We start from the raw sequence: 72,089 nt of genomic DNA, 5'->3' as shown, positions 1-72,089 counted from the left end.
TTTTGGAGCATTCAGGTGTGTGACCTAACCCTACACAATTTTTAGGTGTATCATTAATTTAAAATTTTAAAAACAGCAAAAAATAAATAAATATGTCAACGTCACACGGTCGTGTGTTTGGATGTGTGCCAGATTATGTGAGCCATATGAACGTGCGTTTGGTCATATGCTAAACTGTGTGAGCCACATGGTCTGAACAGGTAGGGTGTGTGTGCCACAATGGCGTGTGTCAAAACCATTTTTATTTTGAAAAACAGGGGTCGACTTTAAAATGAAAATAGAGTCGCCACCAATCCTTTTTGTTTAGGTGTGATCGGGTCACCTTGTGATCGATCATTTTAATAAAGCATTTTGGTTTATTAAAACAACATTTTTAGTCTACGAAAAACTAGAAAACGGATTCGGGAGTCAGTTACGCGTGAGGAAGGATTAGCACCCTCGCAACGCCCAAAATTGGTACCGTATTGATCAATTAACGTCCTAATGTTGAAAACTTGAAAAAGATTTTAAAATACAATTCCTTTAAAACGTTTGGATAACTTGAATTGGATATTGAGATTCTCTCGCTTAGAAGGAATAAAATATTACGTCTAGCACGATTGGATACAATATTTCGAACCCTCGACACAAGATCATCTCAGGATTTCCAAAACACATGCACCTAACTTTAAAAAGGATATTTGGTTATTCAGCCCAAACGGTAAATCGAAACCCAGCACGATTGGGCACGATTTATCGAATTTCCAAATACGAAACATTGCCTCATTTTAATTTAAGGAAACATAGATGAAATTTCAAAAGGATATTCTATATTCTAGTCAATTGAGAAAAAAAAACGAAACCCAGCACGATTGGGCACGATCTCTCAAACTCCCAAACATGAAATATCGCCTCGTTTTAATTTAAGAAAACATGGATGAGATCTCACAAGGATATTCCATAGTTCAATTGAATGAAAAAGTCGTAACCGAGCACGATTGAGCATGATTTCTCAAATTTCCAAACACGAAATATTTCCTTATGCTGAGGGTTTACTTTTTTCTTTTTTAAAAAACGCAAGCGGTTGTACAATGAATGAAGATAAAAATAAAATGTAGAAAATAATGATTGATGAGAGTGCTTAAAAAATATGCTAAAATAGGATATTTTTAAAGCAATAGATAGTACATAAGTAAATCCTCAAGAAAATCCAAATATGATACAGCATGGGGTTTATAATATACATAAATAAAGCTAATGTCAATTTTGCGAATGCAACAATATATAAAGGTGACCTCATTAAATATCTTACATAATTTCAAAACTATATTATATGAAAGTTTTTTAAACAATAAGAATAACAAAAAATAATAACGTTAATGAACCACTATAGTATCTAGAAATAATGGTAAACTAATAATAGTAAAAATAGTACTAATAATGTATATAAATAATAGTATAAGAATACAATAATAAAAATAGTAACGATAATAATAATGTATAACCGTAAGGATAATAACAATAATAATATTAATGAAAAGAATAAGAAAATATATGGAAAAAATGTATTAGAGATAAATAATAATCATGAAATGATACTAATAATAAAAATAGAAGGTAATAAATAATGAATAAAAATAATATTAAAATTAATTAATCTAAAAAAACAAAAATAATGGAAAAGACTAAATTGAACTTAAAATGGGAGTTTGGGGCGAATTTGGAAATAAGTAAGAGGGAAAAGGACCAAATTGAATGCACGCATAACAAAGGGGGGACAAAAAATGCAAATGATCCAAATCCCAAAAATGCAGTACTCAAGCATGGGCTAAATTAAAGCAGTGTAGGAGTTTCGGGGAAAATTTAAAAAATTTAAGAAATACTAAAACACGGCTCGATTGAACACTAGCATAAAGGGGAAGGACCGATTGTGCAAATACTCCACTTTGAGCCAAAATGCATGGATACAACACCAAACGGTACTGTTTTGTTTTGTGTTTTAAGTCCAAAAAAATCTGCTTGAAATCATTTCAATTTTGTTTTAAGAAAACCTAATTTTCAAAATCCCTCCCCTTATCAGCCATATACGTCGCACGCCCAAACGGAGAACAGAGGCGATTCTGACCTCCTCCTGGGCCCGATCTCAACGACGGAGGAAACTCCGACGTCTACGTGACCACCGAAAGTCTGGTAAACTCCCTCTTTTTAATACTTTACTTTCGTATAATATATTAAAAAAATCTAAAAAAAGGGAAAAAAAAAGGTGGTAGAAAAATAAAACAAAATGAAACAAAAATGTAAAACTACAGTAAAATCACCTTGATTTTTTTTTAAAATCTGTTTTACTTTGATTTCTCTGTTTCTATTCTCCAAAAAAAGGGGACCTTTTACAATATTTTCCAAAGGCTTTTATAGCCGATTTTACAACTTATTTTGCTTGTTTGCAGGTGCGTGGTAGGCGTGGACTCTGACGTGGAGGCGCGAGTAGTGCGGGCGTGGATGTGGAAGCCATGTGTGGCAAGGGCAATTGGGGGTTACGGCGCAAGGCTAGTTGCTAGGGTTCTACCAAAAATATTTTTTTGGTTTGGGCTTAAAAGTTTGGGCTAGGGTTTAAGTGTTTGTATTGGGCTATTTGTATTTTGGGCCATGGTTTAAAATTTGGGTCTGAATTGGTAAACAAAAATGGACTATTTATTTTGGTTTTGTTTATGGGTCTCGGTCTGAATTGGGCCATAACAGCTGCCCCTTTTTGCTCATTGTCGTGTAACGAGAATAGAGCAAAGACTCCAAATAGGTCAATTCTGCCCGGTCTTGCTGAGTCTTGACTTCTTTATTGTTCATCTTCTTCAAGTAGATTTGCCCTTTCTGATTTGCTCATAGCCGGTACATGGAGATAAGATCTGTAATTTTCATCCTGTTACCCTACTGCCTAGGGGGTTAAGGCTCGTATGTTCAACCTACTATCTTGCTACCTCAGAGAGATAAGGTCGGTGGCTTAAATCTGCTCCATAGTCGATACATGGAGATAAGACTCGCCATTTTCGATTTGCTCTATAGCTGATACATGGAGATAAGATCTGCAATTTTCAGCCTGTTACCCTACTGCTTAGGGGGTTAAGGCTCGTATCTTCAACCTGCTCTCTTGCTACTTCAAAGAGATAAGGCTCGCCATTTTCGATCTGCTCCATAGCCAATACATGGAGATAAGATCTGCAATTTTCAGCCTGTTACACTACTGCTTAGGGGGTTAAGACTCGTATCTTCAACCTGCTCTCTTGCTACCTTAGAGAGATAAGGCGGTTGGTTTAAATATGCTCCATAGCCGATATATGAAGATAAGACTTTCCATCTTCGATCTGCTCCATAGCCGATACATGGAGATAAGATCTATAATTTTCAGCCTGTTACCCTACTGCTTAGGGGGTTAAGGCTCGTATCTCCAACCTGCTCTCTTGCTACCTTAGAGAGATAAGGCTTGCCATTTTCGATCTGCTCCATAGCCGATACATGGAGATAAGATCTGTAATTTTCAGTCTGTTACCCTACTGCTTAGGGGGTTAAAACTTGTATCTTCAACCTGCTCTCTTGCTACCTCAGGGAGATAAGGTCGGTGGCTAAAATCTGCTCCATAGCCGATACATGGAGATAAGACTCGCAATCTTTAATCTGCTCCATAGCCAATACATGGAGATAAGATCTGTAATTTTCAACCTGTTACCCTACTGCTTAGAGGGTTAAGACTTGTGGCTAAAATCTGCTCCATAGCCGATACATGGAGATAAGATCTATAATTTTTAGCCTATTACCCTACTGCTTAGGGGGTTAAGGCTCGCAACTTCATCGATACACTGCACTATCCTCTGAGGAACATAATCTGTGAAATTGATTTCATGTGTCTATGCTTATGCTAAATAGTTAGGATACTATGATCGAAATGAATCAACCGCTCCTAGCTAGATGTGATGCTTATGTCAAATAATTAGGATGCTATGATCAAAATGAATCAAATGCTCTTAACTAGATGTATTATGAATGACACTGGTATGAATGTAGAATGTCATGAGAAATGCCCTTTTTTTTATAACGTTTAAGCTGTTATTGCTCGCCGTTTGTCATTAACGTATTTCTTCTCGTTCAACTGATTTCTTTAACAAACATCTGAAGCAATAGTCTAAACTTAAACCTTTACTTCTCAAGTAACCTTAACCTTTTAACCTTGGCGGGTTCTGAATAATTGACCTGTTTCGGGTTCTTGCATTACCTAGAAGCTTCTAGAGTAATATGCAGAACTCCTTTTATAAAAGTATTATTAGTCCATTAATCAATATTTCAATAGGAAATGCTTTGAAAAAGATTATCAAAATGGACAAGATGAAACTTTATTGAGAATGAAGCTCGAGGTAGAAAAATCAATTAAGATAACAGATTGTACTAAGGTACGAAAGATGTATAAGATGGAAAATTGGTGCCCCAGATATCACAGCATGAGCTTCTCTATTCGGGCTATTCGAAAACCTTTGGGAGCTAGATGTGTGTTTAGGAGGTCCAAAGTATTTCGTTGATGCCTTTAAGATGTAATGTTCCTCCTTCTTGTTAATTTTGGTAGAACAAAGTGCAACATGCCCCATTCTTGATCACCATTTGAGCTGCCCTTTTCTGGGTTTTCAACTTAAAACCACCTTGGTCTCAAAGCGCCCTTTGCGGGTTTTCGCCTTGGCCTCTCCATTTTTCCTTTTCAATTCTTTTTTTTTCAAAGCACCCTTTTCGGGTTTTCGCCTTGACCTTTCTTTTTTTAGGTGAAGTACTTCTTAACCAAATCTAAATTTACCGAGTTGGAAAGTCTTTTACCATCCATTTATGCTAATATCAGTGCCCCTCCAGATAAAGTCTTCTTCACTAAATAAGGTCCTTCCCAGTTTGACATCTATTTCCCCCTGAAATCCTTTTGCATAGGGATAATCTTTTTCAATGCCAAATCCCCTTCCTGGAATACTCTTGGGCGAACTTTCTTGTTGTAAGCTTGCATCATTCGTTTCTGGTGCATTTGGCCATGACGAATAGCCCTCAGCCTCTTTTCTTCAATCAAGTTTAGCTGGTCATACCAGGATTGGACCCATTCTGCTTCAACTAGGTTCAATTCAGATAAAACCCGGAGAGAAGGAATCTCGACTTCAATAGGCAAAATTGCCTCCATCCCATAGACCAACGAGAAAGGTGTTGCCTCGGTAAAAGTTCTGACTGACGTTCGATAGGCATAGAGAGTAAGTGGAAGCTTTTCATGCCAATCCTTATAGGTCACAGCCATTTTCTCCACGATCTTCTTTGTATTTTTATTAGCCACCTCAACTGCCCCATTCATCTTCGGGCGATATGGTGATGAGTTGTGGTACTTAATTTTAAAGTGACTGCAGACCTCTACTATCACCTGTTGTTCAAATTTAACGCGTTGTCAGATATGATCCTCTCTGGCATGCCATATCGACATATGATTTCCTTTTTCAAGAACTTACTGACTGCCGACTTCGTGACGTTGACGTATGAAACAGCCTCCACCCACTTGGTGAAATAATCGATGACTACAAAGATGAAACAGTGACCGTTAGAAGCCTTCGGTGAGATCGGCCCACTGATGTCCATGCCCCACATTGAGAAAGGTCATGGGGAAATCATAACATGAAGAGGTGACACATGGATCTTGTCACCATAAAATTGGCACTTATGGCATTTCTTAGCATAGTTGATGCAATGTCCTTCCATTGTAGACCAGTAATACTCGAATCTCATGATTTGTTTGGCCATTGTGAACCTATTAGCATGTGTCCCACGGATACCTTCATGGACTTCTTCCAAGATTTTCTTTGTTTCAACAACGTTAACACATCTTCGCAGTACTTGGTCTTTCCTCCTTTTATACAGGATTTCACCGTCTAAGACATAGTCATCGGCCAGCTTCCTCAACGTTCTTTTATCATTTTCAGTTGTCTGATCAGGATATACATGATTTTTTACATATCGTAGAATATCCTGATACCAAGGATGATCATCCCTCTCCTCCTCTACGTTGAAATTGCAGCAATGAGCTGGAGCATCGCAAATACTTATCTGGATTGGCTTCATGTCTTCTTGTTTATTTGCTCTGATCATGGAAGCTAGCATAGCCAGGGCATCAGCCATCTGATTTTCATCACGCGGGAGATAATGGAAGGAGATATCATCGAACGCCTTGATTAAGTCCAGAACCAGCTCTCGGTAATTGATCAACTTTGAGTCTCTTGTTTCTCATTCACCTTTGAGCTGATAGATCACCAGTGTAGAATCCCTATATACCTCTAACACATTGATTTTACGCTCTACGGCCGCACGGATACCCATGATACATGCTTCATATTCGGCCATATTATTTGTGCAAGCAAAATCCAATTTGCAAGTTAATGGATACTGATCTCTATTTAGGGATATTAAGAGTTCCCCAATTCTATTACCAACGGCGTTTGATGCTCTATCGAAATTCAGTTTCCAGGGATGATCTTCTAGAGTGTCTTATTGAGTGGTTGTCACATACATTAGATCTTCATTGGGAAAATCAAATTTCAAAGGCTCGTAATCTTCTAGAGCTCTGCTAGCTAGAAAATCTGCTATTGCACTCCCTTTTACAGCCTTCTGGCTCACGTAAACTATGTCGAATTCGGAAAACAGAATTTTCCATCGGGCCATCCTTCCATTTAGAGCAGCTAACTCCATCATGTACTTAAGAGGATCTAATTTCGAGATTAACCAAGTCGTATGGTACAACATGTACTTCCTCAATCTCTGAGTTGTCCAGACTAAAGCATAACATAGCTTTTTAATTGGTGAGTATCTCATCTCACACTCAGTGAATTTCTTACTAAGGTAGTATATCGCTTTTTCTTTCTTTCCTGTTTCATCATGTTGACCAAGCACACCTCCCATTGAATGGTCAAATACTGTCAAATACAATATCAATGGTCTACTAGGGTTGGGTAGTGTTAACATTGGGGGATTGGACAGATATTGTTTAACCCTGTCAAAGGTTTCCTGGCACTTTTCATCTCACATATGGGGTCGCATTTCTCGGTTAGTTGCGAAATAAACCAGGCGATGTAGTTTAATCTTTCCAAAAAAACTCGAACTTCCTTCTGAGTGTGTGGCAGGGGTAATTACTGTATAGCCTTGACTTTGTCGGGGTCGACCTCGATTCCCTTTTCACTGACGACCAAACTGAGTAACTTTCCTGATCTAGCGTCGAAAGTACATTTTGTTGGATTGAGTTTTAGCTGGAACTTTCTCAGCCTCAAGAATAATTTCTTCAAAACCTGTATATGCTCTTTTTCTGTTCGGGATTTTGCGATCATATCGTTGACGTAAACCTTAATCTCTTTGTGCATCATGTCGTGAAACAAGGTTACCATAGCTCTTTGATACGTTGTTCCCGCATTTTTTTAACCCAAATGGCATCACCTTATAGCAAAATGTTCCCCACAAGGTTATGAACGTGGTTTTTTCCATGTCTGCAGGATGCATCTTTATTTGATTGTATCTCGAAAAACCATCCATGAAAGAGAACAATGAGCAACCCGCCGTATTATCCACCAAAGTGTCAATATGGGGTAGCGGGAAGTTGTCCTTTGGGCTAGCCTTGTTTAAGTCTCTATAATCCACACACATCCGTACTTTTTCATCTTTTTTAGGGATGAGGACCACATTGGCTATCCATTCCGAGTAATTCACCACTTGTACGAACCTAGCATCTAATTGTTTCCTGGCCTCTTCTCTTATTTTTACTGCAACATTGGGTCTCATCCTTCGAAGTTTCTGCTGAACAGGCTTGCACTCTTCTTTTATGGGGACTCGATGTACCTCAATATCAGCACTTAAACCAGGCATGTCTTGATACGACCATGCGAAGACATCTTTGAACTCTTGCAGCAGTTTAATTAGGTCTCGCCTTATTTCCTCGGTTATACAAGTTTCGATTTTCACTTCTTTCCGTTCTTTCAAAGTCACATTCTCGGTTGTCTCCTTATGGGGTTGAATATGTTTCTCTTCTCGTTCTACCATCCTTAACAAATCCAGAGATATCCCACAATCTTTGTCATATTCAAAATCCTGAGATCCCTCTAAACACATATCTCGCTCAAAAGGAGATCTTAGGTCCGTAACAATGTCGCTCATGACATTGATATCTGAAGACCTATTATAACACAAAAGAAAGATCTAAAGAATGAATCGAATGGTGGATTATTTGTATGGCATGATTATGAATGTAATGAGAATATGAAAGAATATTTACCTAGAATGAGACACAAGAATACATTTCTTATTAAATAAAAATGTTTGAACATAAGCCTATTTCACAAAAGATTCTTATTGTTTCTATGCTTAAAACAATAAGTGTGTTTTGAACATTACTTTATATTAGCTTTAAGAGCTACAGGAATTTCCTCTATAGTCTAATTGTTTAGAACACTACCAGGCTCATAAGGGTGAATGCTTGATAACTCTCTTTCCATCACTCCTTTCCCAAATAGGACGTTGATGCTCAAATTTCCCATCAAATCTTCAGCTGCCTCTTCTCTTGTTATCTTTGATTCTGGATGAATAATTCTTCCTGACACGAATGTATTGGATATGTGGGGAAAGGTCATTGACTCCCACTTGACCTCTGTCCCACTCAATTGTGCCCTTCATCTATCTTGTTTCCTCTCTAACTCTTCATTTCTTTGTCTGGCGTCTGGCCTATATCCCAAACCAAAACGATCCTACTCGCCAACTAAACCCGGCATTTTAACCCGTCCGTGGAGATATTTTTCCAGTCCTTTTCCAGGTAATGCCCATTTTCCCACCATCAGTCGTAAGCTTAACCTCGCAGCTTCGGATATTTCTCGCATTGGAATCTTGCCTACTTCCATGATGAAAGTTGTGTTTACGAACTCCAATGACCAAAAAGAACACTCTATTGCTTTATCATCGTTCTCGATCTACGGTGCATCACTAGTGACTAATGCAATCATGTCCTCCTCTGTATTTACGGTTATCAGCCGACCCTCCATCACTAACTTCAGCTTCTGGTGCAATGATGATGGTACTGCTCCCGCTGAGCGAATCCAAGGCTTACCCAGTAAACAATTATAAGTAGGCTTGATGTCTATCACGAGAAAGTCTACCTCGTATGTGCTGGGTCCGATTAGAAGGGGGATCTCAATCCTACCCATTACTTTCATCTTGGTGCCAACGAACGCTCTCACTATGTTCTGGCATGTCTTCATATGAGAACTATCTATAGGGAACCTATTCAATGTGGACAGGGGCAAGACATTCAGCGCCGAGCCATTATCAATCAATACCCCTGGAAGCGTATACCCTTTGCACCGGGTAGTGATGTGCAGAGCCTTGGTGGACCCTATGCCACCTGGCGGTATCTCATCATCGCTGAAAGAAATGACGTTATTAGTACTTATATTGTTAACGAAACTGTCTAGCTTGTTCACCGAAATATCTTCAGCGACATAGGTTTCATTCAACACCTTCATCAACGCATTACGGTGTACCTTCGAATTTTGGAGCAAAGCTAGTACCAAAGTGCGTGCTGGTTGCTTGTGCAATTACTCCACAACACTATACTCACTGTGTTTCAGGAACTTCAGAAATTCTTTAGCTTCATCCGCTGTTACCGGTTTATTAACCAATGGTTTTGTCCTCTCTTCCCCCTTGTTCAAACATCAGAGATTTCTCTTTTACAAGCTTGGCTTTCGTATCTGGCATGCTGACCAGCTTTCACTCTCCTGGTGATGTCACATTACAATTATAATTCCAAGACACTTTTTTGTTATCCTTGTAAGGGAAAGTCACGGGTTTCTGAATCACAACTCTTAGTGTCGTTCTTGCTCCAGCTTCATTAATTTTCGGTCGTGAAATGATAACCATTAGGTGATTGACCTCACCGACCCTCTTTATTAGCCCTTTTTCCTAGGCAAACACATCATTCTCATCAACAAACTCAAAGAACTCCAACTCCTTATTGTCCATTAGACCCTGTACTAGGACTTTGAATTCATCGCATGTTTCAATCTCATGGTCCTCCTCTCCGTAGAACTCACAATAGTTCCTTGCTTCTCAGGATTTTCTCCCAAAGTCTTGCATGATTAGACCTCTCTCTATCATCTTCTTTAAAACCTCCCTCATCGGAGTTTTCACTTCCGCTACATCCAACTTAATTCTCCTTCTCATATCTTTGACTACCGCGTTTACCCCATTAACAGTATGATTAGGCAACGGGTTTCCTACACCAGGTGCATCATCGAACTTTACAACACCCATATTGATGAACCTTTCGACTATACTTTTAAAAGATGTACAATTTTCTATCGAGTGTCCCACGATGCTCGCATGATATTCACATTTGGCACTTGCACCATACCACTTGGGGTACGGGGGTTGCAACGATTTTAAGTAGAATGGGGATACGACATGTGCGTCGAATAAATTTTTGTATAGCTCCCGATACGTTATAGGAATGAGAGTAAATTGGGGCTTCTCCGTATTCTACCTTGTATTGGGTTCTTGTCTTGACGAAGCTTGCTGGCCTGTGACCGTCATTCTTGGTTGATTAACTGTGATTGGTTTTACATGACCCATGCTCACATTACCGACCTCATTTTCTCTCTTTTTCGGGGCTGACCTCTTGACGCTCTCCCCAACCTCTATCTTTCCACTACTTATCGCATTCTCTATCATTTCACCAGACATCACTACGTCCGTGAATCCCTTTGTCGCACCTCTCAGCATGTGATAAATAAAAGGTGCATTCAAAGTATTAATGAAAAGCATGGTCGTCTCCTTTTCCAAGAGCGGCAGGTTAAACTTGTGTAGCGACTTCCCTCCACCTCTGAGCATACTGTCTGAAACTCTCATTTGACTTTTTCTCCATGTTCTGTAGCGTGATCCGATTAGGCGCTATGTCCGTCACATGGCCATACTGCTTTATGAAAGCCTGTGTTATGTCTCTCCACGATTTAATTTGGGTGCGACTCAGCTGATTATACCATTTGGCCGCAGCCCCACTTAGACTATCCTGGAAACAGTGAATTAGCAACTGATCATTATTGACATGACCAGTCATCCTCTAACAAAATATCGTGATATGGGCCTCAGGACAGCTGGTTCCATTTTATTTCTCAAACTCCGGCATTTTGAACTTCGGAGGGAGTACTAGATTTGAAACCAAACTCAACTCTTTAGCATCCATACCATATTGATAATTTGTGCTTTCCAGCACCTTGAATTTCTCTTTCAGCCATTTGTATCGGACTTCCAGCTACTCTGGGAGTTCTCCTTTTGCCTTCCCTACCTCTGCCATCTCATCAAAGTCAGAGATCGAAAGATTTACCCGATCGTCCTCTGGTTTAGAACACGAGCCCGTCGGGAAATTTATTGGTGCTGAAATACCAGCCTGATACTAAGGTTTGATATTGACAGACACCCTTTGAGGTGGTACTGGGGTATTCACTGAGGTGAAACCTGGATGATAAATAAGGATCTCGCTATCGCTATCTGAGTTGACCATAGGGCTCTTCTCTTTTCCTAACCCTCCGAGCAACAACTGAGTTAGCTTATTCATCATGTCCTTTTACGATTCTTGCATCTGATCTTTCATATCCTGCTGAATCTTGGCCAGTTACTCTTGTATCTGTGCTTGCAGCCGCTCTTACATTTGTTCTAATTTTTTCAGCCTTTTATCCATAGTTTTAGTTTTTTTCCGTGTGTAGTATTGATGTTCCAGGGTAAACTATAATACAATTTTAGATTAATTAAGACTTTTTTGAAATTTAATGCATGTGATGTGATGAAATGCAAATGCATGAAATGAATGCAAAACTAAAAGAATGTCTATTCTGATCTAAACTATCTCGATTTATATTGCCTCAACACGAGCAAAGGGGCATATCTAACGACTTCTCAAATTCCGGGCAGAGGTACCCAATCAAAACTCCCACATCGATAGAGGATCTCGTCAGGAACTAACCAGGAAGCTTTCCACTCAATGTCTTCTTCCTGGAGATTTCAAAGAAGCGCGATCTAATTCTCCTATGATATATCGTCTCTCTTGGGCGTGGCTGTTATCTTTTTTAGCGGGGAATAATTTTCAGAAAAAACTCGATAAGAAACCTTATCCACCTTTCAGAAATGGCTATGGAATCATACTGACAATAACTGTGCGCACCCTATAAATTTGTCTTCTTCTGCCTTCTGACATGCACTCAAGGATCTAAATGTCTCAGTAGAATCGCCGGCACCGATGTGGCTCCTTTGTCAAGCCGATCAAATAAATCGGCCACTGCTTCATCTATATGCCTTAGAGCTTTGGGGAAAATTACCAAACCATAGATACTCAAGGCGAAGATGTCAACCTTCTTCTTCATATCTGGATGTGCTATGATCAGATCCCTCAAACTCATCCAAGGAATACATTTACCATTACCTTTTTACTGAATCCGGACTGTAACCCACTGTTCACTCATTCCGATGATACTCATTAATTTCTTTACAAAAGATTGGGCATTAACAGCCTTAAAATAAACTCTATCGACTTGAACCTTTGGACAATGAAGCAAAGCTGTATACTCCTCCACAGTAGGCACCAAGTCTACCTTTCCAAAAGTGAAACAACTATACGTGGGATTCCAAAACTGAGTTATGGCCCGAAACAAGTTATTGTCTACCTTAATATCGAGCAGGTAGGGTAGGTCGCCAAAATTTTGATAAAACAGTTGCTTAGTCTCATCGCCCCAACCGGCCCATATATCTCTCAATTCCTGGAACTCATTCTGTGTCACGCTGATACGGGTGAAGTCCCACAACTCTGATGTGTACCCCTCAACTAGGCTATCTCCTTTCTCAAGTTGCATCTTCTCTGACGATATACGGACAGTCGCATTATCTTCTACTTTATCAAGGAATTCACTCTCCATAGCAAGCTCTCTAACTTAGTAACTGAATAAGAATCGACACCTCCCTAAATATGGAATGATATGTAATTATGGCCACATCAAAACACAACGAGTCAGTACCAAATAATAAAATCCAAAGAAAAATAAAAAATAATCAAACATTTGTCTGGGTAACCGTTAAGGTTCAACATAGCTATATCTAGGGTGGACTCTTAGGGTTCACTATATGTGGCCCAGTTCTAAAAGAAAGGGTACCCAAACCAGCAGATTCCTCAACCCTCACCCATTATAGGCTCATACGGATTGAGTTCGATTTAGGGGAACACATTTCCCTATGGCCATACGGAGGTGAAAACCTCACGAAGACATAGACACGGATGTATCTTGGAAGCAATCCACTAGCCCATGCGAAGGTAAAAACTTCACGAAGGCATAGTTTCTCACTCCCACTTAAAAGGTGTGACCACAACGGTCATGCAATATGCAATGCAAAGGGATATAAAACTTAGAACTTAAAAATATGAATAACATGATGAAAACCATAAAACCCACGAGATGCAATAAAAGGATCATATGTTAAAAACCAAATTTTAATTTTTTGACAAAAGGATAGAAAACGAGCAGTTTTACGGCTCGACTCTCTTGATGTCCCCAGTAGAGTCGCCAAGCTGTCGAAACCATTTTTATTTTGAAAAACAGGGGTCGACTTTAAAACAAAAATGGAGTCGCCACCAATCCTTTTTGTTTAGGTGTGATCGGGTTACCTTGTGATCGATCATTTTAATAAAGCATTTCGGTTTATTAAAACAACATTTTTGGTCTACGAAAAACTAGAAAACGGATTAGGGAGTCAGTTACGCGTGAGGAAGGATTAGCACCCTCGCAACGCCCAAAATTGGTACCGTATTGATCTATTAACGTCCTAATGTTGAAAACTTGAAAAAGATTTTAAAATACAATTCCTTTAAAACGTTTGGATAACTTGAATTGGATATTGAGATTCTCTCGTTTAGAAGGAATAAAATATTACGTCCAGTACGATTGGATACAATATTTCAAACCCTTGACACAAAATCATCTCAGGATTTCCAAAACACATGCATTTAACTTTAAAAAGGATATTTGGTTATTAGGCCCAAACGGTAAATCGAAACCCAGCACGATTGGGCACGATTTATCGAATTTCCAAATACGAAACATTGTCTCATTTTAATTTAAGGAAATATAGATGAAATTTCAAAAGGATATTCTGTATTCTAGTCGATTGAGAAAAAAAAAAGAAACCCAGCACGATTGGGCACGATCTCTCAAACTCCCAAACACGAAATATCGCCTCATTTTAATTTAAGAAAACATGAATAAGATCTCACAAGGATATTCCATAGTTCAGTTGAATGAAAAAGTTGTACCCTAGCACGATTGAACACGATTTCTCAAACTTCCAAACACGAAATATTTCCTTATGCTGAGGGTTTACTTTTTTCTTTTTTGAAAAACGCAAGCGGTTGTACAATGAATGAAGATAAAAATAAAATGTAGAAAATAATGATTGATGAGAGTGCTTTAAAAATATGCTAAAATAGGATATTTTTAAAGTAATAGATAGTACATAAGTAAATCCTCAAGAAAATCCAAATATGATACAGCATGAGGTTTATAATATACATAAATAAAGCTAATGTCAATTTTGCGAATGCAACAATATATAAAGGTGACCTCATTAAATATCTTACATAATTTCAAAACTATATTATATGAAAGTTTTTTAAACAATAAGAATAACAAAAAAATAATAACGTTAATGAACCACTATAGTATCTAAAAATAATGGTAAACTAATAATAGTAAAAATAGTACTAATAATGTATATAAATAGTAGTATAAGAATACAATAATAAAAATAGTAACGATAATAATAATGTATAGCAGTAAGGATAATAACAATAATAATATTAATGAAAAGAATAAGAAAATATATGGAAAAAATGTATTAGAGATAAATAATAATCATGAAATGATACTAATAATAAAAATAGAAGGTAATAAATAATGAATAAAAATAATATTAAAGTTAATTAATCTAAAAAAAACAAAAATAATGGAAAAGACTAAATTGAACTTAAAATGGGAGTTTGGGGCGAATTTGGAAATAAGTAAAAGGGAAAAGGACCAAATTGAATGCACACATAACAAAGGGGGGACGAAAAATGCAAATGATCCAAATCCCAAAAATGCAGTACTCAAGCATGGGCTAAATTAAAACAGTGTAGGAGTTTCGGGGAGAATTTAAAAAATTTAAGAAATACTGAAACACAGCTCGATTGAACATTAGCGCAAAGGGGAAGGACCGATTGTGCAAATACTCCACTTTGAGCCAAAATGCATGGGTACAGCACCAAACGATGTTGTTTTGTTTTGTCTTTTAAGTCCAAAAAAATCTGCTTGAAATCATTTCAATTTTGTTTTAAGAAAACCTAATTTTCAAAATTCCTCCCCTTATCAGCCATATACGCTGCACGCCCAAACGAAGAACAGAGGCGATCCCGACCTTCTTCTGGGCCCAATGTCAACGACGGAGAAAACTCCGACGTCCATGTGACCACCGGAAGTCAGGTAAACTCCCTCTTTTTAATACTTTAGTTTCGTATAATATATAAAAAAAAATCTAAAAAAAGGGAAAAAAAAGTGGTAGAAAAATAAAACAAAATGAAACAAAAAAGTAAAACTACAGTAAAATCATCTTGATTTCTTTTTAAAATCTGTTTTACTTTGATTTCTCTACTTCTATTCTCCAAAAAAAAAGGACTTTTACAATATTTTCCGAAGGCTTTTATAGCCGATTTTACAACTTATTTTGCTTGTTTGCAGGTGCGTGGTGGGCGTGGACTCTGACGTGGAGGCGCGAGTAGTGCAAGCGTGGAGGTGGAAGCAGTGTACGGCGAGGGCAGTTGGGGGTTACAGCGGAATGCTGGTTGCTAGGGTTCTACCAAAAATATTTTTTGATTTGGGCTTAAAAGTTTGGGCTAGGGTTTAAGTGTTTGAATTGGGCTGTTTGTATTTTGGGCCAAGGTTTAAAATTTGGTCTAAATTGGTAAGACTGTTTATTTTGGTTTTGTTTATGGGCCCCGGGCTAAATTGGGCCATAACAGCGTGTAAGCCTGTTTTGAGTGGTTTGTAGGGCATTGCTCATGCCAAATTTGGGTAATTTTGGAATCTAATTTGTAAGTAACTCTATGTGTTCGTATAATCATATGACTATGTTTCCGGTTAGTGAAACTCGATAGAAGCTATAATGTTATGTTTATGTTCTATTAGTTATAATGTATGAGGACATGTGGTATGATCACTTTATACATTTTTGCATATGCATCGGGGTGGGGGTAGGGATATATGATGGAGGAAGTTTGATTCTGGCAGTTTATCTACACTATAAATCTGGCACTATACCCACAAGATATATATTCTGCATAATTTCTGGGTAGCATAAGACCACATTTTGGTGTGATGGATAGATGGATTCTAGTAGCTTTAACTAGCGTGATTGGATGGACAGAGTTGGTGTGTAACGAATGAGGTAGGATTATTCTGTATGATTTTGACATGCTACGCATGTTGTAATTTTTGATATGTTTGTTCTAATATATGCATCTAAGCATGATTTTGTTTTGCGATTTTGTTTGTGGGCCAAGGTACACTGAGCTTTATAACTCACCCCATTTGTTGAATCTTTTCAGGTAACCCTTAGACTTTAGAATTTGGCAGCGCACGAGAACTCATTTCATATTTTCCATATAAAACTAATTCAATAATTCTTATTTTAAATTTTATGAACTTTTAGACTATTAAATTTTATTTATTTATTTTGGTTTTTTAGATTTGTTAAGTATAATTTATATTTTAAAATTTGGCATGTTTTCTAATGATTAAAAACCTAATCACTTATTTTCATGATTAAATAAATCTAAGAAACTTTCTGCTGCGAATTTTTAATTGGGAATATATGTTTTTACAAAGCAACTAAATAAAGTCGATAGCATGATATTTTTAAATAAATTGAGTTTTATAAGTAAATGTTTAAAATTCACATACACATTTTACTATTTACAATTTTTCTTTTATCATAGGATTGAGTCAAGTTTTATAAAATCCTCGATTTTTAATTTCGAAATAAGATACATTTGAAATTAAAAAATCAAAGTTCCAATATATTAATGTAACCTTCAAAATTCTGCCATAACATTTAGGTTGAGTTTAAGGTGTTACAATATTCATTAATTGTATATATTGATATTTATTATTTAGACCCTTGATTTAGTTGGTGTCACGAGTCAATTTGATACCAACTCGGTTAGGGAAATTATGGAAATTATGGAAATTATGGAAATAATCTTTCGTAAATAAAATAAGTTATATTATTTGAGGATATTTTTATCTTTTTAATTTAAAAAACAATAAATGCACATGGTGGGTTTTGAACCCATTCCAATTGCATTATTAAAAATTTTAATTTACTACTCAACTAATGCTTTATTTTGATATTTTTATACATTTTAATTTCATTATGCACTTTTTATTACCTCTATCAATTGTATATCTATATATTTTATTATTTATACTATTATTTAAACTCTTTACTAAGTTAGTGTCATGAGTCAACTGGACACTAACTCAATTAGGGAAATTACAGAAATATTTTTCTGTAATTAAAATAAATTATATTATTCGGAGGTTACTTTAAAAAGTAAAAAAAATTATGTACATGGTTGCATTAGTAAAACTTTTAGTTTACCACTTAGCTAAAGCTTTATTTTGATACTTTTATACATTTTAATTTTATAATGCACATTTTATTACCTCCATAAATTGTATCTGCAAAATTTATTATTTAAGCCCCCCACTGAGTTAGTGTCATGAGTCAACTAGGCACCAACTTGGTTAGGGAAAATAATATTTAAACTCACATCAATTGCATAGTTAAAATCTTAAATTTGTCATTCAACCAAATATTTATTTTATTTATTTTATACATTTTAATTTTATCAAGCACACTATATTACATATATCATTTATATATCTATACTATTAGTTAAGTTTCTAAGTTGCTATCAATTAATCAAATACCAATTCAATTTAAGAAATTATATAAATGTTATTTTATAATAAGAATAAATTATATTATTTTACGAACTTAAAAGGCAACTGCAATTAATGTCTCTTGACCATTGCGGTAAAACCTACTGGATTTAATCAACTCGCCATGACGACTTTCGCTTTGCATGCAGGATGCTAATCTTGAGGGTTTTTTACCTCAATATTATAAAAAAAAAATTTATACACGAAAATAGGTTGTCAGCCAGATTAATTACGAAAATACTATATTTTTTAGGTCGTGCCTACCTGACAGGCACAACCAATTTTTTTAATATTAATTTTTTTGTTTAAAAAATTATTATTATATTATTTTTTTTAATATTTATATTAATATATATGTAGAAGTACGGGTTTTATACGGGTAAAAAGTACCCGAAACGGGTCGAGCCTGTCAGGTAGGCACGACTAGTCATGCCTGACGTCGTGCCTGACAGGTAGGCATGACACACCCACCTAGCTGCTGCTGCCGCTCCACCTGCTGCTGTTGCTGCCTTGCCCCTGTATGCTGCCCATTTTTTCTCATGCATGAGTCATATCACTCATGGGAAAAAAAATTTTATGGGGACCTTATAAGCATGGTCCCCCCATATTGAAGCAACCACCGATTGTGAGAAAGAAAGGAGAGAAAGGAGAAGGAGAAGAAGAAGGAAGATGAAGAAGAAAAAGAAGAAAAAAAAGGGTAATGTATTATTTTAGTAATTTATTATAAAATTATGGTGTTTTGTGAGTTTTGAGCAATGTGATTTTTTTTAAAAAAAATTGTATAATTATTTTGTTAGTAGTTTATGATTAGGTTATAAATTATTAATTTTTTGTATTTTGTTATAGTTATTTGTTTTGTTAATAATTTATGGGATTAAGTTACAAATTGTTAGTGTATTAGTGTATTGTGATTTTTTTAGTAATAATATATTTTTTTAAAAATAATTTTATAGTTGATTAGGTTATATAAATTGTTAATGTTTAGTAGTTTAGTGTATTAGTGTATTGTGATTTTTTTAGTAATATATTTAAAAAATAATAATTTTATAGCTATTTTATTAGTAATTTAAGATTAGGTTTATAAATTCTTAGTGTTTAGTGGTTTAGTGTATTAATGTATTGTAATTTTTTTAGTAATATATTTTTAAAAAATATTTTTATAGCTATTTTATTTGTAATTTAAGGTTAGATTATATAAATTGTTAGTGTTTAGTGGTTTAGTGTATTAGTGTATTGTGATTTTTTTAGTAATATATTTTAAAAAATATTTTTATAGCTATTTTATTAGTAATTTAAGATTAGGTTATATATTGTTAGTGTTTAGTGGTTTAGTGTGTGTTAGTGTATTGTGATTTTTTTTAGTAATGTATTTAAAAAAATAATTTTATAGTTATTTTGTGTTAGTATATGATTATAAATTGTTAGTGTTTATAGTTTAGTATTTTGTGATTTTTAATGTAATTTTTATATAATTTAATTTTATATTATTATATATTTATTTGATAATTTTTATTGATTTATTAAAATGTTGATTAAATTTGTTGTTATATAATTTTATAGGTTATTTGGAAGTTCTTCTAATTAGGTATGTTTCTAGTTCTTTTTTTTTAATTCGTATGTTTTTTATATTTAGATAGTTTATATGTTTTTAATTATATTATTATTGTTATCTAACATAAAAAAATTGTAGGTAAAAAATGAGAAATTATGAGATATTTACCGTGTTTATTTCTAAAATTTGAAATAATTTATTGTATCTTTTGAAATAAGAAAAAATGAATTCAATTTTTTTAATTGCAGATTTGTAACAAATGGGTTCTTTGATTGATAATACAAATCACATATCAAGTACCATTAAGGAGATGGTAATAAAATTTTTATTTCATAGTCATGTTATTTGTTGAATTAAATTATATTGTATTAATTATTTCGCTAATATAATAATGTCAGGAGCCGTGCAGCGTATTGAGAGGCCGTGTTAATAGTATAGAGTTTCGGCCAGATGAACGCCTAATACCGTTCTTGAAGTTAGCCGGGTTCGGATCAGTAGCATTGATCCGGACTTTTGATCTGCGATATGACTTGATTTCCGCTTTAGTCGAGCGATGGCGTCCGGAGACCCACACATTTCATTTGCCGTGCGGGGAGTGCACCATCACTCTAGAAGACGTTGCAGTACAGCTCGGGCTCCCCATCGATGGGAACTCGGTCACGGGCGTAAGTTCGATCTCCAAGCCGGTAACCCTTTGCTATGAATTACTTGGATGCTCGCCAAGTGAGGGGAAATTTTCCAGTTTGAGGTTGTCATGGCTAAAGGCCAATTTTGAGTATTTGCCGAGTACTGCCAATGAACGGGAGGTGATGCAGGCCATTTGAGCTTACATTATGCACCTTATAGGGGGTGTACTTATGACGGAATCGAACGGCAGTACTGTTCACTTGATGTACTTACATCTATTATCTAATTTGCATAACACCCGTTCATATAGTTGGGGGTCCGCAGTGTTAGCCATGTTGTATCGAGAACTTTGTCGGACGACAGATCCTTCTACGATGGACATAGGCGGATGCCTCATACTGCTGTAGTCGTGGGCACTTTATCGGATGCCATTCTTGGCAGCAATTAGTCACCAATCATATATATTTCCACTCGTTAATAGGTGATGAATTTTTATGCGTTGTAACAATTAGTTTACTTTTTTTTTGATTATGTTGTTCTAACAATTTTTTTTCTTAGATGGAGCATAAATCCGGGTATCGGAAGGTCATACACGGTTCTGATATACAGTCTGATGATCGAGAATCATTCTAAAGAGGGGGTAAGTTTTTCCAATATCAAATTTATTTTATTATTTTATTTCAGTCGACGTACGTTAATATAAAAAATGTGATTAACTGTACAGTTCATTTGGATGCCGTATTCTGTTCTAGAAATTATGGAGGTTATTCCCTCGTCTGCCTGCGTCCACTCAAACTTATGGTGCATTAGTGCACCCGTTATCAATTTTCAGATAGTAGAGTGGTATCATGGTGATCGAGTACTTCGGCAGTTTGGTTGCATTCAATATATCCCGAGACTGCTAGTACGATTGGGGGATATCCATGGGATGACCAGGAGGGGGAGGCATAGGCTTGATTGAGGAGATTAGCATGAAGAATATGTTACGATGTGGAACAACTTGTTTGGGAGGGTACCTCAGATGGATCGTGGCTTGGATCTCCAGCCCTTGTTACAGTACCTACAGTGGTACTGTGAGATAAGGAAACCATTTTTGTTTGGTGGGCAGTCGATGGTAGTCCCCTCGTATACGACACGAATTGGACAACATCTTCCAGATCCGCATCATGCACTAGAGCCGGAGCCAGAGCAGGGGCCAGAGCCGAAACTACACTCTGGAGGTAGTTCTTATCATCCAGATTTAGGGCGATGATTATTTCTCGGGCTCCTCAGGCCATGGATATCATTCAGAGTTTGATATCTTTAGCCCACTACCACCTCAGTACTCCAGTCATCCCGGCTCATATTTATCTCAGTACTCTACTCCTTCCGGCCAATATCGACCCATGTACTCAACTCCTCCAGAGCCGTATCCACCACCATACTCTACTCCTCCCAGCCCATATCCACCTCCATATTTTACTCCTCTCGGCTCAAGTTCATCGATGACGTTTGAGACATGATTTTTCGTCTATGTTTCACACACCCCCACATACAGATGAAGAGAACGTTGATAGCCGTAGTCGTCCGCAACGTGAACGTCGGGCTCCACAAAAATATACCTCTACAACTACACCATCAAACCATCAATTTTAGGGGGTTTTATAATATAAATAACTTCCTTTTTATGTAATAATTTTTTTGTCATTTTATTTATCAATTTAATTTATTTTTGGAAAATTATGTAATGACTATTTATGTAATGAGTTTTTTATCATTTAATTACAAATGATAGTCATCATTCCCCCGGTTGAAGAACGTAATTATAATAGTAAATGAAATACATAATAAATCCGAGTTAAGTATGTATGAACACAAATAGTCATGCTTCACCCGGAGTAAGTATGTAAATTGTATATAAACATGTGCTTCGAAGGCGAATTTTGGATTTGCTTGGGTTGAAGTGCATAATTGCAAAAAAAAAGGAGTATTAAAAACAATTAATTTTAAAATGCTTAAAAAATCTATTTAATGCTACTCGGCGGGACTTTTTCTTCCAACTTGTAATTAACAAAATCTTAATTTCTATCTGATCGCGACGATTGTCCAATATGGTAGTTTCAGAGCGGACATTTATTTCGATTATGACCGGGTAATCTGCATACTCCACACAACTTCCCATCGGATTTCTCTCTAATGTCCATTTCGTTATGGATTCTAGATGATTGTGGACGACCTTTTGGGTTCCTACGCAACCCTTCGTCTGGGACAAGCTCGAATGTCGTCGGAGGAACCTCCCAAGTAGATAGGTCAGGAAGTACGGGAAACTCATTCTCCCATACATGCAATGTGCATTTGAGGGTATACACTTCATCGATAAATTGGTCTACATTGAGCGAGACCTTAGCACAAGCTACTACAACATGTGCACAAGGATAATGAAGTGTCTGGAACTTCCTACAATGGCACAGTCTATTTTGGAGATCAACTCCGTAGGACCTAGGTGGTATACCGGGTCGACGACCGATGGTCTCTGTAACGCGAAACCTTTCATTACGTCGTGAATATACTTCTACATTCATCGACCTCACCATCCGACGGTTTGTAACCATTGCATCCCTGACATATTCGACAAACACGTGTCCTGCCTCCATCTAGTTGACTTGTTGCTGACCCATTCTTTGCATTAAGGTAGCCAACCTGTAGAATGTAGCCGAGAAGACAGATAAAATTGGAAGATGTCGTGTTTTTAATAACACAAAGTTGATGCCCTCCACCAAGTTTGTGGTCATTTGACCGTAACGAAAGCCCTCGTCAAAACTTTGAGCCCATTGCCATGGCTCCATAGTACCCAACCATTGTCGGAAAGATGTGTTCGTTTGACCTTCCATGTCATTCTCAAGTCGAGTCATCCTTTGCCGGAAAATGTGTGGCTCAAGCTCGTACGCTGTGTATGTATTAAGAAAATATAAGTTACAGTCTCATCACAAAACATTAGGTTATATATTGAATGGATAAGGTTATTCTTTACCCATTTTCACAACTTGTCTCTTCTAGTCTGCATTCTTATAATCTCGATGGAAGTTAGACGCAATGTGCTGTATGCAGTAAACAGATCTCCATGGTACACCGGAACCCCTAATGGCGGCAATTAATCCTTTCCCTTTATCGGAGATGATGCAAATACTATCATTACTAATAACATACCTTCGCAGGTTTGTAAGGAAGAATTCCCACGATTCTATATTCTCTTTATCTACGATGGAAAACGCAATCGGGAGCACGTTATTGTTCCCGTCCTGAATAATCGCAAGAAGTAAGATTTGTGTATATTTACCGTATAGCCATGTCCCATCTACTTGCACAAACGGCTTGCAGTGGAGAAATGCACGTACACATGGATCAAACGTCCAGAATATCCGTTGGAAAATTCTTTTTCTCGGTTGTAGTTGCTCATCCGGGCCGTAATAAGGTCGTGTCTGCAACTCAATGGTAGTCTTTGGTACTTACTCCCTCATAGCGGCAATCCATCCCTGCAACTCATTATATGATGCATCGAAATCTCCGTACAATTGCTCCATTGCCATCTGTTTAGCTATCCATGCCTTCCGGTATGACACTCGATACTGGAATCGTGCTTGTATTTCGGCAATCAGTACCGAAACTTTAATGGTTGGCATGTCTTCAACCATTGGCATGATGCACGTACAGATAGTTTTGGAATCAAGTTTTCGATGATATTTTGTCATACGTGATGAAATGCATGTGTGAGGCCCAACAAATTTTCGTATCTCCCACATCTGCGACTTTTGGATAAATGCAGCTCGTATCCGCCAATTGCAGCCTTCCGCCGACTTCCAACACTCTCCAATATATAATGTCGGTTTAGACACGATGACTTTATAGTCTACTGATATATTCATACTATACTGTTTAATGGCAAATACGCGCTCTTCCTTATTTTCGAATCTCTGGCCCATTAACAACTTCTCAGGATCAGAATATACGGCCATCCAATGAGCAGATTGTATTTCAGGGTACTCTGGGAACTCGGCTACATACGCCGCATCGGGGTCTATCCGAGACATGTGTGCCCCAGGATTATTATGTATCACAATACGACGAATCTGGTTCCCGACTGAAGACGCATTAACATTTACTTCCTTATTCACGCCTTCATCGTCAATATCATCCGGGACCTCATCCACGTCGGGATCACTTTCACTATCGACTTCATGATCAGAAGGATCACTACTATGGTATACATCATCACCAACCAGAGCAGTCTCGGGTGCAGCATTAAGATCAATGTCGATCCCATGTATAATTGATTGACTACAAAACGTATGATACTAGAACTACCATACACGGTTCTTGAGCTCCATCTTCTTCACCTAATGGAGTGGGATCTTCAGTTTCCTCCACACTAGCTAACTCAGCAAATAACTAAATCGGTGCATTTTGGTTGCTCCAAGTCCCACAATAAAGAGCGACCGTTGTCTCCACGTCTTCATCGTCTACAAGTTTCATTTCAGTGAATTTTATGGGATCCATCAAAACTGGAAACTTGTAGAAAAGTTTCGAGATCCTTCTCCCACAACGTTTATAAATTTTTTCACTAACTTTTTCCTTCATATCATCAAAAGAGATATTTCTATTGAATCTCATTGCTACTTGTTTGCGGCATTCAAATATACATCCTACACTTGTTGTCAAAATTTCTCCATCAAAATAAATGCATACGAAAAACTGATTCTCCATATTCAATACTAGATCTGTTAAAAAAATTTCAAAATTCTCAAAATAGTTTCGAATAGCAAAAAAGTTACATAAAATTTTTAATGCAAAATTTTTCATTCAGAAGCTAACAAAATTATTAACTTTTAAATAATAAAATTTCTAACAAAAAAATAAATTAATTAAAATACCTTATCCTTCTTCTTGCTTTCCTTTCTTTCCTTCTTCTCCCTCTCTTCTTACTTCTATTTTGCTGCTAAATTTTCTGTATGTTCTTCATCTGATTTTCAGGGGAATATATAGGGGAAAACTTAAGCATGTGGGCCCCACCAGTTGCGCCTACCAAGAAGGCACAACTAGTTGTGCCGTCAGATAGGCGCAACATGTATGTATGCTTTTCCCATCCATATACACGGGTTGTATACTAACCCGAAAAAATATATATAATAATAATTTTTTAAACAAAAAAATTTAATATTAAAAAAATCGGTTGGGCCTGTCAAGTAGGCACGACCTAAAAAAATATACCATTTTCGTAATTAATCTGGCTGACAACCCATTTTCGTGTATAATTTTTTTTTATAATATTGAGGTAAAAAACCTGATATTGAAGTTTGAATTTATGGCTTATGAAATTAACTCAACTCACGGTTTGAAACTTTAAATTATTTTGTGGACCTCCCCACTATTTCATATACGATTTTATATAATTATTTATTTCACATTAATAATTTTTTTAACTCAAATTTAAAAATTAAAAACAATTTTCACATCGGATTTTGAGTTATTTAAATTTTTTTAAGATTTAAATTTTCTAATTTTTTTCTCTCTCATCCTTTCTTCACTGTTAAAAGAAAATAATTTAGGGTTTTAATATTTTTTTAATTTTTTTTCTTTCTCCATCGTCTCTTTTATTATTAGAAAAAAGTATTTAAGGTTTTGGACAATTTAACAACAACAATGAAAAGAAAAAACCAAAATACACCCAGATCTTATATCAATAAACTGACAAAAATAATACGTTCTCTTGTTCTACACTGATTACTTTGATCAAATAATTTTATTGTAAAATTTAAATAATTTTATTATAAAATTTAAATAATTTTATTATAAAATTTACCTTTTTCGGCCAAAATAAAGTTATTATTAAAATAAAAAATAAAAAGGTTTAATGAATATTTCAATAGACAATTTCTTCGAATTTATGTTATTTTTTTATTTAATGTAGTATTTGTATTTGAAAAAAAGTTATATATTTTGATATTTAAATATAGTAATGTTTAATTTTTAGTATTTAATTTGAGTTTTAAAGTTAATTTGATAAAAATTCATAATTAGCTAATAATATTAACAATTAAATTTAATCAAATTAATTCCAAAACTCGAATTAAATCATATTTATCGAACTATATTTGACAAATTAAGTAGAAAATAAACAAATTCACAATTAGTACTAAATCTATTTATTTAAAAATCATGAAAATTTTAAATCTAATTATATTAGTGAGTAACATTTGTCAAATCAACCCTCAAACCTAAATTCATAAACACTAAAAAGTAAACATCGTTACCATTGGGTATTAAAATATTTAATTTTTGTCAAATATAAATACTGGGTAAAAAAAAACACAAGTATTTTATTAAAAAAATGTCAAACAAAAACCCCAAATAGCAAATTTAGAGAATTACCAAAATGAAAGCAGATGACAAATATAGACAAACACCTAAAAGCATATTACTAAATGCACCCTCTATAGTTGCATTGAAACTCCTTGCAAGTGTAAGCCTACTGCAATTAAACAAACATCAACTTATATCTACATTAAAACATCTTAGCAAGCTGTATTTCTTATCTCCTATAAAGCATCAACCCTAAATATCAAGGACATGAACACCAACAGGATGGTAATAAGAGAGAAAACATAAGCTAAACCCTGCAAAGTTTAAATCACACCCAAGTATCCCAAAACCATATTGATAAGAGTTTGATTGGTCAGCACGCAGTCAGCATAAATCCTCTCTAAAACCAAATCATGCTTCAACCAAAGTATTAGAATATACCCATACCCCATACCTTGCCCATACCTTTCCCATACCTACCCATACTTTGGAAAGGTCAAAGTTATGGGCACCAAATATTTATTTAGTGTTGGGCATGGAAAAATAGCAATTTTTGGTCCCTAAGTGAATAGTGACTTTGCAAGGTGGTCCTTGGATCTCAACTATAAATAGGCCAACCATTGCTCATTCTCATCATCCCACATTTGCCATTCTCTACTTAAGGCAATTGTTCTCTCTCCCTATTTGTAAAGTTTCACTTGTATTTTTGGAGTGAAATATATTTGGTAGTGCCCGAGGACGTAGGCAAGATTTGCCGAACCTCGTTAAATTCTGGTGTTCTTTACTATTTATTGTTCATATTTTGTGAATTTGATTGTAGTGATTTATTGTGCTATTAAATTACGATAGAGGGATATTCTGGCTAGGAAAGACTTGGTACTTAAGTGATCCTCGTGATCCACCTCTCTTTCCTGGGAATTGAACTTAGTGTGATTTTTTAGTACAATAATTTTACTCTTTCACACGCTTCCGCACAACAATTGGTATCAGAGCCAGATTCGTACTTGGGGAATACGACCGTTTACGGTACTATTCACGTATACGGCACTATTCACGTATACGGTACTGTTCACGTATACAGTAGTTGGGATTGAGAAGAAAAATGGCAGCAGCATCGTCATCAGCAAGGACTACTGTGACAAATGCAAAATTTGAAGTAGAGAAATTTGACGGTACCAATAATTTTGGTATGTGGCAATGTGAGATCTTGGATGTCTTATGTCAGCAAGAGCTAGATATAGCCCTTGAAGAAAAACCTGACAAGATGGATGACAAGGAGTGGGTCAAGATCAATAGACAGGCGTGTGGTACAATCCGCCTATGTTTGGCCAAAGAGCAGAAGTACTCTGTCATGAGGGAGACATCAGCGAAGAAGTTATGGGATACACTGGAAGAAAAGTTTCTAACGAAAAGTCTTGAAAATAGGCTTTATATGAAAAAGAAACTTTATCGATTCACGTATGCACCCGGTATGTCGATGAATGACCATGTGAACTCATTCAATAAAATTTTAGCAGACTTGCTAAATTTGGATGAGAAATTTGAAGATGAAGACAAGACATTATTGTTGTTGAATTCCCTTCCTGATGAATATGATCATCTTACCACCACATTGCTTCATGGGAAGGACGCGATCACATTTGATGCAGTCTGTAGTGCGTTGTATAGATCTGAGACTCGAAAGAAAGATAAAAGAGATCACAGAGATACAACTGTAGAAGTCTTAACAGTAAGAGGTCGTTCACACAGCAGCAAACCTGGTAGAAGGGGTAAGTCCAAAGGGAGACCCGCCAAAGATGAATGTGCCTTTTGTCGTGAGAAAGGGCATTGGAAAAAGAATTGTCCTAAGTTACAAAAGGGCAAGTCTATTTCTAATGCATGTGTAGCGGAGCATGATGAGGAGTCAGACTTTAGCTTGGTTGGCATGGCAATGGCATGTCAAACGGATGAGTGGATATTGGATTCGGGATGTACTTACCATATGTGTCCTAATAAGGACTGGTTTTCTAGTCTTGAAGAACTAGAAGGTGGAGTTGTTTTTATGGGCAATGATAGTGCCTGTAAGACAATGGGTGTAGGTACAATCAAATTGAAGAACCATGACGGCTCAATCCAAGTTCTGACAGATGTTCGCTATGTACCCAGCTTGAAGAAAAATCTCATCTCATTAGGGGCCCTAGAATCTAAAGGGCTCACAATCACTTTGAGAGATGGATTACTAAAGGTAGTAGCTGGGGTATTGACGGTGATGAAAGGCACTAAAAGAAATAACTTGTACTATTTAAATGGAAGTACAGTTATTGGATCAACATCAACAGCTTCTGCGAAAGATGCAGATTCAGAGGCTACCAGGTTATGGCATATGCGATTGGGACATGCTGGTGAAAAAGCTTTGCAGACATTGGTGAAGCAAGGCTTATTGAAAGGTGCAAATTCTTGCAAAATGGAATTCTGTGAACATTGTGTTCTGGGCAAGCAGAAGAGAGTAAAATTTGGTCCAGCAATTCACAATACGAAAGGAATTCTGGACTATGTTCACAGTGATGTGTGGGGACCTACCAAAGTGGCTTCTTTGGGAGGTATGCACTATTTTGTCACTTTTCTTGATGATTATTCAAGAAAAGTATGGGTGTATCTAATGAAAAGAAAAAATGAAGTTTTGGATGCATTTCTGAAGTGGAAGAAGATGGTGGAGACTCAGACAGGTCGAAAGGTCAAACGACTTCGATCAGATAATGGTACTGAGTACAAAAACGATCCATTTCTACAAGTATGCCAAGATGAGGGCATTGTGCGACACTTCACTGTTCGAGATACACCACAGCAGAATGGGGTGGCAGAACGCATGAATCGGACTATACTGGAGAAAGTTCGATGTATGTTGTCCAATGCTGGATTGGGCAAGGAATTTTGGGCTGAGGCAGTTACATATGCGTGCCATCTAATTAACCGATTGCCATCAGCTGCAATAAATGGAAAAACTCCTATGGAGATGTGGACTGGTAAACCTGCTACTGATTATGATTCTTTACATGTTTTTGGTTCCACTGCATATTATCATGTAAAAGAATCTAAGTTAGACCCAAGAGCAAAGAAAGCATTATTCATGGGTATAACTGGTGGTGTAAAAGGATACCGTCTCTGGTGTCCTGATACAAGGAAGATTGTTTTCAGTAGAGATGTAACTTTTGATGAATCAACCATGATGAAGAACGAGGATTCACAAAAGGATGACAAAACCAGTAGTACTTTGCTGCAGGTGGAGTTTGAAAAGGTTAATGATGATCCAGCTAATATTGAAAGAACAAATGATGAAGAAGTTTCGACCCAAGAACTTCTACAGCAACAAGATTCAATTGCATATAGGAGGCCAAGAAGAGAGATTCGTAAGCCTGCTCGCTTTGACGATATGGTGGCCTATGCACTTCCAATTACAGATGATGATGTTCCTTCCACTTACACAGAAGCAATAAGTAACTCTGATGGTGTAAAGTGGAAGCAAGCTATGAATGAAGAAATGCAGTCTCTTCATAAAAATAGGACTTGGGAGTTGGTGAGACTGCCCAAGGGAAAGAAGGCAATTGGATGCAAATGGGTATATGCAAAGAAGGAAGGATTTCCTGGTAAAAATGAAATTCGATACAAGGCTAGATTGGTAGCAAAGGGTTACGCTCAGAAAGAAGGAATAGACTACAATGAAGTGTTTTCTCCAGTTGTGAAGCATTCGTCTATTCGAATTTTGCTAGCCTTGGTTGCGCAATACGATCTTGAACTAGTTCAGCTTGATGTGAAGACAGCATTTTTACACGGTGATTTGGAAGAGGAAATCTATATGACTCAGCCAGATGGATTCAAGGTTGCTGGAAAAGAAAATTGGATTTGCAAACTGACAAAGTCGCTTTATGGATTGAAGCAATCTCCGAGGCAGTGGTACAAGCGATTTGATCAGTTCATGAAAGGGCAAAGGTACACAAGAAGTAAATTTGATCATTGCGTGTATTTTCAGAAGCTACAAGAAGGAACTTTCATATACTTGCTCTTATATGTTGATGATATGCTAATAGCATCTAAGAGCAAAGTTGAGATTGAAAGATTGAAGACTCAACTCAATCTCGAGTTTGAGATGAAAGATCTAGGAGAAGCTAAAAAGATTCTCGGCATGGAAATATGTAGAGATAGAGCTCATGGCAGAGTTAGCTTGTCTCAGAAGCAGTATTTGAAGAAAGTACTACAGCAGTTTGGCATGAACGAGCAGACCAAACCTGTAAGTACCCCGTTGGCTTTTCATTTCAAGCTTTCTGCACAACTATCTCCTTCGACGAATACGGAACGAGAATACATGTTGCAAGTTCCGTATTCTAATGTAGTGGGTAGCTTGATGTATGCAATGGTGTGTACAAGACCCGACATTTCACAGGCAGTTAGTATAGTGAGCAGGTATATGCATAATCCTGGAAAAGGACATTGGCAAGCTGTTAAATGGATTCTACGGTATATTCAGAAGACCGTGGATGTTGGATTACTGTTCAAGCAGGATAATACACTTGGTAAAGGTGTTATTGGGTACGTTGATTCTGACTATGCCGGTGATTTGGACAAGCGAAGATCAACCACCGGTTATGTGTTTACACTTGCTGGAGGACCAATAAGTTGGAAGTCTACACTACAGTCTACAGTTGCGTTGTCAACCACAGAAGCCGAGTACATGGCTGTAACAGAGGCTGTAAAGGAGGCTATTTGGTTACAAGGTATGGCTAAAACCTTGGGGTTGGTTCAGGAGCATATTAACGTGTATTGTGATAGTCAAAGTGCTATTCATTTAGCAAAGAATCAAGTCTATCATGCACGTACAAAACATATCGACGTACGATTCCATTTTGTGCGGGAAATTATTGAAGAGGGGAAAATTTGTCTTCAGAAGATCAAGACTGCAGATAATCCCGCAGATATGATGACCAAGGTGGTAACAGCAACCAAGTTCGAACATTGTTTGAACTTGATTAATATCCTGCAAGTTTAACAGTTGAAGAAGGCACTATCAAGTATTGTTGTCAAAAGCAGAAAGAATTGTGTGAAGATAAGATTATCCTAATCAAATCTTCAAGGTGGAGATTATTAGAATATACCCATACCCCATACCTTGCCCATACCTTTCCCATACCTACCCATACTTTGGAAAGGTCAAAGTTATGGGCACCAAATATTTATTTAGTGTTGGGCATGGGAAAATAGCAATTTTTGGTCCCTAAGTGAATAGTGACTTTGCAAGGTGGCCCTTGGATCTCAACTATAAATAGGCCAACCATTGCTCATTCTCATCATCCCACATTTGCCATTCTCTACTTAAGGCAATTGTTCTCTCTCCCTATTTGTAAAGTTTCACTTGTATTTTTGGAGTGAAATATATTTGGTAGTGCCCGAGGACGTAGGCAAGATTTGCCGAACCTCGTTAAATTCTGGTGTTCTTTACTATTTATTGTTCATATTTTGTGAATTTGATTGTAGTGATTTATTGTGCTATTAAATTACGATAGAGGGATATTCTGGTTAGGAAAGACTTGGTACTTAAGTGATCCTCGTGATCCACCTCTCTTTCCTGGGAATTGAACTTAGTGTGATTTTTTAGTACAATAATTTTACTCTTTCACACGCTTCCGCACAACACAAAGGATTCCAGTGACATATATATTGAGTACTTGCACGATCTAGATTTCTTGAGCATTAGTGAAGCAACAAGAACCAACGATGGCATATATATAATATCTAAAGGGAGAAATGAGATATAGGTAAAACATGAAGAGGAGTTTTCTTGGTGACTGTGAGGCCGTAGAGTTCGGCCATGTCCATGTTCTCAGCAGTTTCACCAGCAGGCAACTTCCAATCAAACCAATAGAGAAGGTTGGCCATCACAAACTCAATGGAAGCAACTCCAAATGCTATCCCAGGACATCTCCTTCTTCCGAACCCAAATGGGTTGAGTTGGAAATCTTGACCTTTGAAATCAATGGAGCTATTCTCGAACCTCTCTGGGATGAACTCTTCTGGGTTTTCCCACCATTTGGGATCTCTCTGAATGGCCCATGCATTGATCAGGACTGTGGTATTGGAAGGAATGTCATAACCTCCGAATTTAACACTTGCCGATGTTTGTCGAGGGAGCAGAAGAGGACCAGCCGGATGTAGTCTTAAAGTTTCTTTGAGTACACACTTTCAGTATTTCAGTTTACTAACATCTTCTGCATCCACCTTTAACTTGTTTCCCACCACATTTCTCACCTCTTCTTGGACCTTTTTCATTGCATTTGGATGCTTTAAAAGCTCAGCCATCATCCACACTTTTGTGGTTGTAGAGCTATCAATTCCTGCTACAAACATATATGTCCTGAGATTATCAAAAGTGAAAACTTCAGGCCAATGGGGAAAAAAAACAAAAGAAAGGAAACAGTATTGAATAACCAGTAAGCTTTGATGTTTTCTTGTGTGAGGTCCATCTCAAAGGTACCATTCTTTTGGAGTTGCATGATGATAGAAAGGAAGTCCTTTTAATGGTACCTTCTTCGTGGCTTTCAAGAGCTTTACGCTCCTGAATTACTTGATCAAGGAATGCATCCAATTCCGCAGATATTGTTTTCATACTTGGAATAAGTCCAGTAAGCACATCAACCCACCTCAAGTAAGGAAACATATCGCCTACACATAAGCTGGTGAAGAGAATCAATAGCCTTTTACGGTTTTACCCAACTCCCCAAACTTGCTGCGCCCATCTTCTTCTTCTTCACTTTTGTGACTAAGAACACGTCGAGAAACTATGTTATTCGAAAAGGACATAAGAATGTCTGTTAGATAAAAGACTCTCCTTTAAACAATCACTGCGGATTTTGTTGATAAGTTCAACTTCTTCGTCTCTGATAAACTGAAATGATTGCACACTTTGGCGGCTGAAAAGCTGAACAATACTCATCTTCTTAACTTGTCTCCAATACTCACCGTAGGGTGCACAAGCCATATCCTTGCATTTGTAGAAAAATATATTTGCAGCAGTGGTCCTTGATCTGTCAGAGAAAACGATGTCATGGTTCTTCACAATTTCTCCAACCATGTCAGCTGATGAAACCAGTAACGTTGGAATTATAGCCTAACTGCAGAAGCAAGAGAGAACCGTATTTCTTAGAGAGGTCTCGGAGAGAATGGTGAAGAAGTTTGCCAACTTGATGGATGTTGCCAATAAGTGGTAGCTTTGGGGGTGATGGAGGCAAATTCAGGGTTTTCCTTTTCGCTAGTTGAAGCCAAACTAAAAGGGAGAAAAGGAGAATCATAGAAACAATAGATTGGTGGAAAGTTGAGCTACATTCAGCAGCTCCATTTGCAAAACCTAATGATGAAATTCTTTCACAACATAAGCTTTTTTATAGCCCTATGCAGGTTCCTTCGTCATGGAATCTTGTATGATTTGAGTTTTTCCAACAAAAAGTCGTATTCAAAAACTCCAAATATTTAGTTTTGATGCTGTCCCACGACAATATTATTGAAATTTCATACGCTCAGCCAATCAAGCTAATATTCGATAACATTATTCGCAACAAAGTAAGCATCAATGACTTTTCAATAAAATTTAAACGCTGTATTAGGATTTAAAACAACATTGAAGACCTACTGTCTAGCATTTAAACTTGTAAAACAAATTTACTACTGTATTAGAATCATAATTTTCATTTTTGATGTCTAATTTATTTTCTAATGTAATTAATTATTTTAAATAGTTAAAATCGTTAATTTTTTAATTAAAATGTTATGTAGTTATATATAATTTTAAAGAAGATTTTTAAATAAAAAATAGAGAGATTAAATTCTTGAAAATAAAAGTAAGATTAAATTTCCAATGTACGAAATCTACATGTTTAGAGTCATAGTTATTTGAATCAGATTAGATTGGTTGAGGTATTGGTTTAGAAAAAAGCATCAAACAAGTTGACATATGAATCGGTATGGATCGATTCAACTAGACTAAAAAATCGATTGAATAGGTTTTTTTTTTAATTTTTAATTTATAAATTTTTAATTATTTATTTAATCAAACCATATAACCAATATTCAAATGATGTTATAAAAACTTTACTTAGAATATATTTTAATTTTGAAATTTTTACTTGAAACAAATAAATAATCAACCTAATATGATATGATAGCATATTAATTTTTTCCACTTGGTCCCATGTTATCATTCAAATTTTAAATTTGTTTTTGCTTTTTCATTGAAACGGAAATCCTTTATATATATATTCCTATGATTACTTTCTATCACCCTACATTAATTTTGTTTTCATATTAGCTATATTAAAATACCAACTCCACCAAGTTACAAATTACTTACAGATGTCACATTACATTCACTTACTTTATAATGTTATTGTCCAAACGTAGAGGCAATAGAATACAATAGGATATAAAGAAATTTTGATAAGATGTTGATGGGCGTCAGAACTACTAAAAATAATTCCTACAGAATAACTCTAAATAGTAGTAAAGAGTGGTAGTAAGGCCGAGTCCACAGGGATTGGTATTATAATCAATTTTCACGTTTAACTTGTGATCAAAATTTCTGTATTGTCGATAGTTGTGGCAATAGTTGTGCCCACGACTCCAAACGGACCTGCTAAAAAATAAACAAATAAATCAGGGGAGTTTTGAAATGCTTAGAAATTAAATAATTGAAACAACATAAATAAACAATTAAATAAATTGGAAATAAAATTAAATTGGGAAATAAATTCGGATTTTGTAAATAGAGATAATAAGCCTTAGCTCTAGACTTGGTGGATTCCGAATTTTGAATCGATCCTCGAAAATTAATTTTCTCCTCCAAACAATGAGATGGTTATAGCAGTTAAAAACGTCCTAACTGTCAATTCTTCCTCTCGTAGTTGATCCCGGTACGACCTGCAAACCAACCCTTACTAATTATCTAACCGAGATACACGCGTTCTCGATTTAAGATTCTGGCAACCTTACGTTTTGCAGAACCCAACTCGGGTTAACGGCCTCAACTGCGTGGGATGTTTAAACCCGATCACTTCTTCCTTGATTTGTTCTCGAAGATTCGAATAGAGCACGAACGACTCATTTCCCCAACTTTTTGCAAACATGACTCCAACCCAATGCGTTTTTTGATTTGAAATCGAGTTAACTTTAAGGAATGAATTTGTCAATCCTGATACTTAGGAAAAATAGTGAATACTGATTGGAATGATTTTTAGGACAGATATGTATCTTATGATTCCCAACCGAAAAGAATACTGGCCTAGAGCTAAGTTGGAATTTAGTGAAGCATGGATTTAATCATGCTTTGGTTGGCTATGGAGTGGATTTGAATGAAAATGGTGGAGTTGGGAAGGGAAGGGGCTTGAAAATTTGTAAAAACAATGAAATGAAAATGAAAATAGCAGTATGCTATTGACACATCAAATTGGAAGGAAAAGAATAATTCTTATTTAATTCCAAACTACCATAAATGTCATCTTTATAGACATATGATTTACTAAATTTGGCCTAACTACCTACTACATAATTAAAATTAAATAAAAAATAAAATTAGATTTTCTTCTAATTTTAGCTTTTACAAAGTCAAAAGAAATTTGATGAGTCCTTGACTATTTTCACGTTTCTGATTCAGCCCCACTTTATTGATTGTTTTGCAAATTGGTCCTTTTCTGCTCGTTTTTAACTCATAGCATCCCAATTGCATTCCTGATAGGATTAAAACATAAAATCACTAATTTAGCAGGGATCACTTCAAGAATTAACTAATTTAAACACAAAAAATATGCAAATTTAACATGTTATCAGACACACCGAAGTGCCACTATTCTTCACATCGATGTGTGAATATCATTTTGCACCATAGTGTCACTTTCTCTTGCACCGTAATGCCATTATCACTTGTGCGGTTTGTCACTTTCCTAGTGTCATGTCATTTATATCCTACTAGTCTTATTTTGTCTACTTAGACAATTAATCTATACAATTTCTTTACATTTTCTCATCAAAGAAATCAATTCAAATTTTATTATTTTTTTATAATTTAGTCCTTATCCAAATAGAATAAACTAATCATAAATTTTCACTTTGACCTCTATTATGTCAACATTCAACATTTCACTAAATTACATCATGTCAATATCTAATTCACCCATCTAATTTTTACACTATTTGCAATTTTGTCATTTTCCCTAAATTCATTACACATACACTTTTCAATTTATTATATTAATAGTATTTTATTTTCAAATAATTTCGGGCTTTTTATAAAACTAACCCAAAAAATTAATTAATTATGTAAATGATATATTTTTTGATAAAATACGTAAATGACCTAAAATCTATAGTGAAAGTTGGTGGAGCCAAAGTGTTTGGCGCCACCAACATGCCACGTCAGCAATCGGGGATAAAAAAAATCAATTTTTTGGTGGAGTCATGAAAAATGGCACCACCTGTATAAATACTACGAAAATACTGTGATTTCTAAAAAAAGGGGGGCTTTAAATAAATTTTCTTTTTTCTGGTGGAGCCAAATAATTTGGTGCCAACAGATTCTAACGCCTCTACCACTATTTGTCCTTTTTCTTTTTTTCTTTATTATTTGTTTTATTTTTCTTTTTTCTATTTTTTATTTGTTCATTATTTGTTTTTATAATATTTTATGTATATTTTTTGGTGGAGCTATTCTATTTGGCGTGACCAAATTTGTATACATAAGCCTCTTAATGACACATGAATCTGAGTTGAAAGAAAAAAAATTACTTATACTTTGTTAGTGGATGAATCAGAGATATGAGAAGCCTTTTTTTTTTTATGTATTTGTGTTTTTTTTAATTTGAAGGTATGTGTTGTTTAAGGATAATCCAGTGGAGCTTTGACATCAGTAAATTTAATGATTATTTTCAGATGCCAATTAAATATTTGGTAATGGGTTCAAATTGGTTATGTAAGTTTTTTCGTTGGTTGTGGTAGGAGGATAACAGGTTCAAATTGGTTATGCAACCAGCAAGTGGATTATTTGGGATTCCCTAGGTCAATGGGATGTTTGAAGGTTAAAAGGAATCCCAAATCGAACTGCATGGGTGAGATCATCAATATCGACAACATTCAAGCTACAATTTAATAGCATCAAAAAAGTCACTTTTGTTACGGTTAAACAATTTATTTTTCAATTTGTAAGATAGAGTGATTTCGGTTTTGAGCAAAATCATTTAATTATGTTTTGTTTGTAAGACAGAATATTGCCAGTCTTGAAAAAAATCGTTTATTTATCTTTTGTATTGAGAAAGTTGTGTGTTGTAAAATGATATATTGTAAGTTAAGTGAAACTATTTAGAATGTTTGAAATGCAAAATTATATTTTGTAAAATATATTTTTTGAATAATGTAAATTGATAGTTATTTTGTGAAATATAATTTTCATGTAAACAATTTATGTAACGTGAAATTAAGAAAATTAAAAGGACATTTTTAATAGAAATAAAAAAATAGAGGAACAAAAAATAAAGAAAGTTTGAAAAAAATGAGAAAAAAAAGGAATGAGAGTTGAATTGATTGGAAATAAAATAAGAAAGGATTTATTTGTTAAAAAAATTATAGCTTTTAAAAAAATTAAAAAATTAAAAATACATATAATGACTGGTCACATCGTATCAATGACATCAACAATGTAACTAGCCAATTATAATATTAATAATTGTTAATTTAAAAAAAAAAAAAGAAATAGAATGGGAGAAGAAGAACCAACATCTCTACTTAATAAAGAAATGAAAGAAGGTGGGAGTTTTGGTGCCCCTTCAAATATTTTGTATTTTGTAGAATAAGAGAAATGAGAGAAGGAAGAAAAGAGAAAAAAAAATCATAAGGTATTTATTGTTTGTATTTTATATTTTATAGTTATTGTAATATAATATATTTAATTTATGTAATTTTTTTTAAAATTATACAGATATTAGAATGTCTTCTCGAGTAAATATGGATCACACTTCATCGAGAATCAACGAAACAATAAAATTAATTATAAATTAAATAAAAAATTCGTTTTAATTTCTTGTTTTTTCTTGCTCAGCTCAACTTTACTTAGCGTGTTTTGATTGCATGAAATTAATCTCTATGTGGTTGTTATTAACCCTTTTTAAATCCTTTTTGCATGAAACCGATCTCTACATATTAATAATATTTGTCTTGCACTTCCTATGTTGATACATCCCTTCATATGGGAAACTCGTTACCTTAAATATGCAACGTATGTTCAAGCGTGTAAACATCATCAATATATTATTCGGCATTCAAATTGTAGGTAATACACTGCAACCACATGCGCACATGGGTACCACATAAACTAAACCCTGAAAAGTTTAAATCACACCCAAGTATCCCAACACCATATTGATAAGAGTTTGGTTGGTCAGCACGCAGACAACATAAATCCTCTCTAAAACCAAATCATGTTTCAACCAAAGGATTCTAGTGACATATATATTGAGTACTTGCACGATCTAGATTTCTCGAGCATTATTGAAGTAACAAGAACCAACAATAACATATATATAATATCTAAAGGGAGAAATGAGATATAGGTTAAACATGAAGAGGAGTTTTCTTGATGACTGTGAGGCCGTAGAGTTCAGCAATGTCCATGTTCTCAGTAGTTTCACCAGCAGGCAACTTCCAATCAAACCAATAGAGAAGGTTGGCCATCACAAACTCAATGGAAGCAACTCCAAATGCTATCCTAGGACATCTTCTTTTTCCGAAACCAAATGGGTTGAGTTGGAAATCTTGACCTTTGAAATCAATGGAACTATTTTCGAACCTCTCTGGGATGAACTCTTCTGGGTTTTCCCACCATTTGGGATCTCTCTGAATGGCCCATGCATCGATCAGAACTTTGGTATTGGAAGGAATGTCATAACCTTCCAATTTAACACTTGAAGATGTTTGTCAATGGAGCAAAAGAGGACCAGCCGGATGTAGTCTTAAAGTTTCTTTGAGTACACACTTTAAGTATTTCATTTTACTAACATCTTCTGCATCCACCTTTATCTTGTTTCCCACCATATTTTTCACCTTTTCTTGGACCTTTTTCATTGCATTTGGATGCTTTAAAAGCTCAGCCATTATCCACTCATTTGTGGTTGTAGAGTTATCAATTCCTGCTACAAACATATATGTCCTGAGATTATCAAAAGTGAAAACTTCAGGCCAAGGCACCAAAAAGGGGGAAAAAAGTAAAAGAAAGGAAACAGTATTGAATTTTTTTCTTTTTTCTTTTTGCTTCAATCAAACTATTTTGTTTAAAAGTAACAGAACAATAGTTCCAGTTAAACAATACAATTGCCACAAAAGCTAATATAACATGAAAACAAAACATTCCAATCACCAATCTAACATTCACCACCACGCCTTGAACATAACTCTACGATTAATACCTACTGAAGCTAATGTTTCTGCCATTTCATTGCTATGTTACTCTGCTTTTGAAAATGCTACCTCACCCACACAGCTTAGTCTCCTTTCCAAATCTGTGAATGTAATTTGTTGTGACCAAGGTCCTGTCTTTGTTCAATAACCAATTATACAACACCAGTGACCCAATTTCAACAATAATCAGACCAGTTCCCCTCCACCCTATATGAATTATTACATCCAACGTAGTAATTATTGCTCCTAATTCAGCTGAATATGCATTAATGGCATCACATGGTCCTGAGAATAAAGTTCTTACATTTCCTTCCTCATTTCTAAGAACACCTCTATAGCCCATAGCTTCCTTAGTTGCCATTCCGCTTACGTTAAACTTCAGCCACCCATAAGAATGATAATGCCAACCCAATGTAACAGGTTTGGAATCGAACCTGCACTTAGATGGACTTAACCAGCATAATCTCTTTTGTACCATACACTCATCAAAAGCAGCTTCTACCCATAACAATGCTCTCATCTTAGAATGAAATATCAACGTATCCATATACAATACCTTTCTTTCAAACACCATCTCGGTTCTTGCGAGCCAAACAGACCAATATGATGTCGCTATTACTATCAACCAAAGACTTTTGCTAGTACCATGTAACTTCACATTAAAACATCACTACAGGAAAACAGGGCTTTAGCGGCGTTTTTAGCGACGTTTTATCAAAAAACGCCGCAAAAATTGTAAAACACAGAGCAATAGCGGCTTTTTACCAAAAACGCCGCTAAAAACCAGAGCAATAGCGGCGTTTTACCAAAAACACCGCTAAAAACCAAAGCATTAGCTGCGCTTTCGGTAAAACGCCACTAAAAACCAGAGCATTAGTGTCGCTTTCGGTAAAACGCTGCTAAAAACCAGAGCATCAGCGACGTTTTCGATAAAACGCCGTTAAAAGTCATATAACCCCCAAACCCTAAAAAATCATAGACATTAATATATAACCCTTAAAACCCTAAACCCTAAACACTAAACTATAACCTCTAAAACCTTAAACCCCCAAAAACATCGCGTGAATGTTGATGTACATCATATGTTAAATATTTTCTTATATAATTGTAAAAGAGATAGTATTAATTTTAAAATATTTAAATAATTATTATTATAGTTTAGGGTTTTACGATTTAGGGCATATGTTGAAGGTTTAAGGTTTAAGGTTTATGAGTTACTATTTTAAGTTTTATGGATTATGGGTTTAGGGATTATGGTTTAAAGGTTGGGGTTTAAGGTTTAGGGGTTATGGGTTAGGGGTTTAGGATTAAGAGTTTATATTTTAAGATTTAGGGTTTATGGGTTAAGGGTTAAGGGTTAGGAGTTTAGGGTTTAGTTAATTAGTGTTTTTAATTTATATGATAAATATTTTCTTATATAATTGTAAAAGATATAATATTAATTTAAAAATATTGAATCAATTAATCATTATAGTTTAGGGTTTACGATTTAGGGTGTATAGTTAAGGGTTTAAGGTTTATGAATTACTATTTTAAGGTTTCTGTATTATGGTTTAAAGGTTGGGGTTTAAGGTTTAAGGGTTATGGGTTCAGGGTTAATGATTTATACTTTAAGATTTTAGGCTTAAGAGTTTAGGGATTTAGGGTTTAGATTAATGCTTTTATTTTAAAAAATATTTAATCTAAACCATTTGATATATTTAAATAGTAGATTTAAAAAAACATTGATAAATAAATAAAAACATTGATAATAAATAAAAACATTAATAACAAATAAAAATGAAATACAAAAATAAAAATGAAATATGGGTTTATGGATTATGGGTTTAGGGATTATGATTTATGGTTTAAGGGTTGGGGTTTAAGGCTTAGGGGCAGGGGTTAAGTGTTAGGTTTTTAGGGTTTATAGATTATGCTTATGATTTAGGGTTTAGATTAATTAGTATTTTTTAATTTATAAATTAAATAATTTTTTATATAATTGTAAAAGATATAATATTAATTTTAATATATTAAAATTATGACTATCGTTTAAATTATTTAAGAGATAATAGATAAATTTTATAAATATTAAATGATTTTGGATTTAAGGTTTACTTAAGATTAATTTGTTAAATGATAAAATTTTAGACAATCAATTAATGTTTTTATATTTAAAAATATTTAATCTAAACCATTTCATATATTGAGTATATGATTGATTATTTTGAATTTTAAAAATATTTAATCAATTAAAATACTATTATTTAAAATAATTTTAAAGTTTTTATTATTTAAAATTTAAAATTTTATCTAATTCTTTTAAATATTACTTAAATTGTTAAAAAATATTTATTTAAAATTGATATGAAAGAGATAATAATTTAATATAAAAATTATAAAAAAGTCAAATATTTTTGGCCTTTATGGTAAAAACGCTGCAAAAAGTAAACAATAACGGCGTTTATGATAAAAAAACGCCACAAAAAATTAATTTATTATAAAGAAAACGGTGCCGTTTTGATATAAACGCCACTCATTTTTAGTTTTGATTGAAACGACGCTGTTTTATTTCTCTCCCCCCCCCCCCCCAAATTTTCTCTTCTTTCCTGATTCGCTTTTCTTTCTCAGCCATTCTCAGTTCCTCTATTTCTCTCCCCCGATTCCCTTTTCTTTCCCAATTTCCTTTTTTTTTTCCTCAGTCTTTCTCAATATTTTATACCTGAAAATCCTCTCAACCTGTTATTTTATTTTATTTCTCAGTCTGTTCTTTAATTTCCCGAAACCCTAAACACCCAGTTTCCCCATGCCTAGCCACTTTACCCAGCAGCGAACTCAGTCTTAGCAAGTATGTGAGGTTTTTGATTTTTTTTGTTTGGGTTTGTTGAAATTTACTTTCTTTATTTTTCAATCGTCTTAAAATTTTAGAATTTTTAATTTGGGTTTCTTATTTTCTATTATATTAGTTTTCAATCGTCTTAGAAATTTTTGATTTTTTTTTTGTTTGGGTTTCTTATTTCTATTATATTAGTTTTCTAGTTTCCTGCTATAGCTTCAATTTGTTGGTGCAGTTCTATGTGATGCGGTCAGTTGTTTATGTTTCTTTTTTCTTTTTTATCTTGTATGTTCTATGCCTAAAGTAATATCTAATTTTGCCTTTGTTCTATCTTTCCTGAATCTCTAGGTTTAAAAAAAACAACAACAACAAAATTCTTTCCCTAGTTCATTTAATTGCTCAGTGATACTTACAGCAACCAGTCTTTTTTTTCATTAAAGCCATTGTCCTATTCTTTTTTTTTTTCATTGAAGGTTCCCATCTCAGGGTTTTATGCTGCTTATTGTTGCCTGCTGTACAACTTCTTGTTGGAATTAGTCATCCCTCTTGGGCATCTTTACCATTTTTTATTTGTAGTAGTATTGGACTTGTTGATTGGTCTTTAACAAGCAACTTTCTTGGCCTTTTCAGGCAAGCATCTTATAATTCTTACGGCTAGAGATCATATTACAATTACAGTTTATTAGCATTTAATGTTATCTGGTTTACTGATTGATTTATATTTTTGGTCTGGTTTCAAAGATCTTAGCGGTACCTTTTGTTGTATGCTAGCTTGAACATTGTCTTACTCTACATATACCAACTCCCTGTCGAGTATTCTGGGATCTTTAAGTGGCTAGCTGATTTTATTGGACTCTATAAGATATCTGCTAAATCGGACTGGTCAGAAATTTGCTCTGGTCTTTCTCTTATAGTCTTTTACATCATTGTGAGTATAACTTACTACTAAATTTCAAAGCTGTTGTTTCCTTCATTTTTTTATTATCGCTAGCCTTTCTGTAACTCTTAATTCTTTTTCAGCTATCTTGGATTCGATGTGATCTTATGGAAATGGATTTCATCATGTCGGCAAGAGCAAGCAGCTTGACTAGGCAACTTCTTCCTTCAAAGCATTCATTATTTATTCGTGAATCAAGGTATTTAATTGGGGAGGTTTTCCAAATTGACTAACTTATAGTTTATTTTGATTTTTTCAGCACATTTTAGTTGGTTTTGGTATTGAAAATTTAATGGAACAGCAAAACATGGAACCATGCACACCTTGTATTTATAAGTTTGGTATTCAACATGATATAAGGTTGTTTTTATATTTATCATTGCATAACATGATAGGATTTGCATTGATATCTACAATTTTAACATCTCTCTCTCTCTCCCTGTGGAAAATGCTTTGCAGATCTGGTGTTAGGCACACTAATATTTTGTTAAGAGGACCAATCTTACTGACTTTCGGCATTAACTATTTTACTTATGGTTTTTCGGTAAGTATACTACATTTCTTTTACTTTATAGAACTTTCATCCCTTGTGTATTGTTTGTGTTTACAATCATAATGTCTCTGGAACTACATACAGATGTGAACTAATGCAAATTCTATGCCATAAAATAGTAATAATAAGAGTAATAAAACCATAAAAAATTATAGATATGTCCCATGAAAACTATTTTTTTTTTCAATCATTACTGGCTATAGTAGGGACATCAATGGATGATAAGGTCAGTAGTCATGTTTTCCTTTTAATCTATTTGTATGTCCAACAGGAACCAAAGGGTTGGAGTGAACCTTTAGGTAATTTCTTTTCTTCAGACATATGGATCGAATTTGTCTTACCTTCACAGAAGTTGTTTTGTGTTCTTAAGATTATTTCCTATTGAATATGTCAGATTTCCTTACTTGCTCTTTCCTTTTGGAGTTTCCACTTTGCGAGTCTCTATGCATTTGGACTTCTTGCGTATGTTCGCTATATTCTGTATGTCTTTCCCTCAATGTATCACTTGCATCGATTGAATGGCTTGCTTCTCATTTTAATTGCTCAATGTATCTCAATGTATCACTTGCATCGATTGAACTTGCTCAGGTGACAATTGAGCTAATTGCTGTAAGTATCCTTACCTGCTACTTGAGACTGGTTGCATTTTGCAATCTGTTAAAGGGTATTTTCTTCTACTGCAATGTCATGCCCGTTGCCTAGATGATTAGAATAGCATATTTTAAACGCTGTTCTTATCATCTTCTGTCTGATTTCTGTAAACAGTAGTGGCACAGAGTTGCTGGTTTACAACCTGGTTTACTTCAATAGGAGGTTAAAACTTAACGAAATGATTGCTAAATTGCTCGGGTTTCTTTGCAATACATTAAGTAATATTTTCTTTCTTGGAACTGAATTTGATTCTTAGATAATAGTATGTTTCTTCTTAATAAATATTAGAAATCATCCCCTAAGAACTATTTTTCCTTTAATTTGTCTTGATATGGAGATGAAGACAGGATGTTTGGCCCTAGTTTTATGTTTAAATATTAGTGTTGATCCACCTGATGTAATAAAAATATCTCCTTGCGCAAGAATGGAGTGCTGGACTGGTATGTTTTTTGAGTCAATTCTCTCTTATTTTTGCATTTTTGCTGTTTAATGGTTATTGAAGCTTTAATGCTCATGATTATTCCTCAAGAAATCTTTAATAAGTTTCGTGTTATTTTAATATGTGACTGAACTAAATGCTTGTTGATTTGTTGAGCATGCATGAAATAGTTTGTGCTTATATTTTGTTTGAAGTGTTGAATTCTGAAATAGTTCATGTATAATATATATACAGTTTAAGTATTGGTCTCAGGTCAGGATCTTTATTTTGTTTTTAATTCATTTTTTACCCTTTAGTGTCACTTGGTTGGTTTTGCTAGTTTACAGATTTTCTTCAGGGAAACTATTAGGGATTGAAACACAGTGTTTCAAGCCTTTCTTGGTCTTTGTCACATAAAATGCTAGTGTGAGGATCTTGGTACTTTGAACAAATCTTTTGGTGAGCTTTTCGTGGTCTTTGTCACATAAAATGCTCAATCCTTGGTGGTTTAATCTTGCTGTTTCGGGTTGGAAGAACTGTATGAAAGAAATCAGTTAAACTACTGCTGTTAATGAGGTCCGAAAGTGAGTAAATTGATGTTTGAAATATCTTTGTGTGGTGGATTGAATGCTGCAATATATTGTTGCTCATTACCGAATTAATGCTGAAACTAAGCTAATTAAATGGTGGATAATTTGCTGTCGATTATGATGGAAATGGCTATTAAATGTTTAAAATTCCTCTTATTTAATTGATGGTTGCTGCTGTTTAAATGCTGTAAATTGAAGTGTTTAAATGCTATAAATTGAAGTGTTTAAATGTTGTAAACTAAAGTATTTAAATGCTGTAAATTAAAGTGTTTAAATGTTCTTTGTGTAGCATTTTAAGAACTTCAAAGCTCACAGATGATTTCTTATACTCTATATGAGTTCATTGATTCTATGTTTTTGCAATTTTAGATATGATCATGGGTGCAGCAGCTTCAACTGACAAGACTTGTGCAGGTCTGGAGCAGGTCAATCAAGAAGCTCTGCTGGAATTAAACTGACAAGTAATTGTAGTATGCTTGTAGTTGAAGTTTCTTATAGTGAACATCATGTTGTTTATTCGGCAGAAGTTTCAAAGATTTTACTTTTTAGAAGAAAGTGTATTGTAGTCATTAGATTGGGTTTTCAAAGATTGATTATGTTAACATTTTGATCAAATGAAAAGTTCTCTTATTAATGTTTTTGAACTCAAAAACAATTTAAAAATGTTTCCATTGTTAGGTTATTTAAATTTTGTATGATCATTTAAGGTAAGAATGTAAATGAGATGATTAAAAAGTAAGTTGAAATATATATGGTCTTTAGCGGCGTTTTTGGGGAAAGCGTTGTTAAAGGTTATATTTTTAGCGGCGTTCTTAGAGAAAGCGCCGCTAAAGGTCACAATCTTTAGCGGCGTTTTTGAAAAAAAAATCTATAAAATCTTGTAGCGTTTGCTATAGTGACGTTTTTTGCGGCGCTTGTGAAAATGCAGCTAATAGTTCTAGCGGCTTTAAGCGCCACTAAAGGCAAAAAAAAAAACGCCGCCTATTCTCCATTCTTCAAAACTGCTCTCAATTTTCCAGCCAACTTCCCACCAATTAAATATCATTCTCCAAAAACTCACAATAAAATTGCATTTAAAGAACAAATGGTCCGCTCTCTCTTGTTCACGTTGACAACATGTGCATACATCCATTATGTTTTGCAGATGCACCCCTCTCTTCACTAAGAAATCCTTTGTCGGAATTCTATTGATTGCTAACATCCATAGGAAGTTTCACACCTTAGGAGGGACTTTTAATTTCCAGATTTTATGAAAAGCAAAATTGATGTCATCCCCTTCTCCCTCGATTAGTAAATTAGTTAACTTCTTCACCAAAACTCTTCCGTATTATCGTGCGCCTAATCCTCCAAATCTGGGACCAGGACCACACTTTTCACCCTTTCAGTAAGTCAGCTAAGAATTCCCAATTCTCTATCCAACAATGGCTTTATAAATAGATCTTCCCATTTAACTTTACTAAAACTACTATTGTTTGAATAATCAAATACCATCCCATTTTTGAGTTTTGCTAATCGAAACAGTATAGGAAATTCCAATTTTAATGGACTATTTCCACACCATATATCCACCCAAAACATCATCGACTTTCCATTTCCAATCTCCATCTAAAATCCTTATTCCCCATTGAATAACCAGTAAGCTTTGATGTTTTCTTGTGCGAGGTCCATCTCAAAGGTGCCATTCTTTTGGAGTTGCATGATGATAGAAAGGAAGTTCTTTTTAACGTAGCTTTCAAGAGCTTTATGCTCCTGAATTACTTGATCAAGGAATGCGTCCAATTCCGCAGATACTGCTTTCATACTTGGAATAAGTCCAGTAAGCACATCAACCCACCTCAAGTAAGGAAACATATCGCCTACACATAAGCTGTTGAAGAGAATCAATAGCCTTTTACCCAACTCCCCAAGCTTGCTGCGCCCATCTTCTTCACTTTTGTGACTAAGAACACATCGAGAAACTATGTTACTCGAAACGGACATAAGCATGTCTATTAGATAAATAGACTCTCCTTTCAAACAAACACTGCGGATTTTGTTGATAAGAAGTTCAACTTCTTCGTCTCTGATAAACTGAAATGATTGCACACTTTGGTTGCTGAAATGCTGAACAAAACTCATCTTCTTAACTTGTCTCCAATAGTCACCGTAGGGTGCGCAAGCCATATCCTTGCATTTGTAGAAAAAGATTTTGCAGCAGTGGTCCTTGATCTGTCTATCACGTTACGGACATAAGCATGTCTATTAGATAAATAGACTCTCCTTTCAAACAAACACTGCGGATTTTGTTGATAAGAAGTTCAACTTCTTCGTCTCTGATAAACTGAAATGATTGCACACTTTGGTTGCTGAAATGCTGAACAAAACTCATCTTCTTAACTTGTCTCCAATAGTCACCGTAGGGTGCGCAAGCCATATCCTTGCATTTGTAGAAAAAGATTTTGCAGCAGTGGTCCTTGATCTGTCTATCACGTGACCATTTATGGCTTCTTTTTATTAATAACAATTTCTCTCGTCATTCCTTGTCTCACCCTTTCTTGGATACATGTATATATAGGCTGAGAAGCTTGATATTAATAACATTTGTAGAAAACGATGTCATGGTTCTTCACAATTTCTCTAACCATGTCAGCTGATGAAACCAAAAACGTTGGATTATAGCCTAACTGCAGAAGCAAGAGAGAACCGTATTTCTTAGAGAGGTCTCGGAGAGAACGGTGAGGAAGTTTGCCAAGTTGATGGATGTCGCCAATAAGTGGTAGCTTTGGGGGTGATGGAGGCAAATTCAGGGTTTTCCTTTTTTCTAGTTGAAGCCAAACTAAAAGGGAGAAAAGGAGAATCAGAGATAGAAACAATGGATTGGTGGAAAGTTGAGCTACATTCAGCAGCTCCATTTGCAAAACCTAATGATGAAATACATTCACCACATAAGCTTTTTTATAGCCCTATGCAGGTTCCTTCGTCATGGAATCTTGTATGGTTTGAGTTTTTTCAACAAAAAGTCGAATTCAAAATCTCCAATTATGTTTATTTTTGATGCTGTCCCACGACAATATCATTGAAATTTCATACGCTCAGCCAATCAAGCAAACGGCTTTACGGGTAAGATAACATTATTGAAATATCGATAAGATAATCGAAGCAAAGTACGTAGCAATGACTTTTCTATTGCAGACGGTGCAAATAGTTTTAATTTTACAAATTCTCTAACATTTGACATCAACTGTCCAACATTTAAACATGTAACACAAATTTACTACTGTATTAGAATTTAAAACTACATTTAATACCTACTGTCTAACATTTAAACGTGTGAAACAACTTTAGCACATTATTTTCAATTTTCATGTCTAATTTATTTTATAATATTATTAATTAATTTAAATAGTTAATATTGTTAACTTTTTAATTAAAATGTTACGTAGTTATATATAATTTAAAAGCTGATTTTTAAATAAAAAAATAGAGTGATCAAACTCTTGAAAATAAAAGTAGGACTAAATTTGTAAATACTTAGAATCATAGTTGTTTGATCCGGATTAGATTTGTTGAGATACTAATTCGGAAAGAGACATCAAATCTGTTGACCTTTGAATCAGTATAATCAATTGAACCAGGCTAAAAAGCCAATTAAAAAAATCTCAACTTATAACATGATGTTATTATATTCAATAATTATTATTTTAAGACTTTATGTAAATAAGTTTTTTTTAGTGGATGTAAATAAGTTTGAGATTGACGATTTAGTAGCTTGATTAACATGGGTATCATTATTGTCAATACAGGAGGATGTGGGTTCGAGTGCGTTGAAGCATATTATCCTCCTATTTATGGATTGGGGAGGACTTATAACTAATTTTAAACTTTATGCATTGAAGCATATTAACATGGACATGGATTTTAACTTGACCGGTGAGTAAATATATAAACCAATGCTTTTAAATACATAATCTATAATCATATATTAAAATTTAATGAAATAAAAAAATAAGTAGTAAATTTTTTTCTTTAAATCAAATTATTATAAAAAATAATTAATTAAATTTAAATTAAATAATTGTGGACTATGAATTTAAATGTAATTTTATTTTTCAAAATGAATTACGGTACAACCATTCAAGAAATTGGCAGATAACACAAACATAACATAGATAAGTAATTAAAATATAATATCAAACAATAAATTAAAATAGTACATAATGATGTGTTATTACTAGAAACATACGTATGAAATTTAAAATAGATTAAAATGTATATTTGCCTCTATATTATTATGGTGAATATTGAAAGCATAAGTTTTTTTGTATGGTTTAATTTTATCACTAAATTTTGAATTTTACTGAATTTATCGTTAATTTTGATTTTTAATTAAATTTTAAGGAATAACTTACTTTAAGATTATTCTAAAAATTGAATTTTTTAGGCACTAATAAAATTTTACCACATCATCAAATTTTAAAGAAATTAAATTATTATTATTACACTCATCTATAGAGAAATTATTTTATGAATCATTTCCACCACATTATTCATGGCCCCTTTCAATAATTTTTTACTCTAAATCCTAAATATAAAATCTTGAACCTTAAACCCTAAACTCGAATTCATAACTCCAAATCCTTAAACCCTAAACCCAAACCTCAAGCCCTTGAACTTTAAACTCAAACCCTAAATCTCAAATCCTTAAACCCTCGACCTAAACCTTGAAACCCAAACCTTAAACCTTAAATTTCGAACCTAAACCTTGGGGTTCAAGGTAAAGTGATTACTAAAATTATATGCCAATGACATGGGAAAATTGCACAAAAATTACTAATTTTTTTTAAAAAAATTGGTTGCACAAAAATAAAAAATATTAACTTATGAAATAAAAACAAAAAAAATTAAAATTTGTAAAAAAAGAAAAGATGTTTGTTTATAATTTTAAAAATTAATTATTTTAAGTAATTTAATTAAATTTAAATTAAATTGGAGAATATATTAGATATACATGAGTGTCTAATAATACTTTATTATCTTTAAAATTTAATAACGTGACACTATTTTATTGATGCCTAAAAGGTTAAATTTTATTTCTTAAATTTTACATGATGCTAATATAATTTATTCCTTAATTTTTATTGCTTAATATTGATTTTGGTGGTTGGAAAATAAATTTCAATAGGAATACTAGAATTTCAAAAATTTTATTTTAATATTTAACAATAAATAAATTTATAAAATATTAAAAATTGATAAATTAACATAAATTTTTTATTTAATAAAAGAAAGACTTGAAATTAAAAAGGTTAAATTTACTTTTTTTTATAAATAAATATTTTTATTAATTGTTGATATTATATTAATTTGTTATTTTTAATTATTAAATTAAAATATTAAAAGTTTTACTAAATTTTTATTCAAATTATTTTAAATTAACCAATTGTATTTGGCTTACTAAGCTCTTTGTAGCTTACTCTGTGTGATTTCTGTCCATTTTACAGTTATCGTAGCTACTGAAGGCTCGGGGATAGTCGAGGATTGTCACCATACTATCGAACTCATTTTGGTACTTTTGAAAGTGTAAATATTTTTAAGTATGGCATGTATAGGCTAAAATGTTTATGTTTTAAGCTTTGATATGTATATATGTTATGCCATGAGAGTTGGCCAGCATATGATATGTTTGTGTACAGTTTTGGTATTTGGTTGGTGATGCCAAATGGTGTATGCTTGTAATGTTTTGTGATCTAATATGATTTGATCATTTTAAGCATGAAATTGGCTGGAAATTTTGGTATAAATGTTGTTTAATATTGCTTGTAGGAATGACTCAAAATAGGGTGGCAAGTTGGCTTAAACCAAGCCTGCATTGTGCCACACGGTCAGGGAACACGGGCGTGCCTTGTGGCCGTGTATGCAAAGCAGTAACCTCTTAAGACCACACGGTTAAGACACTTAGGCGTGTCATATGGCCGTGGGTTAAAGTCAGTAGCTAGCTAAGTATCACACGGCCATAGCACACAGCCGTGTCTGTTGGCTGTGTGTTAAAGTCAATATTTATACTCTGTTCTAGCACGATTGGATCACATGGGCGTGTCTGATGCTCGTGTGAGGCACACGGCCTGGTCACACGGGCGTGTGACCTCAACAGAATTGAAAATTTTTTCGAGTTCTGAAATTTAGGAATGTGTTCGGTTTAGTCCCGATTGTCTTTAAAAGTATGTTTTTAGGTCTCGTAGACCATTATGAGGGATAAATTGTTGATAATTGCGTATGTATTAATGCTATGTGATATCTGTAATTCTGAATTAGTCTGAAATGTTCTGTCTGTCTGGTAATGCCCCTTACCTATTTCGGCAACGATTACGAGATAGGGGTGTTACATGTATAGGTAATCCCCAGTCTTAGACGGATCGGTGTGGCAGAGTACTTGATGGTGACCACCACTATTTCGTACTACTTTGATTCAGTTTGAATTTACATTATTTCGGGTTTTTGTTGTGTAATTTTGGGACTTTGGACTGTTTGGTTTTGAATTTTGGATTTTTAACTGCTTTACGGCTTTAGTACGACTAGACAATAAAAACTCAATTTTTGCTAAAAACAAATGTTTCTTGCAACATGAACGGTTTTCCAAAAATAAACGTTTTCAAAGCTTCTGCTAAAAAGATACGATTTTAGTTATAACAAAGAACACTTATTTTACTTTGAATTAAGATAAAAGCTAATTAACTGGAATGGTTTTAACTCGACAAACTCATTTTCGAATCCCATTCCATGTGACATCGCCAAATTCGGCCATAACTTCTAGGCCGGGTTTGGAGTGTTACAAGATGGCTCATGGCGTTTGAAGATCTATCTCTTAGCTTCGAAATGCATTTTGAATCACTCAATTTTGAGTTCGAGAGTTGAAGTTATGATCGTTTTATTGAATACTGCACTAGTAGAATTTCTGAACGAGATTATGATGGGAGTTACGAGTTTCGGGCTTTTAATTCGAGTTTAAATCATACTGGATTCAAGTTTTGGGCTTAATTTTTATTATATATGAGCCATATATTGTTTTTATCAACTCTTATTATTTTATTCCAAATTTTTTATAATTATTAAATATTCTAAGTTATTTAGGAGTTTTATGTTAACAAAAAAGTTTAGTTTAAAACTACTTATTGTTTAGATTAAATTAGAGTTCTAGTGTACTTAAGAGTTTTATTTAGACTTATTTAGCTAGCTTTTATGTAGGCCTTTGCATTGTACACAATTTAGACAATTGACTATTATTCTATTTCTCTTTTGAGTTAATAAATTCTCTTTGAGTTTTTCTTTTCAAGAATTTCTCTTGAGTTTCTTTTAGAAGAGTTTTTAACAATCTTTTTAGATTGTGAGGATCATCTTCAAACTTTTTCTTGCCAAGGTTTCTATCTTGAAGGGGAAATTAGAGCCGCTTGAAGGGAGTTGCGGATTTTTCGTGTTTCCAAGGCTTCTTAGGACTTTTACCTACCATGTTTTTTCTTTCCATCTATCTTATTTATTTTCTTCCTTATTGTTTTAATCTTTGATTTATTTTATTTATCTTATTTGATTTGGATTTGATTGCTTTTTAGGTTGAAATCCAAATTTATTTCTGAACGTCTAGAGCCCTAAGTCAAATTCGTGACTTAAATAAACTTTACGATCTACTTCCGCATTCATCCGCCTCATTATTTTTCAATGGTTGATAGCTTAAATGATAACTAGGTAATGTGTTATAAAATAGATTGTGTAAAAGTGACTCATATGCTTATATTATGCTTGAAATGGTTTGGAAGCTTTAGTGCATAAGATATGAATTTGAATAGGAGTCAATTTGAAATTGTTTTGAATGGTTAGTTTGGTGTTAGATTGATGTGTTTGTTTGAGGTGCCTTAGAAGGCATATTGTTATGGTTGAATGAGATAACTTGGATGATTTTGAATTGTGAACTGAGATGCCAAATGTGGCATATTGGTTAGGCATTTAAGATGGTTGTTTTAAATGATGTTTTTTTTTTGGTTGATTTTGATGCTATTAAATTAGTTGAATGTGGTTTAAAAGGGTTGCTTGTTGCCTGAGTGAGTTAAGATAGAAATCCTATATTGAAAGGTAAGTCTAGGTACACACTGCCTGATGCACGACTGTATGCTATACACGGGCATAGGGTAGGACCATGTGGTCTGTAAGTTTTTAGGTGATTTTGGTGCACATGGTCATAGTTTGTTACATGGCCTAGCAACACGACCATGTGACATATTTTTGAACATTTACACTTTAGACCCACACGACCTTGAAGAGTGTACACGGTTGTTCGCACAGCCGTGTGACTCCAGCACCACACAACATCAGTCTATTGCACGGTTTGTCTACACAGTCGTGTGTCCTATTCCACACGACTTTAGCTTTTCCACATGGTCAGGGAACACGGCTGTGTGACCCTTTTTTTCCCTGCTTTTTGTTTTAGTTTCAAACTGATCATTGTTTGCTATCGGGTTGGTATTAAGCTTTCGTAATCTCGATATTAACTCAAAATTGATTGAATCACATGTTAACACGATTATTTATGAATTGTTTGATAATTAATTGATATTTTGAATTGTAATTTGTATGTAAAAAATTCGTATTTGTCTGTAACATTCTATTACTCGGGTTCAACGACCGGACCGAGTAAGGGATGTTATATTTAGTACATTAACTCTTTTAAAATTCAAAATGACATGATTATTTAGGGACTTATTTACATTAGAATGATCCTAAAATTCATAAGTTTTAAGCACAAAAAAAATAGTACCACATACTCAACTTTGAAATACATTCAAATATTATTATACACTCATTCATATATAATAACTTCTCTAATTTAATTAAAATATTTAAATATAATTAATTTTTTTTAAAAATAAACAAGTAGATTTTCTTTCTTTATAATTTAAACTATTTTTAATTTTCTTTTAAAATTCTAATCCACTTTATTTATTTTATAATTTTTTTTTCAGTTTCTTCTAGCGCATTTTTTTTCAATTTTAAATTATTATTATTTTTGAAGTATTTAAAAGTTTTTAAATTAATACAATACTTAAAATTACTCGTAATTCATTTCATTCCTTTAATAAAGGGTAAATGCGTTTTAATACCTAAAAACTATTGATTTTAAGATATGATGAGATAAATTATTTTTTATTATTTAATGCATTGATAATAAAATTAAGTTATTTATATCAATTCTTTTTATGGAGATCAAAACAATAAAAATTAATAATAAAAGTTACTATCTTTAAACATCCTAAAGGTATAAACTTTTAATATTACAATTAATTTAATTATAATTATAATTATAATTTTTTAAAAATAAATTATATATTTTAATTATCTTTAATATATAATGATTGCTTAAATTAATTATATAAAATAAAAAATCACTTAAATAATAAAATAAATTTTTTGAAAGAAATAAAAAATAATATAACATAGGCATTAGAGGATATATGTATAGAGAAAGGGGTGTCCATGGCAGGGTTGGGTTTAGGCCAGACCCAACTAATATATTAGGCCCGTTTGTTAGGCTTGAGCCCAATTTGAAAAATGGACTTAAAATTTTATTTAAGCTTAGTTCGAATAAAAATGTTAAAATCTGAGTCTAGCTCAGTTTACTCGTATTGAATTTTTTTATATTATTTTTTTAAAAAATATAATACATCAAAAGTACTAAAAATATTAAAATAAATGTTTCCCAACAACTGAAAAATAAAAAAAAAATTTATACTTAAATAACACTAAGATAAGTGCAATTTAATAAGCAAATGTCTTTCAAATAGTAACAAAATTAACAATAAAACAAGAGTTATATAATATCCAAACAATAACAACACAATAGTAGCAACATAATAGTGAAATGGTAGCAAAATAGTGAGAAAACAACAATAGAATAACAGTAAAAATAGCAAGAAGAAGATTTGTAAATTCAAGTCAAGCTTGAGCCAAAAAGCCTTGCTTGAAGCGTAACCTAGTTTTTAAACAGGTCTTATTTTTGTCCAAATCTAATTTTTGGGTCTATATTTTTACTCAAATCTTCTCACTTTTTGGGCGAGTCTATGAGTCAGGTCGGACGCATGGACAGGTGTATTATATATATATCAACCATGTGAATTCGATTTTTAAAGATCGTGGCATTGTTTTATTTAATTTTTTTTTAGAAAACGTAATAATGAAAAAAGATGCCAAGGCTAGGGAATCATGCAGTGGAGAAAATAAATTTACCCGAGATCTAAGCGTCTTTAGTCTATAAAAAGGGCAAAGTAGTGAAGAAATTTCAACATTAGCTTTGCAAATGGAGCTGTTGAATGTTGCTATACTTTCCAGCAAACCATTGCTTCTATCTATGATTCTCCTTTTCTCGCTTTTGATTTGGCTTAAACTAGCAAAAAGGAAAACACTTAATTTGCCTCCATCACCCCCAAGGCTACCAATTATTGGCAACATCCATCAACTTGGCAAACTTCCCCACCGCTCTCTCCGAGACCTCTCTAGGAAATATGGTTCTCTCTTGCTTCTACAGTTGGGGTATAACCCGACTGTAGTGGTTTCATCAGCTGACATCGTTAGAGAAATTGTGAAGAACCATGACATTGTTTTCTCCAACCGACCAAGGACCACAGCTGTAGATATCTTGTTCTACGGATGCAAGGATATGGCTTTTGCACCCTACGGTGAGTACTGGAGACAAGTTAAGAAGATCAGTGTTGTTGAGCTTTTCAGCCATCGAAGAGTGCACTCCTTTCAGTTTGTTAGAGACGAAGAAGTTGAACTTCTTATCAACAAAATCCGTAGTGCTTCTCTTAAAGGACAGTCTATTAATTTGTCAGAGATGCTTACGTCCGTTTTAAGTAACATAGTGTCTCGATGTGTTCTTAGTCACAAAAGTGAAGATGAAGATGGGTGCAGCAAGTTTGGGAAGTTGGCCAAAAGGTTGATGATTCTCTTCACAAGTTTCTGTATTGGCGATATGTTTCCTTACTTGAGGTGGCTAGATGTGGTTACTGGATATATTCCAAGTTTGAAAGCAGTAAACGCGGAATTTGATGCATTCTTTGACCAGGTAATTCGGGAGCATAGAGCTCTTGAAAGCGATGATCAAGTTTCCGATAGAAAGGACTTCGTTTCTATCATTATGCAACTCCAAAAGGATGGCATGTATGAGATGGACCTCACTCAAGACAACATCAAAGCAATCTTACTGGTTATTATTCAACATTGTTTCCATTATTTTTTTTTTCTTTTTCTTTTTCTGGGCCTTGGTTTGATTTGAAATGTTTAATTTTGATAAACTCAGGACATGTTTGTAGGAGGAACTGATACCTCTACAACCACAACCGAATGGATGATGGCTGAGCTTTTAAAGCATCCAAATGCAATGAAAAAGGTCCAAGAAGAAGTGAGAAATGTGGTGGGAAACAAGTCGAAGGTGGATATGGAAGATATCAGTAAAATGGAATACTTAAAATGTGTAATCAAAGAAACTTTAAGATTGCATCCGGTAGCTCCTCTTCTAGCTCCTCGACGAACATCTGCGAGTATCAAATTGGGAGATTACCACATTCCTTCAGATACCACGGTCTTGATTAATGCATGGGCCATTCAGAGAGATCCCAAATGGTGGGAAAAACCAGAAGAGTTCATACCAGAGAGGTTCGAGAATAGCTCCATTGATTTCAAAGGTCAAGATTTTCACCTTATCCCCTTTGGTTTCGGAAGAAAGATGTGCCCTGGGATGCCATTTGGAGTTGCTTCTGTCGAGTATGTGATGGCCAACCTCCTATATTGGTTTGATTGGAAGTTGCCTGCTGGTCAAATTGCTAACAACTTGGATATGACTGAGCTCTACGGCCTCACAGTTAACAAGAAAATCCCTCTTCATGTTTTTCCTATATCTCACACATCATTTTAGATATTGTGTGTATATACATATACATATATATATGTACACACTATGGTTTTAGGCTTTTTAGCTCTTTCTTTTTGTTGATGAATAATACAGTATTGTCAGTGGCTTTTGTTGTGTTGGTCTTCAAGGTTTTACTTGCATAAAGCTTTTAAATTTTTTTGTACGAACATATAATTAGCATCAGACAAGTGAAAGTAATTTCTTTTTTTTTTAATTTTCTTGGAAATCGAACCAATAATAAGTACTGTTTTAAGTAAGAAGTTTATAATTACGAGTATAGATATAATCATAAAAAGTATATGTTGGAATATCTAAAATTAAAATTAAATAGATACAAGAGGGGATAAAAATTAAAATATATTTAAATCTAAATTAAGTTAAAAAATATACGAAATTTATACCTAAAATATCAAAATTAGTAAGATATCAACTTTGTTATTTTATTGGCGAGGTACAAATAAATAACTTTTTAGGGAAGTAAAAATAAATATTTAAATAAAAATGATACATAAAATTATATGTATCTATTTAAAATAAAATTAATATATTAACCATGATGATGGATGTCTATAATTTTGTCTCGTTTTTATGAAATCAAATAATCGTTTATATTCATGGTATATAAAAATTTAATCTTTTCAAAATTTATGGTTAAATCTTCTTTTTAAAAATACTATAATATAACTTACTATCGCAGCTAACACATGATTTATTGGTTTAATACATCAAAGACAAGTAACACTTTTAGCTTTAATTATATTCGTTCGCTAATTATACTAGGGTTTTCAAATTACCAAAAAAAAAAAAAAGCTAGGGTTTTTCACATCTTAATATTTTTTTTAATAAAGATTGATTTTTTTCTTCAAAAGTAAAGACAAAATTATTATTAAAAAGGCAAAGGAGAAGGACACTAGGAATGCACTGGCATAACATGAGCAGGTCAGCGCGAGCCAGCTCAAATATCAGCAACATTAGACTGCACTAAATTCAACACATGGCTCCATAAGACTCCAAAAACTTTGCTGCAAGCCATCAAAATTGCCCCAACACCTCGAGACTAGGATAGTTCACGAACCATTTGCCTGTTCGTTAACAAAAATAAAAGGACTTGGCCTGTTGTTGACCCCAGTTTTTGGTAGAGCTAGCATCAGCTTCCAAGTTAGCAAATATAAACCTTTTGGTTTGATCTGATATTTTTTTAGATCAACATTCAAATGATGTTTTTACAATTTGCAAGTACACTTGAGAACTAAATAAATCTTTATTTATATATTACGAATTATTCACGTGGGAGACCTAAGAAAAATATAGTTAATTGTATTGTTTATTAATGTTAGTAATGATAATAAATAGTACAAATACAGATATCAGTAAATATTCTATTCATCTTTTGCAGATTCAGAACGTTATAGATTTAGGATTGGAATTTTATAATTAGTGTTCGTACGAATTTGAAGGAGAAGCAGATGCTATTCTTAAGAAGTACTTGTAAATAGTTAATTTAGTGTGTGTCTTGCCCCATCGCATCACTTGCATGTGAGTAACTATTATTTCTATTATTTAAGAAGTTTCTTCTATGGTGTGCAAATTTCGGGTAAAATCGAATTAATATAGTTAACTAATTAAATTTGGTTAATCAGCCAGTTAATCAAATTAATTCGGTATATAAATTAATCGGTTGGTTAAGTCGGTTAATTTTAACGAAAAATAAAAAAAATATAAATTTCGGTTAATTCCGTGTTAATCGACCAGATTAACTGAAAAAGTTCGGTTCGGTTAAATTTTTTTGAAAAAAAATTTGTTTAGTTAACAGTTAAGAGTTTAAAAGGATCGGTTAATTCGGTTAATGGTAGTTCGGTCGGTTAACTAATTGAACACCCCTAATTTCTTGAACGTTGTTTCAACCATGAATTGATTGGATAAAAAATTAATTGGGTATCAATTTGACGAGAGGTAAAAAGTTAATTAACTTATGAATTTATATCATCTAGTTTAATATTTTTATATTTTGAATTTTTTTAATAATTTTACGCCAACTTGACCGATTAAATCAGAAATTGATAATTTAACTGATTTGACAACTCCACTTATAAAAATTTTAAATTTAATAAGAAATTTTATCTCTTTAAGTTGAAATTATATTGATAATGTCTTTAAGTGTAATGATAAAATTTTTTAATATTTAATTTTTTTCAAACCTATAAAAAATATTAACTTAATCTTTTAATTTAAAAAAAAGTATTTAACTAGGAAAACAAAAAAAATTTAATGACAGAGAAAGAAATAAGTTGATTGAAAATTCAAATTGGCCTCCCACAGTCAATTAAGTTGCTATTACCCTCCCAGAATTCCATACTTTAATATTCTTTAACTTGAAAATGTATACTAAAATTAGTATTGTAAGTTATAGGTTTATTTGAATTTTTATATTCATTCATTTCTCATTTTTTTTTTACTTCATTCGTTTGTCAAGTTAACAATAATGAAATAAATTGAACGGGAAATTAGAATTAATAAATAAAAATTTTCTCTGTTTTCCTAAATTTTATTGGTTTTCTTTTTTAAGATTAGATTTGAATTTTCTCGTGTCAAACAACTTAAATATAATCTTTATTGGATTTTGGTGTTTTAAAATTGTTTCTTTATGTTAAATAAACTATTTTCACCTATTTTGGTTAAACAACCTCTAAAAAAAACTTGTTTTTACCCTAAAAATTTTTGAAAAAACATTGATTTCGTTGGATAAACGAATTCAAATTCATCTGAATATTTGTATACTATTTCTTAACACTTTGGTACATTAAAAAATATTTTTCAAAAAAAAAGAAAAAAATTGCAAAATCAAGGAAAGAGAAAAAAAAATAAAAAATATTTTGTGGATTGAATTTCGTGCCCAAAATTTTTAGATCTTATATTTATCGTATAAAGAAACTTTAGTTTAATTTTCATGATTTTAGCACATCAGGAGCACTTTAAACAAAAAATTCAAGTTGTTTTTTATTATTATTTCGGGTTTTCTACTAGGTAGTTTATTTTCTTTGATTTCGTTTGTTTTTAGCTTTTCTTATTCTATTACGCATTCTAACACATTTTCCTTGTAGGTACAAAAAGACTTCTCTCATTTCTCCGTGCAAATTACTATCAAATAGTAATTAAATTATTTATTACAAAGACAAATGACTTGTGGCTATGTTTACTTTTTATCTATCATGTAATACTAATGAGAAGATATCATTTATCTTTTTTTGGACTATGAATTCCACTGTTGTGTAATGATGCTACATACTGCAGAAGTCGTATAATCAATGTGCCAACTTTTTGTTTCTTATCTTTTTTAACTCAGACTATCATTTACATCAAAGTAAACGAGTCATGCATATATAGCACGTCATTCACTCAAGATTAAGGTTGCCACACTATGAATATCAAAAGTGAATAAATCCATAAACGAATCTAGGATCTATTCTACTTGGGTCCTGTCAAATGTACTGTCTATCCAGTCAATCACATCTATGTCTCTATCTTCTGGGAGTCATCCACTCTAATACCCAAGACAATGTATTTCCCTAATAGGACTTGATAGACGACATATTAGTCTTTCAATCAATTTACTCGTTTCTTAGTAGATTAATGACATGTTTAGATTATATACTAATACAAATTGTCTTTTTGTATTACGACCTGACCATATAATATTGTTTAGTATTAGTTCAAAGTTAGATAATTTGTGAGTCAATATTTGCTTTCACTTTTTTTTGCGTGCAAAAACCATTGAGGTTAATATACAAAAGGATATTAATTTAATTAATGAATATTTTATTAAACTAATTTATTTGAAAAATACAAGTATACATTGATGAAAATACTATACTAAGGATACCAGATCCAACAGGCACCTCTTGGCATTTCTTGCAATTTAAGAAATACAATAACAAAAAGAACCAAGGTGTCCTTGATAACTATCCAAAGGAAACATGGTATAATTGAAATATCCTTACAAACCAATTGTAGCGACGTAAAAATTTTGCTTTGGTCGCTAATTGAGGCGATTTCTTGAAAATTTGAAAACCAACTTTCGATTTTATAAACAAGGGAGTCGCCACCGATCTTTTTCTAGGTGTGATCGGACACCTAATGAATCATCATTTTAGAGAAGAAAATTTATTCTTGAACAAAATGAAGGCCGAATTTAGGTCTACGTCAAAAACCAAAGTAAAGTTGGGTTCGTGAGTCGGTTACGTGCGAGGAAGGTATTAGCACCCTCGCGACGCCCAAAATTGGCATCTTTATTAAATAGTTGTTGTCTTGATTTTCAAAAATACGAATTCAATTTGACATTTAATCGTGATCCGATTGAAAAATGAGAATTTTTAGTTTTCGATTTTTTTTAGAAGGGGTGTCCCGTTTTTAACACGAGCCGACGAATTTCACCAAACATAGCGATGAAATCGATGACTTAATGTTAAATCGGTTCATTGCCTTATTTATTGAAATTAGTAAAAAAACATGGATAAAAATCTTTAAAGTAGTGAACAGCAAAATGATATAAAATGGGCGGGAAACAAAAAAATAAGAGAGTTAGAAATACATCGAAGCAAATAATAAATATGACAATAATATTGAAAACAATGACAATATATGCCATATTAAACATGATAATAATAGTATTAAACACGAAATAGAGATGAACATATATATAAACATATAATAATAATGAGTGAAGTGACGTAAACATAATATTACAAATACTAACAGTACTATATATATATTAAAGTATATACGTAATAATAGGAATGAAAAGTGTATACATAATAATACTAAATATATATATACATAATATATATAAAATGAACATATTAGAAATACTAATAACATAAAAAATATATATATTAATAATACTACATAAATATGTACATATATATTAAAATAAATACATAATAATATTAAAAGTATATACATAAAATAGTGTTAAAAATACATACATAATATAGTTATTAATATATATATATACATATTAGAAATAATAATAATGTTACAAAACAATTATTAATAATACTGCATAAACATATACATATATATGTTAAAGATATATACATATATAATAAACATATACTACTACTACTACTACTACTACTACTAATAATAATAATAATAATAATAAAAAGATGTATGTACACCAAATAACACATAATAATATTAAAATAAAATAATAAGTGACAATAGTGAAAATAGTAGGTATAATAATAAATATAACGATATATGAAAATAATACTATGTATAAAAAGTATATATATACCCATATAATAAGATATATGTACTAATATTAATAATAAATATAATAGGGATAAAATAGATATAATAATATATACATAATATGGTATTAATATATATATAACATAGTATTCAAGAATATGTACATGAGATGATATAAAAATATATGCATGGAATAGTAAAAGAAATATATAACAAATAACATTAAAAATATATATAATATATATAAAATATATACAATATATACATATATTTAGAAATGATAATAATATATATAAAAAACTATTCATACGCTACATAAATACGTACATATATATAAATAATAATGGTGTTAGAAATATACAATATAGTATTAGAAATATGCATACAATAGTATAAAAGATATATAACTAATAATATTAAAATATATACATAATATATGCATATTAGAAATAAAAAACGACTATTAATAATACTTCATGAATATATACATATATATATTAAAGATATATACATATATAATAAAACATATACTAATAATAATAATAATAATAATAATATAATAATAATATTATTAAAAGTAATTAATTCAATAATAAAGTAATGAAAATAAACAAAAAGGACTAAAATCGAATTAAAAACGAATTTGGGGGGAATCTAAAATAAAAAAGAAGAGAAAATGACCTATTTCAACGCGTACAAATAGTGGAGGGAGTAAAAACGAAAAAAACCCCTCCAACTAAAATGCGCAACAGCATTGAGGACCAAATTGGAAAGCGCAACAAATTATAGGGCCAAATTAAAAGCACAATAAATCTAATTACAAAACCATAAAAAGGCGGAGGGGCTAAAAGTGCAATTAGCCCCTCCAAAGAAAAACAAGCGAATCCTAGGTTAGGGCGGGTTGGATCGGGTCGACCTCTCCAAAACGACGTCGTTTTGGCGTTTGGGGAGGCAAGTGAAAACAGCACCGTTTTATCTTTGTATATAAGCCACTTTTCACTCCAAAAAATTCATTTTCAGGGTTTTTAGAAAAAAAACTGGGCTCTCCTTCATTTTCTCTCTGGCACATGCCAGAATCTGGTGAGGAGACGCCGTGACATCGCCGCTGGCCACCACGCGGAAGGTATATTTTTTTTTATATTTTTATGTGCTTATGATATATGTGTACATGTGATATACAAATTCGAAAACAGAAAAGGAAAAAAAATAAATAAAGAGAAAGAAAATAATAAAAATGTAATATCACCTTTTGTTTTAGGTTTCGGTTCTTTGTATTTCAACTTTTATCTTCCTGTTTCTTTTTGTATATTGCTAGGATCTCTGCTTTTCCTATATTTAAAATAGAATGTTCTTCTCTACAACTGCCGAATGTGTTTTTTTTCTAAGAAAAAAAAGTCCCGAAAAAAAATCCTTTACATTGAAATTGGCTTCGCTTTTTAAAGCCTATTTTACATGACTTTTATGTTGTCTTTTCTCCCTTTTTTTTGATCCTTGCAGGGGATGGGTGGTTCTGACATGGGCAGTGGAGCAGGTGACTGTGGCAGACGTTGGCGGCGCTGGGGTAGGTTAGGGTTTTCTGATTTTGTTTTATTTTTTGTTTTAGGTATTGGGCTGGTTTTGGGTTGTGATTTGGGCTTAGTGGGTTTAGGTTTGGATTGGGTTTGAGGATGGGTTAAATGGGTAGTTGGGTTTGGAATTTAGGTTAAAATGGGCCTGGGCAATTTGGGCATTCTACAGCTGCCCCTCTTTGCTCGTTGTCGTGTAACGATAATAGAGCAAAGACATTTAAGAAAAACCAAATTTTCCCGATTTCACTGAGTCTTAACTTCATTGGTGCTCCTCTTCTTCAGGTAACTTCATTCCAGTCTACCACCGCAACTTCAGAGATATGATTCGTAGCTTCACTTTGCTCACTTCTTCAGGGGTCTGAGGTTCCTAGCTTCGATCTACTTCGCTGCTCCATTGCAACTTCAGGGAGGTCTAATATCTTCGGAGATAAGACTTGTAATTTCAACTTGCTCCGCTGCAACTTCAAGGAGGCAAAATCTGTATCTTCAATCAGCTCCAATATTTATTCTTTATTGAGAAACAATAATCAAAAATAGATCGGCCTGCGAACTTAGTGTGACCTAGGACTCAACTCACCTCTCACAATATGAGTTGATTTTTTTTTTGAAAAACTGAAATTGGAAATACCTCGGCGTGTGACCCTAGGCTCAACTCACCTCTCGCAATATGAGTTGATTTTTTTGAAACACATAAGCAGAAATTAAAAATAGAATTTGGAGAGACCTCAGCATGTGGCCTGAGACTCAACTCACCTATCGCAATATGAGTTGATTTTTGACGAACAGAAATTGAAAATACCTCAGCGTGTGAGCCAAGGCTCAACTCACCTCTCGCAATATGAGTTGATTTTTTTTATGAACAGAAATTAAAATTACCTCAGCGTGTCCTGAAGCTCAACTCATCTCTCGCAATATGAGTTGATTTTTTGAAAGATAGAAATTGAAAATACCTCAACGCGTCTTGAGGCTTAACTTATCTCTCGCAATATGAGTTGATTTTTGAAAACAGAAATAAGAACATCAAAATACCAAAAGATGTCATCTAACTCAGGTGTCTTTTCCTTTGATTCAGTATCGCTATCATCACATCCTCTTGCTCTACTGGAGTACCTGTATATGTCATGCATGATGTTATCATGATATGCACATGTTTGTCTTAAATGCCTTTATGTCTACATGATTATGCTATGCGCCTTAGGCATGTTTGTCGTATGTCCTTTTTTGTCATGATTTTTGTGATGATCTGCATTCATTACTTCGGCTCTTGACTTTCTCTTTAGGTCCTGTACCCATCCTCAAGCTTCACGAGTAATCAACGTTTCTCAGATATCACTCTTTTGCCCCTAGTTGAACTTTGTCCTTACTTTAAGACTCTTGTACTTATCAAATTCTTATCCGGGTAATGCTCAACATTTCTTTTGTCTAGAGTGTGTCATTTCACTATTTATCATTTAAATAAACCACATAATGAAATGCATGAAAATGGTCATGTAGGTACAAAAGGGATACCTCTATTTATTTATTTCAAATGTGACAAACAAAAGAAGTTAACCAAGAATAGTAACAAGTGTAATAAAAAGAAAGGGGATCGCATTCAGTGGATACAAATGCTTAGATTTTCAACGCATGAACTCTTCCACGTTTCTTAATCAAGAATCTTTTCAAGCATGGCTTCTTGCGTAGAAGATCTCGAGTTTTTAGAAATACTTCAAATACTGTAGTCTCACTGTTTGACCCAACATTCAAAACGCCTTTCTTTTCAAGCCCAGTGTTTGCTTTATTAGAACGCCCTTTCGGGTTTTCATCCTAATCTTTTGTGTTAATCAAGATGCCCTTTTCGAGTTTTCAACTTGATTTTTTTTAGGCATAATATTTCTTCACAGCATCTGAATTCACTGGATGAGGTAACTCCTTCCCATCCATCTCAGTGAGAATCAAAGCTCCACCTGAGAATGCATTCTTTACGATGTATGGTCCTTCCCAATTTGGTGCCCATTTTCCTCGCAGGTCTTTTTGTATTGGGAGAATCTTTCTCAGCACGAGTTCTCCTTCGTGAAATTTTCTTGGCCGTACTTTCTTGTCATGGGCCACGATCATTCTTTTTTGGTACATCTGTCCGTGACAAATTGCCTTTAAACGTTTTTCTTCAATGAGGTTTAACTGGTCATATCAAGCTCGAACCCATTCTGCTTCCTCTAATTTCAACTCCATTAAGACTCATAGAGAAGGGATCTCAACTTCGATGGGTAATACAGCTTCCATTCCATAGACCAGAGAGAAAGGAGTTGCTTCCATAGATGTCCGCACAGATGTGCGATATGCGTACAAAGCAAATGGTAGCTTCTCGTGCCAGTCTTTATATGTCTCAGTCATTTTTCCAATAATCTTCTTAATATTCTTGTTGGCCGCTTCAACAGCTCCATTCATTTTCGGGCGATAGGGTGAGTAGTTATGATACTTTATTTGAAATTGTTCACACACCTCCTTCATCATCTTGTTGTTCAGATTCAATGCGTTATCTGAAATGATTCTTTCAGGCAAACCATACCGACAAATGATTTCTTTTTTCAAAAACCTGCAAACTGCAGTCTTTGTCACATTGGCAAACGAAGCGGCTTCTATCCATTTTGTGAAGTAATCAATGACCACAAAAATGAATCGGTGTCCATTAGAAGCTTTTGGGGAAATTGGCCCTATAACATCCATGCTCCACATAGAAAAAAGCCATGGAGAAGTCATAACATGAAGGGGCGAAGGGGCTGCATGAATTTTATCGCCGTAAATTTGAAATTTGTGGGACTTTCGTGCATAACTAATATAGTTGCTTTCCATCGTCAGCCAGTAGTAACCAAGTCTTATAATCTTCCTGGCCATAGTGAAACCATTGGCATGTGTCCCACAAATTCCTTCATAGACATCTTAAAGTATTTTTCTAGCTTCAATATCATCCACACATCTCAAGAGCACTTGGTTTTCTTCCTCTTTTGTACAGGATGTCCCCATCAAGAACAAATCCTACTGCCATTATTCTGATTGTTCTTTTATCGTTCTCATTTGCTTGTTCGGGATACTTTTGATTCTTGACATATTCTAAGATATCATGGAACCATGGTCGTCCATCTGGTTCTTTCTCAATGCTGAAACAATGTGCAGGGACTTCATATATGCTTATTTGAAGAGGCATTATTTCTATTTCTCTGTTCGTTTTGAACATTGAAGCCAAAGTGGCCAGGGCATCAGCCAATTGGTTTTCTTCTCGTGGGAAGTAATTAAAAGTTGTTTCTTTGAATCCTTTAATCAGTCCTTCCACTAGATCGCTGTATTTAACTAATTTCGAATCTTTCACTTCTCAATCTCCACAGATTGGTAAATCACCAACACTGAGTCTCCGTACATATCTAGAATTTTGAAATTTCGTTCAATAGCTGCGCGAAGTCCCATGATACAAGCCTCATATTCCGCTATGTTATAGGTACAGAAGAAGTTCAATCTGGCGGTGAATGGATAATGGCTCCCTTCTGGTGATATCAAGACTGCTCCAATCCCATGCCCTAATGTATTCGATGCACCATCAAAGCTCATCTTCCATGACTTTTCTTTCGATGACTCACATTCTTTTCTCGTAATGCACATCAAGTCTTCATCTAGGAAATCAAATCTCAATGGCTTGTATTCCTCCGTTGTTCAAGTTGCTAAGAAATCAGCTATTGCACTCCCTTTTATCGACTTTTGGCTCACATAGACAATGTCGTATTCTGATAGTAGGATCTGCCATCGTGCCATTCTTCCTGAGAGTGCAGGTGATTCCATCATGTACTTTATTGGGTCCAACTTTGAAATCAACCACGTCGTATGATACAACATATATTGCCTGAGCCTCCGAACTACCCAAACCAAAGCGCAACAGAATTTTTCAATTGACAAGTACTTTGCTTCATACCCTGTGAACTTTTTACTGAGATAGTAAATCACCTTTTCTCTCTTTCCTGACTCATCATGTTTCCCCAGTACGCAACCCATTGAATTTTCAAACACAGTTAGATACAATATTAACGGTTTTCCTAGAGTTGGCGGTGCTAGTACCGGAGGATTAGACAAATACTGTTTTATCTTGTCAAAAGCCACTTGGCACTCCTCATTCCATTCTCCCAGATTATGTTTTCGAAGAAGTCAAAAAATTGGGTCACGCTGATTGGTAAGTTGAGCAATGAACCGAGCGATGTAGTTTAACCTCCCTAAAAATCCTCTTATTTCTTTTTGCGTGCGCGGAGGTGGTAGTTCTTGTATGGCCTTTATCTTATCTGGATCAACTTCAATGCCTCTCTCGCTGACGATGAAGCCTAGTAATTTTCCTGAGGTAGCCCCAAACGTACACTTGGCTGGATTAAGCTTTACCTGGAATTTTCTCAATCTTTTGAACAACTTCCTGAGGTTCCCAACATGCTCTCTTTCCCTATTGGATTTGGCGATCATATCATCGACGTAGACTTCTATTTATTTGTAGATCATTTCATGAAACAACATTACCATGGCCCTTTGATATGTTGCCCCAGCGTTTTTTAATCTGAACGACATCACTTTATAGCAGAATGTTCTCCACATTGTTACGAAAGTAGTTTTCTCCATATCCTCAGGAGCTATCTTTATTTGATTATAACCCCAGAATCTATCCATGAACGAAAACAATGAATGTTTGGCTGTGTTATCCACCAATGTATCGATGTATGGCAAATGAAAATTATCTTTAGGACTTGCTTAATTCAAATCGCGATAATCCACACACATTCGTACCTTGCCGTCTTTCTTCGGTACTGGGACTATGTTAGCTACCCATTGTGGATACTTGGAGACTTGTAGAAAGCCAGCATCGAATTGTTTCTTGAGTTCTTCTTTTATCTTTAACAGTATTTCAGGTCTCATTCATCTTAGCTTCTGTTGAATGGGTTTGCATTCTAGTTTCAGTGGAAGTCTATGGACCACTACATCCTCATCCAATCCTGGACCATACAAATACATCTTTGTACTCATGAAGCAAAGCGATCAAATTATGTTTGGTGTTATCTGAAATGGAGGTCCCAATCTTCACTTCTTGCCTCTTTTCTTCATTTCCCAAGTTTACTATCACAACAGATTCTTGATGAGGTAGAATCTGTTTATCTTCTTGTTCTATCATTCTTAGTAAGTTAGGAGGCGAGACACAGTCTTCAACATTTTCCTCAGCTTTGAACTCTCCTAAACAAATAGCTTTCTCGAAATCGATTTCAAGATTTGTAACGGGTTTGTTCATATCGTTGATATCTGAGCACCTGAAAGTTGAATGGAAAAGAAAATTATAGAGGAGCATCAAAGTATTGGGACCAACAAGCATAATGGCATGATGTGAGATATATGCAATGACAGGCTGTGAGAAGAGGGAAAAAGTATAAAGTTAATGAGAATGAAAAGACTATGACAAAATGCATCTCCATTAATGTTCATTTAAATGATAAAGAGCAAATCATAAGCTCTTACAAAATAATCCCTACTATTACTGAGGGACACATAAAAAGAAAAGTGTTAACATTGAGCATTACTCTGGAGAAGACTTAGAAACTACAAGGAGATCCACAGCAGTCCAATTGTTCAAAACGAATCCAGGAGGACAAGGGCGTATCATTGAAACATCTTTAATTGTGTCATTTCCTTTGTCAATGACATTTATACTGACATTCTAAAGACCCTTTTCAATTAATAACAACGTGCTTCATGGATTATCTTGCCCGGGGTATATCATTCCTGCAGATGTAAATGTTTTTAAAAAAGGAGGGTACGTTATGGGCTCCCATTCTAATTCTCGGCCTAAGGCTCTAGCAATCCGCCTTTCTTGATCTTTCTTCTTTGTCGCATATCCGGTTCAAACCTTAAACCATATCAAGCCTTATGGGGCACTGGTCTTAAAGCTCTAACTATCCCTTGTTGATATCTTCCCAAACCTTTCCTTGCTCGGGCTCCCTTTCCCACAATCAGCTTAATTCCCATCTCGGTATTCCTTGATAGCTTAGGCATAAGAATCTTATTTCCTTTAGCAACAAACGTAGCATTGATGAATTCGAAGGAGTGGAAGGAACATTCTACTGCATCTTTGCTTACTTCGAGGTATGGTGTGTCCGTAGAGATAGATGCGACAATGTCTTCTTCACCCACGACAGTGACCAAAAGACCATCCATGATAAACTTCTAAAGGAATTTTAATTTTTCCCATGACTTCTCGTATTGTCCCATCGAATGCTCTTACTGTGGAGTGACAAGGTCTTAGATAAGACAGATCAATTGGAATTCTAGAAAGTGTGGCCAAAGGCATGACATTGAGTGCAGACCCATTATCAATGAGAGCATTTGGTATTATGTAACCCTTACAACGGGTTGTGATGTGCAATGCTTTTACGGAACCCCTACCATTTGGCGGTATTTCGTCATTACTGAAAGAAATAAAATTATCCGCGTTCAGGTTATTCATCCACCTATCAAGCTTTTCGACAGATATATTGCTTGCCACGTAAGCTTGATTTAACACTTTCAGCAAAGCATTCTGATGTGATTCTGAATTTAACAGTAAGGATAATGCCGAGATTCGTTCCGGTTGTTTTCTTAACTGTTCCACGACGTTATATTCACTATGCTTGATGAACTTCAAGAATTCATGTGCTTCATCTTCATTCACAGGCCTTTTAACTTCTTGTACAGACGGAGTTTTAAGTTTGACCTCGGCCTCATGCATCGGTACCTTTCCTTTCTGGTTCAAGTCACTCGTCTTTTTCGTTGGTTCGACCATTTTAGAATAACTTCTCCCGCTGCGAGTAAAATGTCCTATTTCACCAACACTTCTAGTCATGGCTTTGGATTTTTCACCTTTAGGTGTGATAATGTTGACATCGTATTTCCATGGTACCGCCTTGTTGCCTTTGTAAGGGAAAGGAGATGGTACTTCAATTATCATTTTCGGTTTCACTTGTTCCTTTTTTGCACCGTAATAAATCACCAATGGTCGATCGGTACTATAAGGGAAACTTGATGATTGATTGTCAAAAGCGCATACTTCTCCCTCATCGGCCTCTTTGTTAAAGATCCCAATTTCCTTATTGTCCATCATGTATTGAAGTAACTTTCTAAATTCCTCACAAGACTGAATGTCATGCCCTTCAATACCATGGAAGTCACAAAAACATTGACTTTTTATACTTCCTTCTTTAAAAATTCTGTAGAGGCAACAGAACAGCCCCTTTTCAACCATCACCTTCCATATCTTCTGTAAAGGTGTCTTTATTTTAGAAACACAGCTT

At 34.1% G+C, this 72,089-nt stretch overlaps 5 protein-coding genes, 1 long non-coding RNA gene and 1 pseudogene across 13 annotated transcripts in view; 3 read left to right on the top strand and 4 right to left on the bottom strand.

Annotated features, from left to right (window-relative positions):
- The first annotated feature begins 15,160 nt into the window (after positions 1–15,160).
- LOC107896316 (uncharacterized) lies at positions 15,161–16,217 on the top strand. Its single transcript, XR_001683685.2, has 2 exons — positions 15,161–15,560; positions 15,816–16,217. It is a non-coding gene; the product is annotated as an uncharacterized lncRNA (long non-coding RNA).
- A 16,111-nt stretch (positions 16,218–32,328) lies between these two features.
- On the bottom strand, positions 32,329–33,694 carry LOC107895408 (cytochrome P450 71A1-like; annotated as a pseudogene).
- A 5,516-nt stretch (positions 33,695–39,210) lies between these two features.
- On the bottom strand, positions 39,211–40,573 carry LOC121203305 (cytochrome P450 71A1-like). Its single transcript, XM_041078598.1, has 3 exons — positions 40,246–40,573; positions 39,651–39,785; positions 39,211–39,545 (listed from the first exon to the last, which is right to left on the bottom strand). Exons 1-3 carry the CDS (start codon positions 40,571–40,573, stop codon positions 39,211–39,213), a joined length of 798 nt encoding a protein of 265 aa, XP_040934532.1.
- A 2,044-nt stretch (positions 40,574–42,617) lies between these two features.
- On the top strand, positions 42,618–46,651 carry LOC107896317 (piezo-type mechanosensitive ion channel homolog). 8 transcript variants are annotated; one of them, XM_016821466.2, is made up of 7 exons: positions 42,630–42,880; positions 43,640–43,796; positions 43,889–44,004; positions 44,265–44,349; positions 44,630–44,657; positions 44,753–44,838; positions 46,387–46,651. In XM_016821466.2, exons 3-7 carry the CDS (start codon positions 43,913–43,915, stop codon positions 46,390–46,392), a joined length of 297 nt encoding a protein of 98 aa, XP_016676955.1. In that variant the 5' UTR covers positions 42,630–42,880; positions 43,640–43,796; positions 43,889–43,912; the 3' UTR covers positions 46,393–46,651. The 8 variants fall into 8 exon arrangements, 7 of the variants coding, with proteins under 7 accessions (XP_016676951.1, XP_016676955.1, XP_016676954.2 ...); XM_016821462.2 differs by having other exon boundaries at positions 42,618–42,880; positions 44,753–46,651; XM_016821465.2 differs by lacking the exon at positions 43,640–43,796 and adding an exon at positions 44,065–44,165 and having other exon boundaries at positions 43,889–43,959; positions 44,753–46,651.
- Positions 46,652–47,631: 980 nt separating this feature from the next.
- Positions 47,632–48,180, bottom strand: LOC107895409 (cytochrome P450 71A1-like). Its single transcript, XM_041078597.1, has one exon. The coding sequence runs from the start codon at positions 48,178–48,180 to the stop codon at positions 47,632–47,634; it is 549 nt and encodes a 182-aa protein (XP_040934531.1).
- Positions 48,181–56,339: 8,159 nt separating this feature from the next.
- Positions 56,340–58,055, top strand: LOC107895927 (cytochrome P450 71A1). Its single transcript, XM_016821124.2, has 2 exons — positions 56,340–57,244; positions 57,338–58,055. The coding sequence occupies exons 1-2, from the start codon at positions 56,387–56,389 to the stop codon at positions 57,950–57,952; spliced, it is 1,473 nt and encodes a 490-aa protein (XP_016676613.2). The 5' UTR covers positions 56,340–56,386; the 3' UTR covers positions 57,953–58,055.
- Positions 58,056–70,680: 12,625 nt separating this feature from the next.
- LOC107895410 (uncharacterized) overlaps positions 70,681–72,089 on the bottom strand; it is a 2,170-nt gene continuing 761 nt past the window's right edge. Inside the window, exons 2-4 of the mRNA XM_016820696.2 lie at positions 71,322–72,089; positions 71,045–71,228; positions 70,681–70,986 (exon numbers count right to left, since the gene is read on the bottom strand). The exon at positions 71,322–72,089 is cut by the window's right edge and continues 192 nt beyond it. Coding sequence (XP_016676185.2) covers positions 70,681–70,986; positions 71,045–71,228; positions 71,322–72,089 — 1,258 coding nt within the window. The remainder of the gene's footprint in view (positions 70,987–71,044; positions 71,229–71,321) is intronic.

Source organism: Gossypium hirsutum, chromosome A10 (assembly GCF_007990345.1).
Source record: "Gossypium hirsutum isolate 1008001.06 chromosome A10, Gossypium_hirsutum_v2.1, whole genome shotgun sequence".
NCBI classification, from domain to species: Eukaryota; Viridiplantae; Streptophyta; class Magnoliopsida; order Malvales; family Malvaceae; genus Gossypium; species Gossypium hirsutum.
The sequence above is the reverse complement of the archived record's forward strand: the minus strand, read 5'-3'. Positions and strand labels throughout refer to the sequence as shown.

Bases quoted from the DNA above. Each gene is read 5' to 3' on its own strand.
- LOC107896317 (XM_016821462.2), top strand. From the start codon at position 43,913: ATGGAAATGGATTTCATCATGTCGGCAAGAGCAAGCAGCTTGACTAGG. The intron at 44,350-44,629 runs GTAAGTATACTA...TATGTCCAACAG, and splicing joins ATTTTACTTATGGTTTTTCG to GAACCAAAGGGTTGGAGTGA. The intron at 44,658-44,752 runs GTAATTTCTTTT...TGAATATGTCAG, and splicing joins GGGTTGGAGTGAACCTTTAG to ATTTCCTTACTTGCTCTTTC.
- LOC107895927 (XM_016821124.2), top strand. From the start codon at position 56,387: ATGATTCTCCTTTTCTCGCTTTTGATTTGGCTTAAACTAGCAAAAAGG. The intron at 57,245-57,337 runs GTTATTATTCAA...TGATAAACTCAG, and splicing joins ACATCAAAGCAATCTTACTG to GACATGTTTGTAGGAGGAAC.
- LOC121203305 (XM_041078598.1), bottom strand. From the start codon at position 40,573: ATGAGAGCATTGTTATGGGTAGAAGCTGCTTTTGATGAGTGTATGGTA. The intron at 39,786-40,245 runs GTCTGATTATTG...TGTTTGTAGCAG, and splicing joins TATAGGGTGGAGGGGAACTG to GAATTGATAACTCTACAACC. The intron at 39,546-39,650 runs GTAAAATGAAAT...TTAAATTGGAAG, and splicing joins GGTGGATGCAGAAGATGTTA to GTTATGACATTCCTTCCAAT.
- LOC107895409 (XM_041078597.1), bottom strand. From the start codon at position 48,180: ATGGCTTGCGCACCCTACGGTGACTATTGGAGACAAGTTAAGAAGATG.